At 51.9% G+C, this 70,792-nt stretch overlaps 2 protein-coding genes and 3 pseudogenes across 3 annotated transcripts; all 5 read left to right on the top strand.

The window, feature by feature from the left end:
- The first annotated feature begins 7,129 nt into the window (after positions 1-7,129).
- On the top strand, positions 7,130-21,591 carry LOC136539293 (probable NADH dehydrogenase [ubiquinone] 1 alpha subcomplex subunit 12). The gene is made up of 5 exons (XM_066531242.1): positions 7,130-7,330; positions 20,228-20,254; positions 20,346-20,437; positions 20,731-20,840; positions 21,202-21,591. Exons 1-5 carry the CDS (start codon positions 7,242-7,244, stop codon positions 21,361-21,363), a joined length of 480 nt encoding a protein of 159 aa, XP_066387339.1. The 5' UTR covers positions 7,130-7,241; the 3' UTR covers positions 21,364-21,591.
- Positions 21,592-23,729: 2,138 nt separating this feature from the next.
- LOC136491696 (D-xylose-proton symporter-like 2) lies at positions 23,730-29,947 on the top strand. 2 transcript variants are annotated; one of them, XM_066487959.1, is made up of 14 exons: positions 23,730-23,952; positions 24,106-24,254; positions 24,651-24,729; positions 27,041-27,100; positions 27,202-27,268; positions 27,369-27,493; positions 27,634-27,735; positions 27,816-28,184; positions 28,306-28,353; positions 28,614-28,676; positions 28,920-29,000; positions 29,100-29,198; positions 29,412-29,549; positions 29,674-29,947. In XM_066487959.1, exons 1-14 carry the CDS (start codon positions 23,905-23,907, stop codon positions 29,800-29,802), a joined length of 1,557 nt encoding a protein of 518 aa, XP_066344056.1. In that variant the 5' UTR covers positions 23,730-23,904; the 3' UTR covers positions 29,803-29,947. The 2 variants fall into 2 exon arrangements, with proteins under 2 accessions (XP_066344056.1, XP_066344060.1); XM_066487963.1 differs by having other exon boundaries at positions 23,731-23,952; positions 24,109-24,254.
- A 2,943-nt stretch (positions 29,948-32,890) lies between these two features.
- Positions 32,891-53,149, top strand: LOC136491711 (F-box protein PP2-B11-like; annotated as a pseudogene).
- LOC136510524 (E3 ubiquitin-protein ligase AIP2-like) lies at positions 33,836-51,520 on the top strand (annotated as a pseudogene).
- A 5,645-nt stretch (positions 53,150-58,794) lies between the features above and the next one.
- Positions 58,795-60,723, top strand: LOC136461968 (uncharacterized; annotated as a pseudogene).
- Positions 60,724-70,792: the final 10,069 nt, after the last annotated feature.

Consider the following 70,792-nt stretch of genomic DNA (forward strand, 5'->3'; position numbering starts at 1 on the left):
GTCGGTCCGAGCACACACATACACAAATACAATCTACAAATAAAATCTATCTATGTGCACACACTGTTGCTGACGACGACGACGAGGGTGGAGGACAACGAGGATGGCTTGAGGTGATCTCTCGACAACGAGGATGCGACGGGGACGACGACGAGCGCTCTGACAAAGGGGACAACGATGAGCGCTCTGGTGAAGGGGACGACGAGCGCATGGCGATGGCAAGCGCTCCGGTGAAGGGGACGATGAGTGCACGATGACGGCGAGCGCTCCGATGAAGGGGACGACGAGCGCTCTGGTGAAGGGGACGACGAGCGCATGGCGTGGATCTGGGCCGCTGACGGAGATGGCGAGAGACTGGAGAGGCGCGTGGAGGCGGCGCGGTGGCTCTTGGGCGAAGAATGAAGACAATGGATGGGAGAAGAAGACGAGGCGATATATATTAGGGATCTTTAGTCCCGGGTGAAGCCACGGACTGGAACTAAAGGCCTTTAGTCCCGGGTGATGGTAAGAACCGGGACTAAAGGTCTAACCTTTAGTCCGGGGTGCATCCATTTAGTCCCGGGTGATGGTAAGAACCGGGACTAAAGGTCTGACCTTTAGTCCCGGGTGCATCCATGACCCGAGACTAAAGGTATTTTTTTGGTGGGCCGCGAAAACGTAGCCCACCTTTAGTCCCGGGTCGTTGATCGACCTGAGAGTAAAGGTGGGCTGCAGTTGGCTTCCTACCGGATCCAGAAGTTTTTCCTTTTTTTATATATTTCTTTTATATAAATATGCAGACAGTTATTAATCGCCTAATAAATAAAATATCATCCAAAAAATTATAATACAAATTCTTGGCATTCGTTTTGCATTATTATACACAACAAAAATTTGTAACCTATACTCTTTTGTTTTACTGTATAAATATTTAACATTGTGTAAATAATAATTACAATTTGCACCATGCAAAAATATACTACTTGATTAAAATCATTAAAACTATTACTTTTCGATAGGAAATAAGTTTTCACATCTTATTAACGTTGATCATTTGGTTTTTTATTACACATTCTCCACGGGAAATCCACCGTCAAGCAGAAAATTCATTTAAATCGTAGAAAATACGAAAACACGACAAAAAAATCTGAAGTCACAATTATTACATAATAGGTCTAATACATCACTATATATATCAAGCAGGCACAGCAGTGAACTTCTTCTTAATGTATATCCCTTGGTTATGATCGTGCCGTAACCATGGAGTATCCTCATTATTTAGCTGGATGCTTGGGTCTTTGTTCACTGTGAAGGATGGAATTCGGTCATCCTTTTCATAATCTTCTGATATGTCTGACTTGTCTTCAATTCCGACGATGTTTCTTTTCCCTGAAAGAACTATGTGGCGCTTTGGCTCAATGATTGGGTCGTTGTTGTTTTTCCCTCTTCGGTTTTGTAGACATGTCCTTGACATAGAACACCTGATTCACATCCTTAGCAAGGACGAACGGTTCGTCTTTGTACCCAATATTGTTGAGGTCCACGGTTGTCATTCCGTACTAGTTGTCGACTACTACCCCGCCTCCAGTCGCCTTTACCTATTAGCACTTGAACAAAGGTACCTTAAAAGTAGGTGCATAGTTTAGTTCCCATATCTCCTTTATGCGGCCATAATATGTTTGCTTATTTTTATTAGGGTCGGTGGCATCTATGCGGACACCACTGTTTTGGTTGGTGCTCATTTTATCTTGGGCTACTGTGTATAATGTATTCTCATTTATCTCGTACCCTTTGTATGTGAGGATATGCCATGATGGCTGTCTAGCCAACAAATACAGCTGGTCATCAACACTCTCATCACCCTGACATTCTTTTTGCAACCAGTCGCTGAAAGTTTCCATGTACTAACGCGTAATCCAAGCTTCAGACTTCCTTGAAAACTCAGATCAGAGCAACTCTTTATGTGTCTCGATATACGGTGTCACCAAGGAGGAGTTTTGCAGAACTATGTAGTGTGCTTTATTAAAATAATTGTCCTATGTACCAATATATATTTTCTTCCCTAGTGTCCTTTTTCCACTTAGTCTCCCCTCATGTCGTGATTCAGAAACACCAATCGGGTCAAGGTCAGGAATAAAGTCAACACAAAACTCAATGACCTCCTCTATTGCATAGCCCTTGGCGATGCTTCCTTCTGGACGAGCACGGTTGTAAACATATTTCTTTAGGACTCCCATGAACCTCTCAAAAGGGAACATGTTGTGTAGGAACACATGACCGAGAATGCTAATCTCCTTGACTAGGTGAACTAGAAGGTGTGTCATGATATTAAAGAAGGAAGGAGGGAACACCAACTCAAAGCTGACAAGACATTGAACCACATCATTCTATAGTTTAGCTAGATCCATTGGATCGATTGCATTCTGAGAAATTGCATTGAGGAATGCACATAGCTTCACAGTGGCTAGACGTACATTTGGAGGTAGAATTCCTCTTAATGCAACTAGAAGCAATTGTGTCATTAGCACATGGCAGTCATGAGACTTTAAGTTTAGGAATTTCTTCTCTAGCACATTTATTATACCCTTTATATTTGAGGAGAACCCAGATGGTACCTTGATGCTTGCTAGGCATTCAAACATGCTTTCTTTCTCTTCTTTGCTAAGAGTGTAGCTGGCAGGACTTAAGTAATGGCATCCATAATCTGTCTTCTCTGGATGTAGGTTGTCTCGTTCTTTTAAACACCACAGGTCCTATCGTGCTTCAAGTGTGTCCTTAGGCTTCCCATACACACCCATGAAGCCTAGCAGGTTCACATAAAAGATTCTTCGTCAGGTGCATCACGTTGATCGCGCTACGGACCTCTAGAACTTGCCAATAGGGTAGCTCCCAAAATATAGACTTCTTCTTCCACATGGGTGCATGACCGTCGGCGTTGTTCGGAACAGGTTCGCTGCCATATGCCTTTCCAAATACTATTTTCACATCCTTGACCATATTGAGTACATCCTCACCAATTCGGTTGCCTAGCTTGGTCTGGTGGTCTGCCTTACCTTTAAAATGCTTGTCTTTCTTTCTTAGGAGGTGATTCGTAGGAAGAAATCAACGATGACCAAGGTACACGACCTTTCAACATTTTTCAAGAATATACCTTTAATGTCATCGAAACAGTGCGTGCATATATTATATCCCTTGTTTAATTGTCCTGAAAGATTACTTAGAGTAGGCCAATCATTGATTGTTACGAACAACAATGCTCGTAGGTCAAAGTGCTCCTGTTTGTGCTCATCCCACACACGTACACCTGGTCTGTTCTATAAAATTAGAAGTTCTTCAACTAGTGGCCTCAGGTACACATCGATGTCGTTGCTAGGTCACCTTAGGCCTTGGATAAGCACTGACATCATAATAAACTTACGCTTCATGCATAACCGGGGAGGAAGGTTGTAGATACATAGAGTAACAGGCCAAGTGCTATGACTACTGCTTTGCTACTCGAAAGGATTCATACCATCCGTACTTAAAGCAAACCTTAAGTTTCTTGCGTCATTTACAAACTTCGAAAATTCTCTATCGATTGCTCTCCACTGGGACCCATTAGCAGGGTGTCTCAACATATTGTCTACCTTACGGTCTTCTTTATGCCATCGCAACAACTTTGCATAGTCTTTGTTTCTGAACAGACGTTTCAAGCGTGGTATTATAGGAGCATACCACATAATCTTGACAGGGATTTTCTTCGTGGGACGTTCGCCCTCAACATCACCAGGGTCGTCTCGCCTGATCTTATACCGCGATGCATGACATATCGGGCATGCATCTAACTTCTCGTACTCCTCACCACGGTAGAGGATGCAGTCATTAGGATATGCATGTATCTTTTGGATTTCTAATCCCAAAGGGCAGACTATCTGTTTTGCTTCGTATGTAGTGACGGGCAATTCGTTATCCTTCGGAAGCATCTTCTTTTGGATTTTCAGTAACTTCCCAAATCCCTTGTCAGATATACCATTCTTTGTCTTCCATTGCAGCAATTCTAGTGTGGTATCCAACTTTTTCTGTCCCGCATCACAAGTTGGGTATAGTAATTTCTTGTGATCCTCTAGCATGCGCTCGAACTTGATCTTCTCATTTTCACTTTTACATTCTCTTTGTGCGCCACGAATGGCCTGACCAAGATCATCAGCAGGCTCATCTTTTGCCACTACCTCTTCTTTAGCTTTCCCCATTGCAGTATCATTGAAGGCACCATATTCAGCAATAATGTCATCATTGTCCCATTATTCTTCATCACCTTCTTCTATTACAACCCCGATTTCTCTATGTTTCGTCCAACAAATATAGTTTGGCATGAAACCCGACTTAAATAAGTGTGAATGAAGACTCCTTGTGATAAGTACAGGCCCGATCTTCCGAGAGGTAGCCGGTAAGTTCGATTTGTGGAGATCTCGACGTTGGCGATTCGGCTTCAAATCAGACACGATTCGAACCCTGCAACCGTTATACCACTACTCCGTTGGTTATCAACCAAGCACAACTTGATTGACCTCGCCAAGAAGGCTTTTTCTGCAAGCGAATCGAAGAGCACAAGCAAGAAGGTAAAACACGCAATCTGAAATTACAAATATGAATGACGCGAATTTCAATAGAGGATTCAAGAACTCGGTTCTAAAGGACTAATCGACACAGTGGAGAAGATCAAGAACGGGGGCCCTAGATCACTGTAAAAGGATTTGTCACCACAGTTACAATGAACGATTTAGTTTCTCGATGGAAAACTAAACTCTAAACAAAACTCAATTGTGTAGCAGCGGCAGCGGCTGTGTTTATAGTCTAAGACTCGACCTAGGGTTGGGGACGGCCAGGGGTTGGGCGCCCACAACTTAGGCTTAAGGCCCGACACGATACATGGCCAAGTTGGCCCAAATAGGTGACGCAGCACCTTACCGTGGTCACACAGAATGATCCACGGACCTTCTGGAGCTGGGACCAGATCCAAAATAACGGCGTCGTCGTCCCCTTTCCAACGCATCTAAGAACGGCCCGTTTCGATGTCGTATGAGAAAGTTATGACCGAAACAGTGACGACGTGTCTGCTGAATCCGAGGGTGACGTGGCAGCTGAGTTGGGAACGAATTGCAACTTAGGGAAGACCATGGCGTCGGTGTGTCCAGCGTGGCGATGTCCTCATCATCCTCCCCTTCTCGAATTAGAGTCGTCCTCGACTCCATCTTGGCGATGTCCTCATCACCTTGAGCTAGCATATTCCTTCACATTCTTATATATGGCACATGTGCAGCACATGAAATCATCGCGTTTGTTTGCCTCGGCCACACGTAAGAAAGAATGCACGCCCTCAATGAACTCTTGGGAGCGGCGATCAGCATTGTACATTCAATGCCGGCTCATCTGCATTACATGACATACATAGCATATTAAAACATAGAACATAATTAGTTAATTATAAGGCATGTATGCCACCACACAAGATATTAATTTATGAAAGTCTCGCTACAATGTAGATAATCCCAACTAATAGTAAAAAAACTAAAGCTAAAATGCACTTCAGCATCCTAAGGATTTCACGACCAATCCTAACTAAAACAGACAGATCATGTGTTTGTTCAACATCTATGAGCTTCTTCCGCAGGATCACTGCCTCATCAGCCGCCATAGCCGCCTGTGCAAGAGAGTTTTGCACATGTTCAACATACTCTTCCTCCCAGTACCAGCTTGAACATCCAGTGCCATTCCACTGAAATTAAAACAAAAAATTAGAACTTTAATTATAATCATCATGAAAATAAGTATAAATTAACCATAATCATCAAATTCGATAAAATAACTTACATTGTGATTTGGACACTTGTAGAAGATACGGCCTTTGTTGGGACACTCCTTTCTCACCCGGTACTTCATCACAATCTTCTCCTCACACTTGCCGCATGCAATGAGAGGGAGGTCCGGCCTCAGTCGCTTTGGAACCCGATGAGAGGCCGAGGACCCAGAAGCAGTTGTCATCTACTCTCTATACTCATTTTTAATATAATATAAATTTCTCATTTTATAAACAAATAAAATTAAAAAAACTCTAAAATTCTCTATATCTCTAAACCATGAAGTTTGCTATGCATGCTAGAAATGAAACTGAATACTAGTTTTGAATAACTACTTTAACCTTTCTTCATCCAAAGATGCAAACTTTAAAGTGATTTTGAGCTTAAATGACTTACAAATAAAAAAAATTCCACCATAAAAAACCACATATATCTATTCTACAAAATGAGATATGCTACTGATGAAATATGAGAGTATAAATGAGCTTAAATGACGAATCGAAGAAAATCTTGTGATTATCGGCGATGAGGAAGAAGAGAGATCGGCGATGAAGCAAGAAAACACTAAGCTCAAAGTGGCTCGGGCTTGGGTAGGAAAAAATGCTATATAGGAGGGGACTTTTAGTCCCGGTTGGAGCTACCAACCGGGACTAAAGGTCCCTTTCTAGTTCTGGACGGAGCCTCCAGCCAGGAGTAGACTTTTACTCCCGGTGGGAGATACCAACCAGGAGTAAAAATTAACATTTAGTCCCGGTTGATAGCTTCAACCGGGACTAAAGGTCCCCTGCAGCAAAAGCCTGCCGCAGTAGCCATTGGACAGGGACCTTTAGTCCCGATTGGAGCTACAAACCAGAACTAAAGATCTCTTTAGTCCCGAACGCGAAAAATACCGGAACTAAAATCAAATTTCGAGGCGGTATCCAATGTCGTTTTCTACCGGTGTGAGTAGCATCGTCGTCTCGTTTTCTTTCCGCATCGATGGGATGGTGGACACGACCAAAGAGATCCAGTTCAGAACGAGTGGGCTCATCGCACCATTAGCTGGTTAAACTTTCTGCTTTCGCTGCTGGCGGGCTGCGGTTGCACCGACAGATGATGAGCTGCTGAGCTGAAACTTTTTTTTTTGAGGAGTTGCTTTTTTTGAGCAGGCGGTCCGCGTCGACTGATTCATGCGCCCAGCCCATCTTTCGTCCAGCAGGCTCGATGAGCCGGCCCACATGAAGAAGACAAGTGAAGGACGTCAGAGCCCAGACTTCTTCGGAGCCTAGCCCATGTATCTCTACGATAGGTACGGAGCCCGCGACGAGACGAGACGAGCCGGACGGACCGAATAGCGAACGCAAGCAGGAGCCACCAGTTTCCACCGCACGTCCGCACCCCTCTTCGCTCCGGTCCGGCGAGTGAGTCGTCCTGCCGCCGGTATCCATGGCGGCGGTGGTGCGCGGCGTCTTGAGGGGCATCAAGGAGAAGGGACTCACCAACTTCATCCGCGACGTCCGCGACGAAGGATACTTGTAACCCCTCAACTCCCGTCAATATCTTCTCCCCTGCACAGATCAGATGGGCCCCATTTCGATTACGATCTCGATCCAGATCACTCCTCTCTTCCCTTGCTTTATATTATAGATAGATTCCTCACCGCTAGTATTTTTTGTTTGTTGCGGATCTGACGGACTAGTTTCCAACTTTTAATTTGTTTCGATTCTGCTATTCCTGCGGTGTGCGCTCTAGCCTCTGGGACGGGGAAAATTACAAGTAGGGTTCCTCTCCAGATACCTTTGAATCGCTATTTGGTCCACCATAGTGTCTAGGATAATTCTTAGCTCACACAACACCACAATGGCAAAATCACTCATGCCGCATAACACCACAATCACTTATGCTGCATATGCATGTGTGGATTCATTTCAGGTATAAATCAACTAAAATGTCAGTTTACTCGTGTGCAACATATAGCATACATTGCTTGCTTGCCACTGCTTGTTAGATTGATCCATTCCACAGCCACCTGTATATATCTTTCCTGCATGTCTCGAATTTTTATATGATGAAGTAAGTCCAAGACTATATGAACTAGGCATGTAGCCTTGTATATTGTAGAGCAACTTTTTTAGACTGTTGGCAAACCTAGTGTCATGGTTCATACCAATTCTGTCGGTGCAGAAAGTGATCAACACGTAAATGCTTTTAGTTTTGCCATACGTTGTGATCGGAGGTGGCCTAGTACTCAATGATACAGGGTTTATACTGGTTCAGGCAATGTGTCCTACGTCCAGTTTGAGTCGGTCGGTGACTTTATTCCTGAACTCAGGTGCTCGAAGTTTGCAGTGGGGTTACAAACGAGAAAGAGAAAGATGGAGGCTACAAGAGATCCGGTCGGACTCTGGTCAGAGGGACTGAGAGTGATGAGAACTCCGCTATGCGCTATTTGTTCGAGCGTGTGCTCGAGGTTTAGAACCTGGTGGTTCTGTTGCTGAGTACTAGTGAACTTGATCGACCTGAATCCACTTATATGTTGGAAGAGAGGGCATCCCTTTTTATAGATGAAGAGGATGGCCTTACAAGTGAGAGGCAGGGAGTACGTTCGCTGCTAAGTCTTGCTGCCCACGCCGGCGGGTACAAGATGATGGTAGGCGCCCACAATACTGTTGAATGTCAGATGCACGTGGGAGGTTGCGTCTTCTTCAGGTATGACAGATGTCGGTACCTACCATATTGTTGATGCCGAGAGGCATGCAGGGGGTTTTATCATGTTCGCTTGGCATGGTAAATGCCAGCGTCCACAACATTGTTGATGCCTCAGAGGCACGTGGGGGGAGCTTTACTGTGTTTGTCTGGTATGGGAGTTGATGGCGCCCGCAACACTGTAGGAAAAAAATTTCGGCGCCTACAACACTGCTTGGGCTTTGTCATGTTAGGGAGGTTGCAGAGTACTGTCCTGCAGGTGTACAGGACACGTTCCTCGGTATTGCGGTTGACTTGAGTGCCCTGCCTTACTTTCTCCGTCCGTTCCCTGGTCCTTACCAAGCGGGAGTCCCCGATCGGTTGGTCCCAGTCGGCTCTGATTGCGCCAGTCGAAGAGGAGCCGTAGGTAGGGGTCCGTTGTATTCCCGGTCGGAGGAGCGGCCCGGAGTCGGAAGTGGCGTTTTGGCCAGGCCTTCCGGTCGGAGAGACCGTTCGGAGGCGGGCTAGAGACCGAAGAGAGTGCTCCGGTTGGAGAGGTGGGCCGGAGTCGGAAGTGGGCGCCGTTCCTCCTCGGTCAGGCCTTCCGGTCGGAGATTGGATCGTCTTTTTGGCCTGTCGTCTAGGTTTTTGGGCCGGCCCATGAGTTGCGCATTGCTTGCAACGTTGTCTGTTGGGCCGAGCTTTTGTTGGGAAGCCGGTCCATGAGGGACCCCGGGTTTATGAACCCGACAGGAGCCCCCGAGCCCCCGGGCAATTTAGGTAGAATCGTCTAGGGGATTTTTGTCTCGATGGCGGGTGTGCGCGAGTGCACCAGCGGGTGTACCCCCGAGCCCCCGGGCGATTCGGGCAGAATCGTCTGGGGGGTTTTTCGTGTTGCCAGCGGGGGAAGTTTTCGTTTCGTCAATGAGCGCACCCGCGGGTGTAGCCCTTGAGACCCCGGGTGATTCGGGCAGGATCGCCTAGGGGGTTTTGTCAGCGGGCGTGTGTGCGTGTATTTTAGTCGAGTCAGTTATTTTTAGTTTTAGGGATCGGACAAGACGGAGCTCGCGGATCCTGGCGTCGGTGCGCACCGTGGGATCGGGCGAGTCGAAGTCGTGGATCCTGGCGTCGGTGCAGCCCGTGCGGCAGAGGCAGTTAGTTTTAGGGATTGGACGAGACAGAGCTCGCGGATCCTGGCGTCGGTGCGCGCCATGGGATCGGGCGAGTCAGAGTCGTGGATCCTGACGTCGGTGCAGCCCGTGCAGCCGAGGCAGTTAGTTTTAGGGATCGGACGAGACGGAGCTCGCGGATCCTGGCGTCGGTGCGCGCCGTGGGATCGGGCGAGTCGGAGTCGTGGATCTTGGCGTCGGTGTAGCCTGCGCAGCCGAGGCAATTAGTTTTAGGGATCGGACGAGACAGAGCTCGCGGATCCTAGCGTCGGTGCGCGCCGTGGGATCCGGCGAGTCGGAGTCATAGATCCTGGCGTCGGTGCAGCCCGCGCAGTCGAGGCAGTTAGTATTAGGGATCGGACGAGACGGAGCTCGCGGATCCTGGCGTCGCTACGCGCCGTGGGATCGTGCGAGTCGGAGTCGTGGATTCTGACGTCGGTGCAGCCCGCGCAGCTGAGGCAGTTAGTCAGTTAGTTTAGTTTTTGGGATCTTGAGCCCCCGAGCCCCGTTGGGCTTTGGTAGTGGTCGGTTTGAGTTTTGTGCGTTACCCCGTCCACGGTTTCTCACAACCGCAGGGGCTGAGCTTTGTCGTTTGCCTCGATCGCTCGGGCTCGAGTGACGCGCTCGGTGAGTTCGCTAATGGGTATGATCGAGTGGAATCTGGGTCCGTCGTTCGTGACGGGATCGACATAGCCCTCTTGTGACATTTCACTGCTCCTTTACCTGCAACCCGACAGATGTCTGGGTCGTTCAGGAGACCGACCTGGGTGGTCTGCCGGCCTCCCCTCGATGGAGATTCTGTGGGCTTAGCGAGAGGTTTAGGATCGAACGAGAAGGTTGAGATGACCCTATCTGCATTGGGGCAGACTGGGCGAGGGCCGCACGAGGTTCATCTGTGTTTTCTCCCCTGGCTCTGTTTGACGTGGGGCGGCCTCGAGCTCTTCGTGGGCCGACCTTCGAACCCCGATCGGTCGTTGCTCATGTTGAATGAGGCAACTGCCGCTTCGTGACGCAACACGGAGCGTTGTGATGCATTTCACCGCACGTGGGATGGCTTAGTTCCCAAGCCCCCGGGCGATTCAGGGCCCGAATTGTCCGGGGGGTACGGGCGGATGGAATAAATGCGTGTACGAATGTATGAATGATTATATAAAGAAATAGCGGGGGTCGGTAGTGTTACCTTGATGACTCGAGTGACGGGGTTTGAAGAGGTCCAATCGAAAATGTCCGACCGGGACCCGTGCTCGTCGTTCGTGACGGAGTCGGCATGGCCTACATGGGGCGTCCCTTTGCTCCTTACATGTCTCGGTATTTTCCTGAGCTGTTCGATCGACTTTAGGAAGCTCGATGGTCTCTCCTGGCAGATATCTCGTTGTTTGGATTTTTTTCAAGTCCCGTCTGGGGAGGCGGAGAGCCGCCTGCGCGTGGTGACGCTTTGGTTTTTGCGCCCGGCGTGCGGTAGTGGTGGGTCATACCCAGGCCACGTCCCGTCTGACTAGGCGTCGTTCCGTCTGACCAGGCGTCGTTCCGTCGGTCAGTGTGCGTCCCATCGGTCAGGGTGCGTCCTATCGTTTTCCATCCGCATTGAATGGGGGAAGGGAGAGAGTTTTTCGCTCTGATCTTTTGCCCTTCTTCAGCTGTCGCGTTTTCTCCTTAAATAGGGGGAGGGAGAGGGCTTCTCGTCGCAGTCCTTTACCTGTTCTCCAACTATTGCCTCTCCTCCTTCCACCTCACCGAGAGTGCCTGTATGCCGCGGTGGTTCCTAAGTGAGAGAGAGGGTAAGCGAGGGGGAGGACTTATAGATTCTTTCGTGAATCCGGAGCGCGATGTCGAGCTGGAGGCTGCCCGAGGCGGCGCTGGCCGTCTTTGCCTGAGAAGGGGTGGCTTCCGCCGAAGGAGGTGGCGTGCTGGATTCATCTGCGAGGCCTTTTTCGGGATGGAGCCGTGTGTGGATTTTTTCCGGTGGATCTTCACCGGGCGAGCCTTGTCGGAGGGGAAGTTGCCCAGGATCGTGCTGGTGGAGGGTTCCGTGCCTGCAGCTGCTCAGGTTGGCCAGTTCATAATGTTTTATGAGATCTCTTCTAGCCATGGTGGCCATACCTCGGTGGCAGCGTCCCTGCCCAGGAGCTGTCTCGACTGCATGAGAAGGTCAGGAGCTCCATGCTCTTCTACTGAGCATCTATGGGTGCGACGCCCTTGAGGTACCCGTTGCGCTCGCCGAAGTTGAGGGAGCGGAACCGGGCGGGGCCCCTGTGGCGGTGGTTATGTCCGGCGGCGTGTGTCGTGGCCTCTCCTTTGGCGTCAGGCGATGTCGTCGAGCGGCCGCAGTAGTATTTGGAGTAGTAGTTAGAAAATGTAATAATTGAGTTCGTGGGTGAGTCCCCGTGTGAGCAGTTTTTGTATTAATGAATACATCAGTTCTGTTTTTGTGATATCCGTTTCTTGTTTTTATCTTAGCATAGCTTTTGTTTTTGTCCTTTCTTTTTCGCACCTGCTCGTTAGTTCCGTAGGCTGCAGCTTTTAAGAACCTGGGCATGGCCCACGGGGCTCGGCTGCTCGTAACCGTAGGTCGTGGCGGGGTGCGTTCGGTTAGGAGTAAGAACAAAGTCACGTACGGCAATCAAAGGAATGGAATGCGCTTCCGTTCGGGGACAAGGTTGTTACCATGTGATAGTAAAAAAGAGTGGTAGTATTTAGTATTGTACCCTCATGGAGCCCCCGAGCGACCCGGGCTGAAAGTGTTCGGGCTGGGGTGCTTTACAGGAGCAAGTGTTTTGACTAAAAAGCGGTTTGACCAAATTTAGGGAAAAAACGACGTAGCTGTTCAATGTTCCAAGTGTTGGCAAGAACGTTGCCGTTGTCGTCCTCCAGTCGATAGGCGTCCGGTCGAATTACTTTGGTTACCGTATAGGGTCCTTCCCTTGGTGGAGAGAGTTTGTGTTTTTTCTTCGTTGATTGGGTCCTCCAGAGCACGAGATCACCGACTTCGAGGATTGTCCCCGTGATTTTCCTTTCGTGGTACCTGCGGAGAGTTTGTTGGTAGCGAGCGGAGCGGATGACGGTCGTCTTGCGGGCCTCCTCGAGTAGGTCGACTGCATCTTGCTGAGCCTCCGTGGCTCGAGGTCACAGGGCAGCACTGCTTCAGCTCCGTAGGCCAGGAAGAAAGGTGTGAAACCTGTGGATCTGTTTGGGGTCGTTTTCAGGCTCTAGAGGATCGCTGGGACCTCTGCAACCCATCGCCCAACGTACTTGTTGAGTCGGTCGAAGATGCGTGGCTTAAGTCCTTGGAGGACCATGCTATTGGCACACTCGACCTGACTGTGACCGTTAGTACGTGGGTGTCCGACCAAGGCCAGTCGATCCTGATGCCGTATCCATCACTGAAGTTTAGGAACTTCTTTCCGGTGAAGTTAGTCCCGTGGTCAGCGATAATATAGTTAGGAACGCCTAACCGGTAGATGATGTTGAGGAAGAATTTGACCGTTTTTTCCGAGTGGATGTTGGTGATGGGTTTGGTCTCTATCCACTTAGTGAACTTGTCGACTGCTACGAGTAGGTGAGTGAAGCCGCTCGGGCCCTTTTTGAGGGATCCTACCATGTCGAGGCCCCAGACCGCGAATGGCTTGGTGATGGGGATGGTTTAAAATTCCTGTACCCGCAAATGAGTTTGCCGAGCATAGAATTGACGTCCCTCACACCTGCAGACGACCTCCTCTGCATCTCGTAGTGCGGTGGGCCAGTAAAAACCTTGGCGAAAGACATTTCCGACCAGCGACCTCGGGGCCGCGTGATGTCCGTAGATCCCGGCATGGACCTCGAGGAGAAGCTGCTTCCTCTTGTTGGTGGGGATGCAGTTCATGAGCACCCCCGATGGATTCCGTTTGTAGAGTTCGTCACCAAGCGCGACGAAGGTCTTGGCGCGTCGAGCGATCTGTCGAGCGTCAGTCCTTTCGGGTGGGAGAACCTCCTCGAGGAGGTAGGCGAGTAGCGGCGCTCGCTAGTCGGTTTGATCGAGTGCCAATACGGCGACGTTAGCGGGCGACATCGTCATAGAGGCACTGGGGTCGGAGCCCCTGGGCGCCGGCTTGGCGTCGGGGTGTGTCTGGATCGGACCTTCCAGGACGCGGGCGGACGGCTCGTGGAGATCGTTGATGAAGACCCCGCTCGGTGATGGATCCCGTCTGGCGGCCAATTTTGCGAGAAAATCGGCGGCATCATTGTCCTTTCAGGGGACGTGATGCAGCTCGATTCCTTGGAATTTGTCCTCGAGCTTGCGCACCTCTTGGCAATATGCTGCCATGAGGGGGCTTTTGCAGGAGGACTCCTTCATGACCTGATCGACGACCAGCTCTGAGTCGCCATGAACGTAGAGTCGTGTAGCACCAAGTTCGATGGCGATGCGTAGTCCGTTGATGAGGGCCTCGTACTCCGCGGCATTGTTTGAGGCTGAAAAGTGGAGGCGGCTGGCATAGCGGAGCCTACTCCTGTCTGGGGAGATCAGAACCACTCCAGCTCCCGATTCGGGCGCCATGACAGACCCGTCGAAGTACATTGTCCAATACTTGTGGGTGACGTCTGGGGTCGGTAGCTGGACCTCCGTCCATTCGGCAACAAAATCCGCGAGAGCTTGAGACTTAATGGCGATACGGGGGATATACCTGATGTCGTGGCCCATGAGTTCGAGTGCCCATTTGGAGATCCGTCTCGCGGCGTCGTGGTTGCGGACGATGTCTCCGAGCGGGTATGAAGTGACGACCGCGACTTCCTGGTCGTGAAGTAGCGCAGGAGCTTCCGGGTCGCCATCAGCACGGCGTATATGAGTTTCTGCACCTGGGGGTACCGGACCTTGGGGTCGGTGGGTATCTCCCCGATGAAGTATACGGCCCGCTGGACATTAAGGTGGTGTCCCGGTTCCTCCCTCGATGACCAGGGCGGCGCTTACCACATGGTTGCTGGACGCGACGTAGAGGAGGAGGGGTTCTCCCCGTTCGGGAGCGACGAGGATTGAGCCGACGTCAGGAACGCTTTGAGGCTCTCCAGAGCCTGCTGAGCTTCCTCAGTCCAGACGAAGACGTCCGTCTTTTTGAGGAGCTTGTAGAGTGCCATCCCTCCTTCGCCGAGCCGAGAGATGAACCGGCTCAGAGCGGCCAGACAGCCGGTAAGCCTTTGCACGCTCTTGACATTGCGTATGGGGCCCATGTTGGAGATGGCCGTGATTTTTTCGGGGTTGGCCTCGATGCCGCGCTCAGACACAATGTATCCTAGCAGCTTCCCTTTGGAACCCCGAAAACACATTTCTCGGGATTCAATTTGATATTGAACCTTCGGAGGTTCGTGAACGTTGCGGCCAAGTTTGCGATCAGGTCGCAGCTTGAGCCGTTTTGACCACTATGCCATCAATATAGACGACGATCGTTGGTCTTGGCCGCTCGGCTTGATCAGGCTGATCGAGCGGGTCGATTTGGTCGGCGAAGCATTGCTGCATGCATCTTTGGTAGGTGGCGCCAGCGTTCTTCAGGCCGAAAGGCATGGTTACGTAGCAGTACGAACCATATGGGGTGATGAACGAGGTTGCGAGCTGATCGGACTCTTTCATCGCGATCTGGTGATAGCACGAGTATGCATCCAGAAAGGAGAGGATCTCGCAACCCGAGGTGGAGTCGACTATCCTATTTGGCAGGAAGCTGGGTCCCGATCCGCACCGTCTTGGTTGGGTCGGTGGGGTCGATTCCCACCGTCTTGGTTTCCTCGAGTGGGCGGATGGTCGTCGAGGAGTTTGGTTTGTTGCAGTCTGGGACTGCTGGGGTCGATGACTCCCTGAGCCGCGGAGGCTCGGACGAGTTGATGACCGCGGTGGCGAGCTCGAAATGCTCGCGGTCGCACGTGAAGGCGTGCGAGAAGGCGCTGCTCACGGTGATGACGTCGTTCGGTCCCGGCATCTTCAGCTTGAGGTAGGTGTAGTTGGGGATTATCATGAATTCGGCGTAGCATGGCCGCCCCAAGACGGCGTGGTAGAACCCTGGAAAGTCCACCACTTCGAAGGTGAGGACCTCCGAGTGGAAGTTGGCTTGGTTGCCAAACGTGACGGGCATGTCGATCTGCCCGAGCGGGTATGCCTGCGCTTTCGAGATCACCCCGTGGAAGGGAGAGCCCGCTAGACGGAGTTCCGACCGGGGGATGCGCATGGCGTCGATGGTGTCGACGTAGAGGATGTTGAGGCCACTGCCTCCGTCCATCAGCACCTTGGTGAGGCGCTTCTTGCGGACGATGGGGTCGACGACGAGCGGGTAACGTCCTGGTCTCACGACGTGGGAGGGATGGTCCCTCTGATCGAAGGTGATCGGAGATTCCGACCAGCTGAGGAGGAGGGGACGGCCGTCTCGGCGGCGCATGCCTCCCTATAGCGCACCTTGTGCTGGCGCTTGGACCAGATGGCGTCGGATCCGCCGAAGATCATGATGCATTCCTCAGGATCGGGGAAGCCGTCTCCGTCCTTACCCGCCGTGCCTCCTTTCTTGGCTGTCGGCTCTTTGCCGTCTCCTTCTTTCGGCCCGCCGGCCTATCGTATGAAACGTTTGAGGAGCTCGCAGTTCTTGTAGAGGTGTTTGATGGGGTAACGTGGTTGGTGCACGGGCTGTCCATGAGCTTGTTGAAGTGGTCAGGCAGTCCCTGTTAGGGCTGCTTGCCCGTGCGATCAGCCGCGGCGACCAACGCGGTGTTGTCCGATCGGCGCCGATCCTTTTTGTTCTTCTTGCCCCTCTGTGTGGAGGGGCCCTTGTCTTGGTCCGTGCGCTTGGCCTTGTCTTTGTCCCGGCCTTCGTTGAAGACCGCTCCGACCGTCTTCTCGCCGGAGGCGTGGTTAGTGGCGACGTCGAGTAGGTCGTGGGTGGTACGGGGCTTCAGGCAGCCAAGCTTGTGGATCAGGACTCGCAGGTCGTTCCAGAGAGGAATGCGCGGATGACGTCCACGTCGACGACATCAGGGAGGGAGTTGCATCGTTGGGAGAACCTTTGGATGTAATCCCGCAGGGACTCGCTGGACTCCTGCTGGCAGCTCTTGAGGTCCCAGGAGTTACCAGGGCGGACATACGTTCCCTAGAAATTTCTAACGAAGACCCTCTCGAGGTCCGCCCAGTCGCGGATGCTGTCGTTCGCGAGAAATTCAAGCCATGCCTGAATATATTCCCTCACGCAGATGGGGAGATACTGAATGATGAAATAGTCATCACCCACTCCTCCGGCTCGGCAGGCGAGCCGGAAATCCTTGAGCCAATATCGGGGTTTGTCTCCCCGGTGTACTTGGTGATGATGGTTGGCGGTCGGAAGCACTGTGGGAACGGCGCTCTTCGGATACGTCGGTCAAAGGCCTGTCGTCCCGGGCCCTCAAGGCTGGGACTCTGGTCATCTGGCCGACGACCATGCCTGGGGAGCGTTTCACCGCTCCCCTCGATGGTTCGGCCGGGATCCGTGTCGCCTGCCCTCACACCGCCCGGTGGACGTCATCATCATGCCGGGCCTGATGCCGGTTGCTGATGACGCTGTGAGCGTCTCGGTGCGGACCGGGCCTGATGTCGGTGCGGACCGGACCGGGCCTGATGTCGGTGCGGAGCAGGCGCTAGGTCGGACCGCGGCGCAGCTGCTGCCTCCCGAGTCGCGTTCGGCAGCTGTAGCGGTGAGCGGATGGAGCGATCCGTCTGGCGCGTTTCCGCTCCCTCAGTGGGGAGAGAGGGCGCATGTCGGAGTCGCGATGCGGAGCTTTCCGCCTGTTGAACGGCGGCGGCTTCTACCAGCGCCCGGAGGTTGCGGTAGACCGCCCGCTCCTGGGGTTCGACGGGCTCGGGAACGCCGCGCAGAAGCATTGCCGCAGCGGCGATGTTTTGTCTATCCCGAGTGAACTGTGGGGGGTCGTTCCCCTCATTCATGATGTCGCGTTGGACCTGGCGGGCGCGACCCCGGGCGCCGTCCGTCGGGTCATGCGCATGGGGCGCAACGTGCTGCACCGAGCGCGCCAGCGCAGGCGGCGGCTGGTTCTGCCACTGTTGTCGTAGCTCCTCGGCGTGCCCTTGTGCGAGCGCGAGGGCCCCCGCACGTGGGTCCGGAGGGGTGTGAGTCTGCACAGACTCCGCAACCACCAGTGGCTGTTCCGGAACGTCCGCCATAGCGTACTCCCGGGACGGACAGTGGCTAGGTGCCACATCGCCAATGCTGGAGCTGTCGCTCTCACCCTCGTCATCCGGGAGTTCGTGGAAAGTGCTAGCATAGCTCGCTATTCCTACGAATTCGGATGTGAGAGGGGTTGGTGCCAGCGTCCTTCGGAGCCCTCGAGCGCACACGTCCGCGGGGGACGCGAGGTCGTAGGGGAACCGATCGTACGGTGTTCGTGGTGCGGACAATATGGTCCCTCCGGATAATCGGCGGGAGATAGTAAATAGAGAGTAAATAACAGTATGCACATTACTCACAGCGGGGTTTGAGCAGAGAGTTTGTTCGGAATGAAGCGTAGATGCCTCGTCGTTGAAGTCGTCGTGCGTCCCGGAGCCGATGGAGGGCGCCCCTCCGACGGGCGCCGGAATGAGTGCCTCCTCGCGAAGGTGTAGTACACCGAGCCAGTCGGCGAGGAAGTCTAGACTTCCAAAGAGGAAGGCCTGGGATGGCTCGAAGACGTATAGAACCCACATCCCAACAGGTGGTAGTGTGGGAAACTCCAGTGAGCCGAAGCGAGTTGTATCGCTTGAGCCCGCCATGGCGAAGGTGGCGGAAAAGTGAGCCTTCCGATGACCAAAAAGTGTTAGCGTCTTCCCCACGGACGACGCCAACTGTCGGTGCAGAAAGTGACCAACACGTAAATATTTATAGTTTTGCCGTACGTTGTGATCGGAGGTGGCCTAGGACTCAATGATATAGGGTTTATACTGGTTCAGGCAACGTGCCCTACGTCCAGTTTGAGTCGGTCGGTGACTTTATTTCTGAACCCAAGTGCTCGAAGTTTGCAGTGGGGTTACAAACGAGAAGGAGAAAGATGGGGGCTACAAGAGGTCCGGTCGGGCTCTGGTCAGAGGGACCGAGAGCGACGAGAACTCCGCTATGCACTATGTGTTCAAGCGTGTGCCCGAGGTTTGAACCTGGTGGTTCTGTTGCTGAGTATTAGTGAACTTGATCGACCTGAATCCACTTATCTGTTGGAAGAGAGCGCATCCCCTTTTATAGATGAAGGGATGGCCTTACAAGTGAGAGAGGGGGGGTACGTTCGTTGGTAAGTCTTGCTGCCCACGCCGGAGGGTACAAGATGATGGTTGGCGTCCATAATACTGTTGAATGTCAGATATACATGAGGGGTTGCGTCGTCTTCGTCAGGTATGGCAGATGTCGGTACCTGCCATATTGTTGATGCCGAGAGGCATGTGGGGGGTTTTACCATGTTCGCCTGGTACGGTAAATGCCGGCGCCCACAACACTGTTGATGCCTCAGAGGCACGTGGGAGGAGCCTTACCGTGTTTGTCTGGTATGGGAGTTGATGGCGTCCACAACACTGTAGGGGAAAATATCGGCGCCTACAACATTACTTGGGCTCTGTCATGTTAGGGAGGTTGTAGAGTACTATCCTGCAGGTGTACAGGGCACGTTCCTCGGTATTGCGGTTGACTTGAGTGCCCTGTCTTACTTTCTGTGTCCGTTCCTTGGTTCTTACCGAGCGGGCGTCCCCGGTCGGTTGGTCCCAGTTGGCTCTGATTGCGCCAGTCGGAGAGGAGCCGTAGGTAGGGGTCCGGCGTATTCCCGGTCGGAGGAGTTGCCCGGAGTCGGAAGTGGCGTTTTGGCCAGGCCTTTCGGTCGGAGAGACCGTCCGGAGGCGGGCTGGAGACCGAAGAGAGTGCTCCGGTCGGAGTGGTGGGCCGGAGTCGGAAGCGGGCGCCGTTCCTCCTCGGCCAGGCCTTCCGGTCAGAGATTGGATCGTCCTTCTGGCCTGTCGTCTAGGTTTTTGGGCCGGCTCATGAGTTGCGCATTGCTCGCCACGTTGTCTGTTGGGCCGAGCTTTTGTTGGGAAGCCGGTCCATAAGGGACCTCGGGTTTATGAACCCGACAAATTCCTTCCTGGTGTTCATGCATTCTTCTTTCTTGTCTTCTGTTGTATACCTTAGTACCACGTACATGTTCAGTCAGATCAAACTGCTTGACCAGACATTGCAAATTATGGTAATTAGTAGTGATAGCAACAGAATCTGCTACTCCATGTGCCAACAATTAGTGTAATCAATCTTGATGGGCTATACTTGGTTCAAAACAATGATTACTTACAGATTTCCACTTTCACCTGGAGTCCTTCAAAACGACACAGTATACCACCAATTTCAATTTTAACTGTTTACAGTAGCCATGAAAGTTTGGCTGTCTTGTTTTATAATCCTTTACTTTTCTGCAATGGTGTGTCACCATATAAATTGTGTGTCACATGTTTCTATGTCGAGGAATTGTTTTTGTGTCATGCCTGATATGAGTTCTCCAGTTTTGGAGACATAGCTAAACTCTACAGTGCAGATGTAAATGCGTTGTTGCCATATTCTAACATCTTGTTATTTACAGCAAATGCCTTCTGGATGGGAACCTTTTGTAAGTGGCCACCTACCTGTCCTCCATTTTCAAGGAATGGGTGTGGTTATGTGTCTCAGCTGTCAGCACAGCTAATCTCTTTTTTTTTCAGGCAAACGAAAATTCACAATATTGGCGCAACACTTGTAGGAGTTGACAAGTTTGGAAACAAATACTATGAGAAACTACATGACACTCAATATGGTGAGTAAACTCTGTTCTGCTAGTTGATGTGCCATGGTTGTTTTTATTGTGAAATTATTATGTGATTCGAATTTAGATCATGAAAGCAGTAGACTGTCATTGGCAGCAATTGTATTTCACCTCTTTTTTTTTCTTCTCGATTCTCAAACCTATTAGATAAATACCTTAGCTGTTATTCCTTTGGGCTTCACTTCACTGATGTGCATGTATTTGTAGGAGCAAAATATCTCTTGCATTGCTGGTCATTCCCCCTTGATAGTACACTAGAACACTAAGCATGGTAAATTTTGCAGGGAGGCATAGGTGGGTAGAATATGCAGAGAAAGGTCGTTACAATGCATCCCAAGTGCCTCCTGAATGGCATGGATGGCTGCACCACATCACAGATAGCACTGGGGATAAGGCAAGCTTCCCTCCATGTTATTTGCTTTAATTCCTGAATAGTGTTCATGCTTCAGTCTTCTGACGTGCTTTCAACGGTGCTTGATGCCTTGTTTCTTTGCCTTGATTATGTGAAGTGACTTTACAATTGAGCACCAGTATTGATGATTTGGGATTTTGTTTAATATAGATGAATAAAATTAGGTTTCTCGGAAACACTTCATGTTTTTTTGTCACCCGCATTTTTGGGCTATTTGCCTGAGGGAATGTGGGTGTCTATTTCATTTGCTGCAAGGAGCTTCAAGGCGATATCTTAATTAGTATCTGAAAATCAAAATTGGTTAAGCTGATTTGGTGTCTTTTTTATTTTTCCTGTGTTGCAGCTCCTGAACCAGAAGACTGCTAGGTACCTTGTAGAGCACAAGCAGAACTACTCCGGTGAGGGTGAAGAGCTGATCTACCACTCCAAGGGGCATGCTTTGAATCCGGGGCAAAGGGACTGGACGAGGTATCAGCCCTGGGAGCCAAAGAAAGAGCAAGCCTAGCTCCTGAGTATGTGGGGAAGCTGCTGAAATGTTTGCGTTTTCTTGCATTGGGCCAGGTATCACCGAGCTGAATAGCCTCTGGGTTGTTGCTTGGACTGGGCCCAAATAATGTTGTTCTGAATCCCAATACTGTATAATTCGATCATCTTTTGACATTGAAATGTTGTTGTTACTGCTGTAAAAGCAGCTTTGGGGAATATCTCATGCAGTTGTTACTGCCTTCGGTTATCTCTGAAATTGTACGAGAGAATAACAGGTCTGGTTGAGGGAGCTGTCTACCCAGCTGTTGGGTGGTGTTTGGACACCTCACACTTGAATTTCATGACCATGGATGAAGATCCAACGCTCTACGGCTTTCTTGTCCATCTCTTTACTTATTCGTACCATGAACCATTTCTCCGGTTTCTACCTCCGACAACCATCTTCAAAGTTTTTTGGGCCGAACTGCATGTCAATCAACTTCTATCTATATGATTTGGGAGGTATTTGGGTTGATATTAGTTAATTTTTCATACAAGCATCTCACAACTCATGGATTGATGTGCTGCTAAACAAACTATCACTGCCTCTACCCACGTCATCGCACCAACATGATTTTGCGGCGGCATCACCTTGATGCTTCTGTCCCGTTCTTAGCAGCCGGAGGCCAATGTTTCTGATTCAGAAACATTTATGTTATCATACTGGTAGAATTTTGGCTAAAATTGGCTGAAAAATATTGTTCTAGCTGAATTGTTATGAGAGAAAAACACTGTTGCAGTTGAAAAAAGAAGCCGGACAAGCCAAATATAGGGTAAGCCGAACGGGGCCATTATAAATTATTACCTAAAGTTCTTGTTTCTGTTCCCATTCCATGTTTATATTAACCTGACTACTAAGGCCCCACCCGCCTACCTCATCTTTGTCAAGGCATCACCGAGACACTAAAACCCTTACCCATCCAACCATCGCTGCGATGCTCTCACCCCTGCCCACCCAACCATCTTTCTCCTCTTTCCAATGTCATTGCCACTCTCATCACCGCCGCCGTCGGTCTAGCCTTTTGTCCTACATTTATCTCTTTTTTTTACGTCCATCAGAATCCTGGCCCAAGACCCAAAACCTCGAACCTTAGCCTTGTCATAGGTGTTGTCAAGGTTGGAAGAGACAGCCTTGCTGCTCAAACCGGACAGATCAAAGATTGATTTGGGCATAAATCAGGCAGAAGAGGAATTGAGTATTGAATGTCACCAAAACACTTGAATTATCTTGTGGATTCCTGTTTCCAATGATCGGAGTGAGATACTTGTTGGACTGCTATGTGAAGAGAGCTGGAGATGAGAAGCCGAGTCAACTAACTTTTGGGTCATCAATCCACCCCACACTAACAACTCAACTTCTCCGGGTCATCTCCACACTAACCCAACTTTTGAGTCATCGATCCACCCCATACTAACAGTCCAACTTCTCCGGGTCATAATTCCACATCCACGGTAACCTAGCTTTGTCCGTCACCAAGTCAAAACCAACTTGTTCGGGTCATCAATCCAACCTACATTGACCTAGCTTTTGCCCATCCTAACAATCCAACTTTTTTGGGTCATCAATCCACCTCCACAATGACCTAGCTTTGCTTGTCACCAAGTCAAACCCAATTTCTCTGGGTCATCAATCCACCCCACACTAATCTATTTTTGCTCACCCTAACTTCTTCAAATCACCAACCCACCCCCACGCTAACCTAGCTTTGACAGGGCATCAATCGATCTCCCACCCCCATAGTAACCTAGCTTTGTTGAAGTATCACTATGACGTCCTCGCCCTTGCTCTGTCCAACCGTCTTCCTCTATTTCCTGATTCACAGTCTTGTCTCATCGCTCCTTTCACTTGCTATTACTGTCAGTTTAGTATTTTGTCCTATATTTTACCATATTTTGCCCTATATTTTACCATACTTTTCTAAGCCTATCTGAATCATCGCTAGAGAGTAGAGACCTCAAGCCTCTAACACTAACCTTCTCAGAGCCGTCGCCGGGTTGAAGGAGATAACCTTGTTACATGAATAGGACGGATAAAGAGGTTGATTTGGACATGAACCGTCGGATAGAGATGTTGAGTTTTTGATGTCCCAAAAAAATGCTCGAATTCTCGTTAGAATTGCCGTTTTCTTATGATCGGAGTGAAATAGTTGCCAGGCCGTAGAAGAGTTCAGACGCAGAATCAATCAATCTGCTGTTCTCCATTTGACTGACGGATTTGCTCGCCCAGCTGCAGACCGGCCGGGAGGGCAACACCGACGGCAAAATCCACTGAACACGTACTCCTACGTAGCCTAACAGCAGGCAGACGTGCCCGGCTCTCCCTCGCTGGTCCCTTCCGCAGGGGCGGGCAGCCGCAGCCCGCAACTACCTACCTACCCACACACGCGACTCACGCACTCACACGCAGCCGCTCCTCAAATCGCAGGCGGACCCAGACGAGACGTGCCAAGAACCTCGAGCAGGCCTTGACCGTGTACGCTCGAGTGCTCAACGCAAACGAACACGAAGCCCTCCTGCTCGAATGGCTTCCCATCCTCCTCCAGCGGAGCCGTCTTCTGACTCCAACAAGGTATGGATGGACGGGCACGCCCTCCTCGCCTTTGGGCTCCAGCAATTAACTACTTCGATTATCGCTTTCGTTCTGTTTTAGCATCTTCAGCTTTCCATCTTCTTTCTACTGATTGATTCATGCCCCCGTCGTCCTCGATTGTGCTTGCGCCAGCAGGGGCAGAGCGAGCAGGAGGAGATCCACGTCTCATCCGGCGGCGTTCAGGCTTACACCGACGACGACGACTGCGAGAGCAGGCGCCCCTTGCTGCTCAGGGCTCCCGCCTCCGTCGAGTGCTACTCCGTCTCCGCCGCCGTCTTCCCGTGAGTCTAATAAGCACCCCTCTCCACTTCCATTCTTCTCTTGTACTCTACCTGCTACAGTACCTTTCACGATTCCTATCCTGCGCTCACCAACATTCAGGCCGTGCCCCAAATCTTGCTCTCGAAATTGTGCTTCGTCTCTCCATGGAATGGATTACAGCTTCCTCTCGAGCCTCTCGCCCAAAAGTCTCTGCTCTGCCTTTTACTGCACAAATTTCGTACAGTTTCAGCTCCTTCTTGGCATTTCACCTAACAGATTCAATGCCTGACAACCAACTTTCAGGCAACCGGAATGGTTGCCACAGTTTTCATTAAAAAAAAGAATAACTTTGTGCACTGCACACATGTACAGTTTACCTTACCAAAGTCTTCCCCTGTCTGTTGAATTTGTTGCAGGTTTTTCTTTCCAGCTTTGGGAGGCCTTCTCTATGGCTATGACATTGGGGCAACATCCGGTGCAACCATATCACTCAAGGTATCTGTTAGAGTACGTCATGAGCCTATTGGGCCTGGGCTGGCGGTATAGCCCGCTAGTGTTAGGGTTAATTAGAGATAAGGGTCGCTTGCTTAAGGGTCAAGTAAGTCTTGCTTGGGAGTCAAGTAAACCTCTCTATATAAGGAGAGGAGATGTATTCATTTAATCAAGTAAGAATTAAGAAGGAAATCTCTTCCCTCTTGCTTGGCCGTGGGCAAGGCCCCCGGTCGGCCTCCCGCCTCCCTCGCAGCCCCAACCGCCACAATTATGGTTGCGAATAGTACCCGCTTTACTGTAGCCCCGCCGGTACTGTAGCCCCGCCAGACGCTGCCTCTCCCTCAGCTCTCTCCCTCTCAATCCTAGCAGCCACATAACAATCTGGTATCAGAGATCTCTGGTTCGATCATGTTCAGCCCTTTACCAAGTTCTTCCCACCTACCGCCGCCGCACACCCACCCGCCGCCACCAGCGTCTTCGTCGGCGCTGCTGCCCCACACAGTGGGCGCGCCGGCATTGGGCGCGCTGGCGTCCTCAGGGGCGCTTGCGCCCTCTACCCCGGCGCCGTCCGCCCTCGTCCTCACCCCAGAGCAGATGACGGCCGCAATCCTAGAATTAGGGCAGGTCGTGGCGGGCATCAGGGCCTTCCTCGTCGGGCCCTATGCGCCGCCGCCACAATCGGCTGCGACCACCCTGCCAGCGGTGCTGCCGTATGGGATGCCCTACTCCAGCACGACGGACGTTCCCATCCATCTCCTCCGGATGCCGCCTTCCCCATCGCCGATCCCATCTTATGCCCTGGCCCCGACGGTAGGGCCGGTGTATACGATGGCAACGTTTTCGACGACCACGACGTTGGCTGCCCCAGCCCCTACCACAGGCGCCATGATCCACTACGGTGGGGCGGTACAACAACCCTCCTACACCGAGGGGTTTTTCTATGGAGGCGTTGATGGCCCTCTACTCTACGGCGGCAACATGCAGCCCCACCACGACGCCTCGTCATCCGCAGCCTTTGCTCCAGAACCAGCCGCTCCGGGTGTTAGCTACGGCGCTCACCCTCCGCGCTTCTACAAGTTGGAGTTCCCGATGCCAGGTTCCGATGAGCCACTGCCGGATCCCTTCACGGGGAAGATGCTTACCTGCCAGGTGTCGGCTGCGGTGCGGGTGCAGGCTGCTACGCGCGGCCTCCTAGCACGTCGGCGGGTGCGGGAGATGCGCGATCTGTAGCTGATTCAGCCCTGCACCCCTTCGCAACTCCTCCACGTTGCGCTTCGCTGCGCGGAGGACCTCGATCTCGTCCGTTGCGTCGGGGATCTCGGGCATGTGGTTTCCCCCACGGGCGGTGGAGATGCTATTTTCCCTACGGGCGGCGGTTGGGGAGGCGCATCCCTCTACCTCGTTCTCCATCGAAAGCCCTCCGCTCTTCTCTGTGCGGTGCAGACCAGCAGTTGTCTGGCGGGGAGAAGGCGTGGGGTCACCAGCGAGAGCGCACCGCGTAGCGCTGTCGCATTCTGCCACTGGCCGCCGCGAGGGTGCCTCCGCTGGTCGCTGTTGCGACCACTTACAGGTGGCCATACACATGCACCTTCGTCTAGATGGTGTCCATGGGATCCAGGAGGCTGTACACATGCAGGTTTGGCGTGCGGATGGTGTCCACCTTATGTTCAGGAGTAAAAAATAAAGAGTCCCAGTCCATTTCAGGTTGAGAATAATAAAATAAGTCAAGATGTAAAAGGCTTGTTTTTAGGTGTTAGGAGTCGAGTCAGCGTTATAAGTTCGTTAGGTTGCAGCTCGAGGACGAGCTACATGTCCAGGTGGGGTGTAATGTTAGAGTACGTCATGAGCCTATTGGGCCTGGGCTGGCGGTATAGCCCGCTAGTGTTAGGGTTAATTAGAGATAAGGGTCGCTTGCTTAAGGGTCAAGTAAGTCTTGCTTAGGAGTCAAGTAAACCTCTCTATATAAGGAGAGGAGATGTATTAATTTAATCAAACAAGAATTAAGAAGGAAATCCCTTCCCTTTTGCTTGGCCGTGGGCAAGGCCCCCGGCCGGCCTCCCGCCTCCCTCACATCCCCAGCCACCACAATTATGGTCGCGAACAGTAGCCGCTTTATTGTAGCACCGCCGGTACTGTAGCCCCGCCAGACGCTGCCTCTCCCTCAGCTCTCTCCCTCTCAATCCTAGCAGCCACATAACAGTATCACACTAGTGCTAATCTTGTTATTTCTTGCTTCTAAAAAATGCCGCATTAGGACTTGCACGTCAGTTCGGTCAATATTACTAATTTGACTGTCGTCAAATCTATTTTGCAGTCATCGACATTCAGTGGTACTACTTGGTACAATTTGTCATCTGTGCAAACTGGCCTTGTGGTAATGCTTTACTCTGCGTCAAAAACTATTTCAGCAAGGTTGGGTTCACTAACTGGTGTCCTGTTGCTGAATGATGTAATCACCCAATATGCCTGATGCAGGTCAGTGGCTCACTGTATGGTGCTTTGATCGGCTCTGTCTTGGCATATACAATTGCAGACTTTTTAGGTATCACTATCACCCCTCTTCTTTTTCCATGCTACTGATGATCTACGGCGCAATTTAGTCTGGCCGTCTCATTATTATTTATCCCAACTACCTTGCACAGGACGACGCAAAGAGCTTATCCTCGCTTCTATCTCATATTTGATTGGAGTCCTGACGACAGCAGTAGCACCCAACTTCGCTATCATGGTGGTTGGCCGCTTTTTATATGGCATAGGAATTGGATTGGTAATGGAATCTCTTGTCATAGTTGACACTGCACATTGCCTAGCATATGACCACACACATTTCTTTATGAGGCCTTATGCTTATGTTTTGTTTTGGGGGAAAAACAAAGATATGATGCTTATGTAAGCTGCTTTCATCAGGCTATGCATGCTGCTCCAATGTATATTGCAGAGACAGCACCGAGTCAAATAAGAGGCATGCTCATTTCTCTAAAGGAGTTCTTTATTGTTCTTGGGATGCTTGTAAGTGTATACTATTTTTTCTTTTCTTTATCACCCCTTCAGCAATCTTTCGGTCTTCTTATTTACTTGTATTTTTGCAGCTTGGTTATATAGCAGGAAATCTCTATGTTGAAGTGGTTTGTGGTTGGCGTTACATGTATGCCTCCAGCACACCATTATGTCTCATAATGGGAGCTGGAATGTGCTGGTTACCCTCATCACCTAGGTGGCTCTTGTTATGTGCCATACAAGGGAAGGGAAATCTGCCAGAGACAAAAGAAAATGCAACCTGGTGCTTATGTCGATTGAGGGGTCAAGCTTCACCTGATTTGGTCTCAGAGCAGATTGACTTGATTCTGGAGGAACTTTCGTATGTTGATCAAGAGAAGCAAGCTAGCTTTGGTGAGATCTTTCAAGGAAAATGTCTTAAAGCAATGATAATTGGATGTGGTTTGGTGTTCTTTCAGCAGGTGATCTCTTATATCTTTAATTTGGAATATATTCCTGTGCTTTTACTAACACAGGGCGTTCTTTTCTGAAAAATAAATGTTATGGTCTTTCATCTGATCCCTGGCTTATGTGTATATGTAGGTCACTGGTCAACCTAGCGTGCTATACTATGCTGCTACGATCTTTCAGGTACTGACATACTGTTGATTTCCTATATGGAGTTATCCAGTTCAAGCATGTTTGGGTATTATAGAAACCCACTTGTGTTAGGACTTACTGTGATGAATTCCAGTGTAGGGGTTCAGGGCTTCAAAACACTATCAATCTAACTTTCAGGGTGGAAATAATTGTCAAACTTGTCTGGGCAACTTGCGATTAGTACTTTTTAGACCCCACATTATTCTCTTGAGTTCCTGTATCACTCATATCTATCATTTGTTTGCAAGCAGAGTGCTGGATTTTCTGGGGCATCTGATGCCACTCGTGTGTCAATTCTTCTTGGCTTACTGAAGGTACATGTGAATACTTTTGCATATGCTTTATTGAAATTTAACCTGAGTATTTTACTATTTTAATATGATTTTTTTATGCCCCTGAAAAGGCCTTTTGCAATGCAATCTATAATTACATTACAGAATTACATTTGAGAGGAAGCATATATTGTTTTTAATCTCGGTCCAAACTGTCTTCCTTTGCAAGGTTCCATGCATCCTTACTCAATACTCAGTAATGACGTTATAGTTTCCATACTGCAGCTAATCATGACCGGAGTAGCAGTCCTTGTGGTTGACAGACTTGGCAGAAGACCATTACTTATTGGAGGTGTCAGTGGAATCGTAAGTCTGCCTCAAGTTGTTTAGCCTTTTAGCGGAAGACAAATGTCTTGATGGGTTTTCCTATGGTTACTGATTACCTGTTGATTCTACAATCTGCAGACTGTTGCCTTATTTTTGCTGTCCTCCTACTACACTTTACTGAAAGATGCCTCCTATGTGGCTGTAATAGCACTTCTACTATATGTTGGTTGTTATCAGGTACTTTCCCCCCTTGTACAATAGCCATCTTACCTTGTTTGAGAACTCCAACGAGGATTATTGTGACTTCTATCAGCTGGAGCATTATTATTTCTGAAATAGGAGTAGAATGGATTGCCTTGCACCAAAGTTTCAGTAGTTGGCTTCTGCTTCAAATCTGTGAGTTCATATGTGACAACCTAACCTATCTGACAAAGAGAACTTTCTCTGCAGCTCTCATTTGGTCCTATTGGCTGGCTTATGATCTCAGAGGTTTTCCCGCTGAGGCTGCGAGGGCGTGGACTGGGTGTTGCTGTTCTTGTGAATTTTGCGTCTAACGCTCTGGTCACCTTTGCTTTCTCTCCACTGGAGGTACGAGCCTACCCTGTCCTTCTGTTTTTGTCGCCAAGAGTGTTGCTATGAATTCATGTCATGTACAATATATGTGCAATCTGATGCCTGTTGATGATAACTGTGTGTATGCATGGTGTCGTAGGATTTGATTGGAACGGGGGTGCTCTTCTCTGGATTCGGGGTGATTGCTGTGGCATCTCTTGTATTCGTATTCTGGATCGTCCCTGAGACAAAAGGACTCACCCTGGAAGAGATTGAAGCGAGTCTGTAGTTGTAGTCTGCTGCCGTAGTTAGCTTATTCCTATAAATGTTCTACAAGCTGTTGTAGCAATAATACTTCTTTCTTTCCCGGTATAAACCGAGACGGTAGGTTGCTGCAAGCCTGCAATATTAATCGATGGGGCAATGCATTGGTACTGTAGACTGTAGAGCCAGCGCATTCAGCATTCAGCCATCTTGACAGTTGGTTGTAGAATGGGTTTACGACCTGTTTGTTTAGGCCTTTGCTTTTCAAAAGCTGGGCTTCCGTGGGCTGCTTGTAAAAGCCAGCTTTTGAAAGTTTTCAGAAGTTGGCTTTTGAACAAATGAAATGCACAGACGACATCCCACAGAATCCAGAAAATAATGGCTGGCTGCGTGCAAAATTTTTGCAGAGGCTGAAATAAAATTTCCTTTTTTCTAAAAAATTGAGGTATTATTATGATTTTGCCAAAATGACTGCCATTCAATCAATATGTCAAGCTTAGTACTGATAAAAAAAACAAAATTGAGTCTTTGAAACATCTATACTCTTCTAATTTATTGACATATTTTGATGATTTTTCACAATATCATCGTCAAATATCAATTTGGTAATAACATGCTTAACATAATGACATACTCCATCTAGCATCATAAGATGTGCACGTGTTTCAAAATTCAAGTTTTTATTATCTTTGACCAAAGTGGCCAGGCGGGTGCGAGCAAAAAGCCACCGCGGGCCGGGCAACCAAACACATCCATACTACTAGAAAAGGCCGTCCAGACCTGTTCGTTTAGTTGAAATTTGGCTTATATTAATATTTATACTGATTTATTATAAGAGAAAAATATTGTTCGTTCGCTGAAAAGTACTGCTGAAGTAGTACAGCAGAATAGAGCCTATATACTACAACAGTTGGTCTTGTTTAGATGCATTTGTCATGGCAAAACAATAGCCGTAACTTTTGGCTGCTGAACTTTAGCCTCCATGGTTCTGTGGTTGTGTATTGCCTCGGCGCTCGTGATTTGTTGCTTTTGCACGCTGAAACATGCGAGCGAAACATGGTGCTAACCAGCTGCCCTCTCATCGGTTGGTCAGCATTCATTACACTGAAACTGGATGGCCGGCCCCTACTCTTTTCCCACTTCATTCCTGTCCATTATCATCAGGTTTGTCTTCCAGGAGTCTTCCATCATTGTGCATCTTCTTACCTAGCAGCTGGCCGGCAATCTGAGGCACCGACAATTTTACATATTTATCATTATAATGATCTTCTCATCCTTAAAATGAAAATTACAAATTTACCGGATACCATAAGAGAAGTTTTAACATCCGTTTTATCACTTTTACGCATGACACGTTGGTGCTCAGTCAGATTGGGCATATAAAATGTCGATGCTGCCCTGATGACTGACGTGCTCCTCTCTCTTCCTCTCTAAGAGCCGGGTCCTGCAGCTCCCTCTCACTGCTTAGATGGGCCTCTCTCGTCAACTTCGTCTAACACCTCCAGCACACGAAGAAACTTCTCGCAGGGTGCGGAGTTGGACGAGCTCGCCCGCGGCCACGCTCGCGCCGCTATCGAACATGTATTTGTTGCCGCAGATGGCCTCCTGGGAGCTGGAGTTGACGGAGAGCGCGGCCGCATGGTCCATAGGCTTACTGACAGCGGTGGCGCGGCGGCCGGCCCGGCGTTTGAACCGGCGGGGCGGGCGTCGGCCGGGTTTCGGATGGGGGTGGGGCTTCTCGGCGAGCTGGTCCAGGAGCGTCTTGAGCGCCCCGGCACTGCGGCGGGACTTGGTGGCGGCGGGGAGATCAACGTCGTCCTCGGTGTCGGCGTCGGCGTCGGCCGCCACCCTGGACGACTCGACGACGCGGCGTGCGGAGGGGTCCCGGAGCGAGCGCGAGCGCTGCAGCGCGAGAAGGTCGCGCATCAGCGACGCGGACGCCACGGATGCGGGGCTCCGCCTCCGGCCCGACGACGACGCGCCTCCCGCTCCCGCTCCCCCGTGCGCGTGACCATGGTGGTGGCGCAGGTGGATGCAGTTGGTGAGGTGCGCGTGGCGCGGAGGTGGCCCCCGGCACCGCCCGCCGCCGGGGCCGAGCTCGCCCGTGGCCATGGCCAGCCGCGCTGCCGGGGACGAGCTCCCCACGGCCAAGGCCAGCTGCGCCACCGGGGCCAATCTCACTCTCCGGACGGGGACGGGACCCTCACGGCGCACCTCGAGGCCCAGGTGCGCGAGAACCAGGCACTGCTGCGGTCGTTTGACGCCGTGGTGAACCGCCTACAAGCGGCCCTCGACGCCAAGGACGTCGTGACTGGACCTCGAGGCGCTCGACAACGCCAACGCGTGGCTCGCGGCCCGCCTCGACCGCGCGCTCGCGCCTCCGCCGGGTGGTGACACCGTTGGCTCGATGCTATCCGCGGGCGTCTTCGACTCTGTCCTCCACGACCAACGTGAGCAGATCACGGAGATGCGTGCGTATATTGGAGGTGGAAGACGGAGCTAACGAGTGGGGCCCACGTGTTAGTGAGAGGGAGCTACAGGATGTCAGAGACGGAGAGAGAGGAGCAGGTTAGACTGTCTCCAGTAAGGAGACTCAAACCCAAAATGGGTAGTGAAAGATCTAAAATTAGCTTTCAACAGAGTATCTATACGGGAGACCTATTTTGGGTTGCCTGAGAGACACAACTCAAATATGGGTATCCTCTCTCCTGGAAACCCATTTACAGAAAGAATTTTCTTTTAGGTCTTATTGTTGGAGAAGATGACGAATAGATATGGAACCTTTTGCCTGTAGCGCTACCCAAAGTATGAATGTGTCTTGTATTTTAGGTGGTATTGTTGGAGATAGCCTTAGAGGCAGCATCCACATTTCGGGTGCCCATGCTGACTGGGCGGCATGGCCACATGCGTAAAAGTGATAAAATGGATGCTCGTAGCTGGTAAATTTATAAACAGACCCGTTATAATTGTAAATACTTAAGTTCATGTTCGACTGATTAGTTCTCTTCTTGATTCATCTTATTCTCTCACAGAATACTATTGAATGATCCGAAATCAGCAAAAACCTGATCAGCTGAACGGCCCCTTAGGGGAACAGGCGCGGGGGACCGACGATGGAGTCGATGGCGACGGCGCCCGCCACCTGCGAGATCGTGTGCCTGTCGGACGACCTCCTGTCGGTGTCGCTGGCCTGGACGGGGCCACTGGACGCCTGTCGCGCAGCCACGGTCTCGCCGGCCTTCCGCGCCGTGGCTGACGCCGACGCCGTCTGGTCCCGCCTCCTGCCACGCGACCTGCCCCCGCTCGTCGACGGGGAGCTCCCCGCTGACCCGTAGCCCACCAAGAAGTAGCTCTTCATGCAACTCTCCGACTCGCCAGACCCGTCCTCCTCGCCGACGGCCTCACAGTATGGGATCTCGACCCGTCCCCCGCTTCTGCCATTTCGATCCATCAACTCAACTGATCACTCACCCGGTTCCGGTTGTGTTGTGTTGTGTTGTGACGTGCCCCGAATTTTTTACATTTTAGCCATTTTTTTGAAAGTTTCTCACAAATAGACCCCTGGCGGAAAGAATCCAGAAAATGGACCCTTAGCTCGGCGCCATTGGTGCTGGCGCCGAGCTAACACGTCTCGACGCCAGCGTCTCTGGTGCCGAGCTCCTGGGCACAGTAGATGACATGACAGTGAGCTCGGCACTAGTCACTCTGGCGCCGAGCTCGGTGCCGTAGATCTTGGCGCTGAGCTCGGCGCTAGAGTGACTGGCGTCGAGTTCACTGCCATTTATGCAGCCTAGAAACCACGACTAGGATTCCAGCTATGCAGCCTAGAAACTAGATGATAAGATAATACATGTGGAACCCTATATGAAATGAGTGATCTCGTGGTAATGTTGTAAGAACTACATCAAATGCCGACCATTTAATTAGATGACATATGTTGGGTTTATCAAGTTGAGCATATGTAAAAACAAAACAAATGTGAGTCTATTTTTGTTATGCACTTAACATAGCTATATCTCCTCAAAAGAATTACCTATCAATATCTATTTGTTAATAAGATGTTGCTTTTCGTAGACACCGGATTTCTTTTTGAAGGGCACCTTACTGTGGGACAGGAACCTCCACCTCCAGCATGGCTTGTTGCCCAGAATTTAACGCGGGAATTGAGCATACTAACTGAATCCTCTGGAGATCAAGATGGGAACAACAATGTAACAGTGCCTAGAGCCGAGGAGATTACACCTGCTATAATGAACCTCCTAGAAACCATATCAGGCGACAGGGATCTAGAAACTGCTTTGGAAGAATCACTGCAGGTGTGCATGAATACTTAATAATCATTTCATGAGAATCCACTTCTTTAGTACATTGCTAGGTCTCTTGTCAGTGCACACTGCTAGGTCTTTTAACCAACTAAAGAAGGGTGCACAATTATATGCTTCTGATCTTTAGTTTGTCCAATCTCATGACAAACTACCCTTGTACACCAAATTTGCATTGCACTCAAGTGATAGTACTAATTTGCTCAAAGGCAGAGGTAATCTCATCATGTTATGATGGATGGGGAAATAATTCTCTTTAAATTTATTATTATCATTGTTATTGAGACCTTGCATGTAGTGGGAAGGATCTAGCTATACAATTTGTAGTCAAGTACAACTTTCTAACTCTACCATGTAAGTCTGCTTCAGGTAGCTGAAACTGTAATAGGATGTGAAAATACTAATCTCGAGTTACATTTTGATGCCAGGGAATCATTGAGCATCCACCAAGAGCATCCCCGGCTTCAAAGGAAGTTGTTGCCAATCTATCTGTCATTACTGTTACCAAGGAAGTCATCGCTAGATTGGGTAGTTTGACGGAGTGTGCTGTCTGCCGTGAAAACTTGGTTGTGGATGACAAGATGCAGGAGCTTCCTTGCAAGCATCTCTTCCATCCTCCTTGTCTGAAGCCATGGCTGGTAAACTTCTTGTGAACCCTTCAAATAAGTAGGTAGATTTGGAGTGGAGGAGCATCATTGTTGCAATCAGTGTATCTAACTGTCGGTGTTTCGAACAAACACCGGCTAGTAAATTTATGATTATTGCGCGTTAGGCCTAGATGGTGCACTAAAGGACATGAGGTTTATACTAGTTCGGGCTGAACGTTCCTACGTCCAGTTTGCTGCTGCTGCTCATGTTATTAATACCAAAAATGGTTCGTAGTAGGGGGTACAAAACAGTCGAGAGAGGGATGAGTCCCAAGTCTCTGATGGAATGATCGAAAAGGTCACCGAGAGCTTGGTCGCTGCTTAGCTGTGTATGAAATGTCATGTGTGTTCAACTTATCTGTCAAGAGTCATTCCCTTAGTAAGGGGCCCTGCCCTCCCTTTTATAGACCAAGGGGGGAGCAGGGGTTACAGATGGGAGAAAACTCAGAAGCCAAGAAGCCCCTTCGAAGGTGTTGGGCCCTCTTTTTCCGCTGAGCTAGCTTTGCTGACATGGCCAAACGGTGTTAGGGATTGGCACGTTCATCGGGTGCCCGTGTCCTGGCGACGCCATGCCCTTACCGGATCAGCAAGTGTCCCGTCCCGCCCCTTTGAGCGGCGTGCCGGACAAGGGTGTTGACCTGTGGCCCTGTGGGGAGCGGGCGGCACGGTGACAGCATGTTCGTCACTGTAGAAGGCGCAAGTCTCTTTCTAGACCGTAGTGGGTGTCGTATGCCTGTGTCAAGTTCCGTGTCTGAGGGTTGAAGGCGGTGCCTACAACACTATTTGGACTCTACAATGCCAAAATGGTCTAAAGTGCCCATCCCGTCATGCCCTGGCGGTACTTTTCCTGTTGCGGCGCAGGGCATGGTCCATGGTGCTGCGTTTGACTTGAATATCATGTCGTACCCTGTGCTCATCCTTATGAAGGCGTAGGGTGTACTTGTTGGGCGAGGCAGAGTCTGCCCTTGGCCGTCGGGCGAGGTAGAGCCCACCCTCGAACGTTGAGCGAGGCGTAGCCGGCCCTCAGCTATTGGGCGAGGTGGAGCCTGTCCTCAGGCGTCGGGCGAGGCGGAGCCCGTCCCCGATCGCCGGGCGAGGCGGAGCTAGCCCTTGGGGGTCGTACGAGGCGGAGCCAACCCTCGGGGGTCGGATGAGGCGGAGCCAACCCTCGGGGGTCGGGCGAGGTGGAGCCAGCCCTTGGGGGTCAGGCGAGGCGGAACCAATCTTGCATCGTTCGGGCAAGAAGCGTAGTAGCATTCTTGTCTAACCGGAAGCGTCAATGTTCGATGGTTATTAGTCCCACCTCATTGGGTACCCTGGTGTTAGGTCCCCGACAGTAGCCCCTGAGCCCTCGGGTGATTCAGATAGAATCGCCCAGAGGGTATTTCGATTCGCCAGAGGGTGCGCACGAGCGCACCCGTTGAGTGTAGCCCCTGAGGCCCCGGGTGATTCGGATAGAACCGCCCGGGGGGTAATTTCGTATCCTTCATGGGTAAGGTTGTGGGATTTGGTTTTTGTCAGCTGGATAGTTTTTAAGGGGACCCTGGTATCCTGTTCGCGGGGATTTCATCCAGGGTCAACCTGGCTAGGACTCAATTGTGGATCGAGACCCCCCTGCTGATGTTCGCATACCTAGGTCTTAGTCGCCTGTGGCCCCGTCCCTCATTGGGATGGCCATTGAGACTGTCGGGCCGACCCTTGGGCTTTCTGGGCCCTCCTAGGCCGGCAAAGAGATTTTCTGGCCCGTATCCCCTCCGTAGGGGGAGAGTCCGATTCATTCGGGAAGGCGAAGCGTCCGGAGCGATTTTTGTGGGAAAGGATAGGGATCGTGGGCGCGTATCCCACGATGTGACATGGCGGCATGTCATGGCGGGCTCGGAGATCGAGGCGGACGATTGCGCTTCTCGCATCCGTCGCCCCTATAAAACCACGGGGTTCACCCCCAGGGTTCCGTACTCTATCTTTTTGCCTTCGCATTGCCAACCTCCACCGCTAATCACCAGAGCTTCCCGCACCAGTACTGTCACCGCCATCGAGCTTGCATCCGCATCGTAGCTACCGTCGGGCTCGCATCCGCATCGTAGCCGCCGTCGAGCTCGCATCCGCATCGCAGCCGCCGTTTCAATGGAGCCGTGGTGTAGATCCAACATTACCTCTCAGCGCCTAGAGGGCCTCATCCGCTATGGCCTCCTTTGCCCGTTGTCCACCTTCGTGGAGTGGCTGCTTCCCGGTGATGAGGATGAGCCATCGCCGCCCAAGGGGTATGTTGTGTCCTTCGCTCTCTTCCATGAGCGGGGATTCACCGTCCCTGCCCATATGTTTTTTCGGGGACTGTTGGATTACTACCAGGTGGAGTTGCAGCATCTTAATCCTAATGGGATCCAGCATGTCGTGGCATTCGTCGCCCTATGCAAGGGGTTCTTGGGGATTAGTCCCCACTTCGATCTGTGGCGGCACTTCTTCACCGTTAGTCTGTCGAAGAAGCAGGTTGGGAAGCAGGAGCTGAGAATGCCGATAGGTTGTGCCAGCATTCATCTGCACAACCGGGCGTCCGACTACCCATTGATGCGCTTGTCGAGCTCCAACAAGGGGTGGTACTCGTAGTCGTTCTACATCAAGAACGATGTGATCGCCCCTTTGCCGGTGTACATCGGGTGCATCCTCGAACAGGCTCTAGGGTCATGGAGGTGGGGTGTCCCGGACAAAGATAAGAAGAGGATCAAGGGCCACCTCGCCTCCAAATTCTAAAGGATAGGGGCGTGAAGGGGTCGGGGATCATCGGCGCCTACCACACGCGGAGGGTAGCGCCGTTGATGAGCCGCGTGCTCTCCCTATACCTGATGGCTCCCGGGGCGTCACTTGAAGGGATGACGTTCGCCGATGGAGCGCTCCCTCCCACCGAAGTGGCGTAGCAGATCAAGGAGGCGATGGAGCTTTCGAAGGACACCGATGGCGTTGTCCTTGACTTTGTGTATCCGGTGCCGGGACATCCTCCGATGCGGCCGGAACCAGGGTTCATCGATTTCGTAAGTTCTCCTTTCCCGTGTCTTTTACTTAAACTTTCGACCCTTTGACGCTGACCTTGGGATTGCGGGACTAGTCAAGGAGTCTTGTCCTTATGGATAGCCTGGCTCCACTGCCGAAGGACCAGATCCTGGCGGCCACAAATCGTATCATAGCCGCCTAGGACAAAAGGACGAGGGAGCTCCAGAAGGAGCAGCTATGGAAGCAGCAAGCGCGTGATCGAGGACAGGAGATAGAGAGTGATGATGACGATGATGAGGTAGCCGTTGGCATGGATTGGGACGTCCTGGAGGACGAAGGTATGCTGACAGTCGCCCACCTACCCATGCAGGGACCCTTCCCCTTCCATGCGGAGGGAAGCGAGTCCTCGGGGCCGGTGGGAGCTGGAGAGTCTGCTGCCCCATCCGGGGTGCCGCTGGAGGATCAGTGGATGGGAGGAGACGTGTCGCCCGCCGCCCCCTGGTGCTGATGGAGGGGGGCGGCTCTGCTACCGTGCCCCACGAGCTGACGGGGGCAAGCGGGTCCGCCGCCACGTCTGAGGCATCGACGGAGAGTGGCGGCTCCGTTGCCATGCCCTCAGAGATGAGGGAGACAAGCCCCCTTGCCCAGGAGCAGGGGGCAGGCTCGAAGCGGTCCCGCCCAGATGGCTCGTGATGGGGGTCTAGGGGTTCATCCCCAAAACGTTCCCACCACCCAAAGGCGTCAGAGTAGGCCACTGACTCTCCCATTTTTCCCCTTTTCTATTCTTTTGTTTCGACCTTATGCCTTTTTCCTCTTGCAGATTCTTGCAATGGGGCCACTCTCTAGGGCTGGTGCCCAAGAAATCCCTTGCCCTTCAGATGAGATGGACAGCGCTGCTCGATGTCACCCCTGTTTCGAGCAGGAGCGGCACTGATGCTGCGGCCCCGTTGGCCGATTTGATGGCGCCCATGGTGGCACCTGTGCCCTCGGTGGTTGCCGAGTGGGCGGCGTCTTCCGTGGTAGGTGTAGCACCGCCAGTCGGGGGTCTGGTGTCACCGGTGGGGGTGGCCATGACCGCGCCAAGCCAGGAGAAGCCGAACGTGGCCATGGTGGTGTCCGAGGGGGCGGCGCAATCCGTGCCTCCGGCGGCCCAAGCGACGGTGCCCGACGTGGGCCGAGTGGAGGAGGACATGGCCGGAGGGTCCCCAACCCTGACGAGCTAGGCACAGTCGGACGTAGCCGTGGTGGCGTCCGAGGGGGCAGCGCAATCCGTGCCACCGGCGGCCCAGGCTACGGTGCCTAAGGCGATCCAGATGGAGGAGGACACGGCCGGAGGGTCTCCAGGTGTCGTGGCGGTGGTGGAGAGGACCCGTAGGCGGTCGCCCATGGCCTTGTTGTCGAGGGGTAGCCACTCCCCCGCGTAGGGGGAGCCACCGCTCCAGTGGATGGCCGCCGAGGACCCAACATCGACTCTTTTCTCGCTTGACGACGCTGCCGAGAGCTTAGAGCGGGAAAATCTTGACATCGGGTTCTCGGCTATGATGAATGCCTTGAACCAGGCCAGTGGTGCCTTGCGCGAAATCCTCGTTCCTACTAGCCAGGTATTCGCTTGATCTTCTCCCTTGTTTTCTTCTTTCTTCACACATTTTTGTGTTTTCGTATTTTTGATACCGGTCTTCTTTTCAGTGTATCGCTGCTCACAGCTGAAACAAGTCCCGGTTCCTCCATGAGCAAAAGGCGGAATGGGACCGCCTTACCGAGGAGGCCCGACTGCGAGGAGATGTGGGCGCGTAGCTTGCTATCGCCCAGCAGCGGGAGGCCGAGGCGCGTCGGGACGCGGAGGAGGTCCATGGGATGTTCGAGGACTTGTCGGCGAGGGTGAAGCTAGATGAGGAGGATGCCGCTAGGATCCGAAAGGAGCGGGACCAGCTGCCCTAGAAGGATGCCATGGCCAATGAGCGGGCCATTGAGGTCTTGGCTGAGCTGGAGACGAAGCGGGATCTTAGGCGGAAGGCCGAGGATAGGTCCACAGCCTTGCAGCAGAGGGCGGACCAGGACATCGAGGTGATCGCTCGGTTGTGCGGGGAGCGGGACGAGCTGCGCTAAACCGAAGAAAGACTTCGATCGGAGAGTGGCATGACCCATGAGGAGCGCGACGAGGCACGTCAGGTGGTCAAATCCCTCCAGGTGGATCTTGGAGCTACGGTGAGCCAAAGGTTGGGCACCAAGAGCATCTCGGCCGGGCTGGTCGAGGAGCTCACCAAAGTGCGAGGGATCCTTCAGACCAAGAGTGACAAGCACGACCTTCTGCAAGCCGCTGTCAGGGTGGTCATCGACACCCTGAGGGTGGCGCAGCCAGAGGGAACCAGCTCGCTCGCGGCTCATGTCGTGGGTATCACGGCGTGGGTCGGCCAACTTGAGGAGGACGCCTTTCATGCTGGGATCACCCAGGCCTTTGCCGTTGCCCGTTCGCATTATGACCGGGAGATCAACTTGGAGGTAATGAGCCAAGGCTTTGCGCCTGTCTATGAAGATGCTGAGCTAGACGAGATGGAGAGGGTAGTGACTCCCCTTGCGCAGAACCTAGCGAACAGGCTGAAAGAAACGGTTCTCCCTCCGCGGAAGTAGTTAGTTGAATCAGTTCGATAATCATTTATCCGTAATATGTGAACAAGTGTCAGTTCTTTTTGTGTCTAAAAATAGATTCTGGCTTTGTTTCGTAATTTCATTTCGTTTGTTTGACCTTACCTTCTTCCCTTTTTGCGATGAAAAAAGATTTACACGATCGACCCTTCCGTTTGTTAAGACCGTAGGGCTCGAGGTGCTCAGGGAAATTTTGATTGTGCTGGTGAGCAAAATTACTGTAGCCATCTGGGCGTGGACCTTTTGTGGTCTTACCAATCTGTTCCCCCGAACTTTGCCACCCGTCTTGGTGCGAGGAAGAGGTATGCTGTAATGACTTTTTCAAAAAAAGAAAGGAGATACCCATACCTTTATTAGCCCCCGAGTAAGATCCGACCCCTTGCGGTTGCTGGGGTCAGATGTTACTGGAGACTGGAGCGAGGGAAGCGAACTTACATTTGTATTCGCATGTACCCCTTACTTGGGATTTTGGTGATCGCTGTGTGACCGTACGTTCGGTCTCATTGCTGGTCCGGCCTTCCCCAAGCCCCCGCGCATGGTGGGGATTCGGTCAAGGGCCGGCTCATTTTGTGACTGTTGCCCCATCAGTGGTTTTTCGCAACTGGAGGGGTTAAGGTGACATCACCTGCCTCGATGGCTCGAGTGACGTGCTTCATGAGCTTGCTAACGAGGATGTTCGGGCGGAATCCGATCCTGTGGCTTTGCGACAGAGTCGACAAAGCCCTTGGGTGGCATTCTATTGCTCCTTGCCCCGCCTTCCAACAGATTCCCCCTTAATGGGGTTTCTATGGGCTCAGCTAGGGGCTAGATTGAACTAAAAGGTTGAGATGACCCTATCCGCCTCAATGCGGGTTGGGCAAAGGCCACTGAGGCTCATCTGTGTTTTCTCCCCTGGCTCTTGTTCGACGCGGGGTGGCCCCGGACCCTTCATGGGTCAGCCTTTGAACCTTGGTCTCTCGATCTGGCTCAAGCCCCTAAGCCCTTTAGGGTCTGATAGGGGTTGGCCATGTTTTCGCGTGTTACCCCATCCTCGGTTTCCACAATCGGAGGGGCTGAGTTGACGACACTTGCCTCGATGGCTCGAGTGTCGTGCTCAATGAGCTCACTAATGGGTATGTTCGTGTGAAATCCGGGTCCATCATTCGCTGATAGGGTCGGTAGAGCCCTCATGTGGCATTTCACTTCTTCTTAACCCGCCTCCTGGTAGAGACCCGAGCCATTCGATAGGCTCAGGTGGCCCATTGGCCTTTCCTCGATAGAGATTCTATGGGTTTAGCTTGGGGTTAGAATCAAACAAGAAAGGTCGAGACATCCCGGTCCGCTTCTGAGCGGGGTCGGGCAAGGCCGCTGGGGCTCGTTTCTGTTTTTCTCCCCTGGCTCTGTTTGACGCAAGGCGGCCTCGAGCCCTTCGCGGGCTGGCCTTTGAGCCTCGGTCGGTCACCGCTCATATTGAATGAGGCGGCTGCCGCTTCGTGACGTGGCACGAAGCGTTGAGATGCAGAGATTTGTATATGCAATGTTTGGACGTATGGAATTAGTGTATCACTTAATTGAAACGAAAGTGGGGTTTGGCAACGTTACCTTGGTGATATGAGCGATGGGAAGCTCCTACCAGACATGTCCGTGTGGGGTTCGGGCCCGATGTTTGCGATAAGGTCGGCGTAACCTGCATAAGCATCGCTATTTTTTGTTTCCTATCTCTCGGCGGTGATCCGAGCCGCTTGATTGATTTAGTTGACCTGACAGCTTCTCCTTAAAGGAGGTTCTACAGGGAGACCCCTCCAAACCCTTTTCAGGAAGGCGGGAGCCGAGGCTTGCGGTGCAGGGAACTGTGAGTTCGATTTATGCTGGTGAACAAAAAACACCATAGCCACCGAGACGTAGGGTCTGGCGGTTCGTCCAGTTGTTTTTAAAGTTTTATACCCACACACCGCGCTTCTGGTTTTAAACATAAGGGGGGGTCGGGCGAAGAGGGTGTCTAAATAAATAGACACCCTTGGCAGCCCCCAAGCAATGTCCGTGCCTTTGCTGTTGCTTGGGTCGGAGGCTCGGTAAAGAAATTAACACTCAAAGTAAGTAAACAGGGGTGCTTATCTTTTAGAGGTCGTTCATTCATTGTTTTGCCTAGGCCGCCCGATCGACCTAGGAGGCCCGTTGGCCTCGCCCCTGGATGGGGGTTCCGTCGTTGGGTCGTTCCACGGTCCTGCCTAGGGAAGCGGAGAGTGGCCTGCATGCGAGTGTGCCCCGGTCCTTGCGCCCAGGGCGCATTAGTGGTAGGCCATACCTAGGCGACGTTCTATCTGACCAAGTGACATCTTGTCAACCAGAGCACGTCCCGCTAGCTCCGGAGCGTCCCCTCAGATTTCTGTCAGCATTGACTTTGCATTTGCATTGAATAGGGGAAGGTAGAGAGTTTTTCGTCCCAACCTTTTTCCTTTCCTTAGCTACTGAGCCCCTTCTTTAAATAGGGGGTAGGGGGGGGGGGAAGAGGAGTTCTTGTCCCACCTCCTCACCAGCCTCTGAGCCGCCACCTCTTCTCCTTCCTTTCCACCGAATGTAGCAATTCCTAAGTAAGAGAGGGTAATGCTAGGGAGAGAAGAACTCACAGATCCACTTGTGAATCTAGAGCGTGATGTCGAGCTAGGGGTCATCCAACGTAGATGAGATGGTGTGGGTCGCCTTTGCTGAGGAGGGGTCGCTGCTGCCGAAGTAGGAGGAGCGCTAGAGGGTGCCGAACGTCGTTGATTTTGCCGTCGTGTGTTGCGGCCTTCCTTCGGCGGGAGGCGCCCCAGCCTAGACACCGTTGTTGGGGCTGTGGCTGATGACAATGGCGTAGTCCCTGGACGCCCCGGCGGAGGGGCACCGCAGTCACCGGCGTGGTGCTCGACGTTGTAGATGACGGCGCCTTTGAGGATCCCGTGGAGCGGTAGGACGTCGCCGATGGAGAGCGTGGCGCGGCGGCGACAATAGACGAATTGGCCCGTGTACATGCCCGGACGTTGCCGATGGAGAGCATGGCGCAGCGACCGCAGTAGTACTCGTAGTAAAGCTAGGCAGAGACTGTAATTAAATAAGTTTGTGTGGGAGCCCCCGAGTGAACAGTCCTTTGATTTTAAGAGTACATTAGTCCTTTTTGTGATGAAATCACTTTGTAAGTGGCGAATTTGTGCAAAGAATGAACAATGAACAAATTTTCATCTTTTGTTATGGCAAACAGTCTTTTCAGCTTCCTCTCTTTGTAGAAGAGGTTTCGGTGCCCTTCGACCCTTCCCATGGCTCAGGTTGTAAAGGCTAGGAGTGCGGGTGAAAAAGTTCTGATCACGCTGGTGAGCAAGGAGGTTGTAGCCACTGGGGCGTAGGTTTCCCGTAGTCCTACCAGTTGTACTCAGAAATTGTTTCTGAAATCCTAGCCCTTAGGACTTGTTACGGGGAGAGTGGAAAACTTAGAGAATGTTTGCAAAGGTAACACAGGAAGTGCTTGCAAGATAAACGTACTTGTATCATTTGTATTAGCCCCCCAAGTGAGGTACGACCTCTCGCAATTTGCAGGGGTCGGATGTCACTAAAGATCGGGGATTTGTAAAGACAAGAACTGATAAGAAGTATGTATTTATTTAAGGGTAAAAATGATGTAGCTGCTCGATGTTCTAGGCGTTGGTGAAGACCTCGCCGTTGATGGTTTTCAACTTGTAGGTGCCTAGGTGGAGTACTTCTGTGATGATGTACGGCCCCTCCCAGGGTGGGAAGAGCTTATGGCGGTCCTTGTTGCTCTGCACGAGGCGGAGGACAAGGTCCCCAATGTTGAAGGGTCAGTACTACACCCGTCGGCTGTGGTACCATCGCAACGCCTGCTGGTACTTGGTCGAATGAAGGAGGACGATGTCGCGGGCTTCGTCTAGTTGATCCATGGCGTCTTGGTGGGATGCCTCGGCTCCCTACTCATCGTATGCTCTGATTCTTGGCGCTCCATAGTCAAGGTCCGTTGGGAGAATGGCCTCGGAACCATAGACCATGAAGAAAGGTGTGTAGCCAGTGGCCCGGCTAGGGGTTGTCCTTAGGCTCCAGAGCACCGCCGGGAGATCGGCGACCTAGCACACGTCGAACTTGTTCAACCGGTTGAAGATCTTGGGCTTGAGGCCCTGAAGGAGCATGTTGTTTGCACGCTCGACCTACCCATTTCTCCGAGGGTGCGCGACGGCCGCCCAATCGATCTAGATGTGTTGTTCATCGCATAATCAAATGATTTTCTTGCTGGTGAACTATGTGCCGTTGTCTATGATGATGGAGTTTGGTACTCCAAAGCGATGGATGATGTCGAGGAAGAACAGCACAGCTTGCTCGGATTTGATCGTGGAGATCGGTCGAGCTTCAATCCATTTCGTAAACTTGTCTATGGTGACAAGTAGGTGGGTGAAGCCCCCGGGTGCCTTTTTGAGTGGCCCAACCAGGTCGAGCCCCCAGACCGTGAAGCGCCACATGATGGGGATCATCTGGAGTGCCTAGGCCAGGAGGTGAGTCTGCCGAGCGTAGTACTGACACCCTTTGCAGGTGCGTACGATTTGCTTGGCGTCGGCTACTACAGTGGGATAGTAGAAGCCCTGTCGGAATGCATTTCCAACCAAGGTCCTCGGCGCGGCATGGTGACCGCAGACCCCACCGTGGATGTCGTTCAGCAAAAGTCTTCCCTGTTCGCTAGGGATGCAGAGCTGTAGGATCCCGGTGTGGCTCCGTCTATAGAGTTCGCCCTCTATAAGAACGAAAGACTTGGCGTGACGTGCGAGCCATCGAGCTTCCATCTTGTCTGTTGGCAGTGTGTCATGGAGGAGGTAGTCGAGGTAGGGCGTTCTCCAGTCGTCCGGAGGGCCAGGCTCTGCAGCCAGATCCTCTTCAAGCTCCATGACCTCGGGGTCAGACGGAGCAGTCGGTAGGTCAGCCCTCGGGGCTAGATTAGACGGGCCATCCTCGGCCCATTCTGACCCTTCATAGAGCACCGAGGGTTTGTGTTGGTCACTGGCGAAGACGCCCGTTGGCACCGGCTCTCGACCGGACGTCGCCTTCGTGAGTGCGTCGGCCGCCTCGTTGAGGTGCCTCGGGACGTGATTAAGTTCAAGGCCGTCGAACTTGTCCTCCAGCCATTAGACTTCTTAGCAGTATGTAGCCATCTTGGCGTCGTGGTAGCTGGACTCCTTCATGACTTGGTTAACGACCAGCTGAGAGTCACCCTGAATGTCGAGGCATCGGATGCCCAGCTCGATGGTGATGCGTAGGCTGTTGATGAGTGCCTCGTATTCGGCCACATTATTTGATGAGGGAAAATGGTGCCGAACCATGTACCTCATGCGGACCCCGAGGGGTGATACAAAGACCAGCACCGCGCCGGTGCCCTTCTTCATCAGCGACCCATCAAAGTACATCATCCAGCACTCTTGATCGATGACCGCCGGTGGCATCTAGACCTCGGTCCACTCCGCGATGAAGTCAGCCAGCACCTAGGACTTGATCGCCGTTCGGGGGGCATACGCGATGCCTTGATCCATCAGCTCGAGTGCCCACTTTGTGGTTCTTCCTGTGGCATCTTAGCTATGGATGACCTCGTCGAGGGGGAATGATGTTACGACAGTCATAGGGTGTGACTCGAAGTAATGTCATAGTTTCCTCTTGGTGACGAGGACGGCGTATAGGAGTTTCTGGATTTGGGAGTAGCGGGTTTTGGAGTCGGATAGTACCTCGCTGATGAAGTACACAGGGCGCTGCACCTTGAGGGCATGTCCCTCTTCTTCCCGCTCTACCACCTAGGTGGCGCTGACCACTTGCGTGGTGGCCGCTATGTACAACAGGAGGGATTCTCCATCGCTCGGAGGAACTAGGACCGGGGGTTTTGTTAGAAGTAGCTTGACCATGTCAAGCGCCTCCTAGGCCTTGGCTATTCACTCGAAGCGGTCGGCTTTCTTCAGGAGTCGATAAAGGGGGAGTCCTCATTCGTCGAGGCATGAGATGAAGCGGCTGAGGGCGGCGAGGCACCCTATGACCCGTTGAACCCCCTTTATGTTCTGGATCGGACCCATCCTTGTGATGGCTGAGATTTTCTCCGGGTTGGCTTCGATGCCACGCTCAGAGATGATAAAGCCGAGCAGCATACCCCTCGGGACCCTGAAAACATATTTCTCGGGATTGAGTTTGATGCAATTTGCCCAGAGTTTCGCAAAGGTTTGCTCAAGATCGACGACTAGGTGGTCAGCCCGTTTGGACTTAACTCCGATGTCGTCGACATAGGCCTCAACGGTCCGCCCGATGAGGTCCCCGAAGCAATTGAGCATATAGCGCTGGTAAGTGGCCCTAGCATTTTTCAGACCGAACGACATTGAGATATAGCAGAATGATCCGAAGGGGTGATTAAAGACGTCACGAGTTGGTTGGACTCTTTCATCGCAATTTGGTGGTAGCCGGAGTACGCGTCGAGGAAGCTGAGGGTTTCGCACCCTGAGGTAGAGTCGACTATTTGGTCTATGCGTTGTAAAGGAAATGGGTCCTTTGGGCACGCCTTGTTGAGACCCGTGTAGTCGACACACATCCTCCATTTCCCGCTCTTCTTTCGTACAAGAACGGGATTTGCTAACCACTCTGGGTGGTGTACTTCCCTGATGAATCCGATGGCCAACAGTTTTGCTATCTCTTCACCGATGGCCCTACGCTTTTCCTCATCGAAGCGGCGTAGGCGTTGCTTCACCGGCTTGGAGCATGGGTGGATTTTCAAGGTATGCTCGGTGACCTCCCTCAGGATGCCTGGCATATTCGAGGGTTTCCACGTAAAGATGTCTTTGTTGTCGCGGAGGAAGTCGATGAGCGTGCTTTCCTATTTAGAGGAGAGCGCGGTACCAATGCGTACCATTTTACCCTCAGAGCTGCTGGGGTCTATGAGGACCTCCTTGGAGCCCTCTGCCGATTCGAACGACCCGGTTGATTTCTTTGCGTCGGGTGCTTCTTTGACGACCTCCTTCTTGAGGGTGGCGAGTTCCCCGGAGGCGACGATTGCTGTGGCGTGGCCGCAACACTCGACTTCGCACTCGTAGGCCTGTTGGAAGGAGCTACTGATGGTGATGACCCCATGTGGGCCCAACATCTTTAGCTTGAGGTATGTGTAGTTGGGGACGGCCATGAACTTCGCGTAGCATGGTCATCCCAAGATGGCGTGGAAGGTTCCGGGGAATCCTACTACCTCGAAGGTGAGGGTCTCAGTCCTGTAATTAGACTGATCCCCAAAGGTAATGGGCAGATCGATCTGTCCGAGTGGCATGGCCTGTTTTCTAGGGATGACGTCGTGGAAAGGCGCTCGGATTGGGCGGAGGTGCGTTTGGTCGATGCCCATTACGTCGAGCGTCTTTGCGTACATGATGTTGAGGCTGCTGCCTCCGTCCATCAAAACTTTGGTGAGACGCTTTGGGCCGACTATCGAGTCAACGATAAGCGGATACCTTCCCAGATTTGGGATGGCGTCCGGATGGTCGGTCCGATCGAAGGTTATGGCGGACTCCGACCACCGGAGAAAGAAAGGTGTGGCCGGTTGGGCCGTGTAGACTTGGCGGCGTGCGACCTTCTGGCGACGTTTGGGGTTGTAGGCTGTTGATCCTCCGACGATCATGTGGCAGCCGTCTGGCGTTGGAAAGCCATCGTCCTTCTCCTCAGCGTCGTCGACAGTGGGGGCGGGTTCCTTCCCCTGCTCCCCCTTGTTGGCGCTTCCGGCCAAGAACTTTCGCATGAGGCCACAGTCCTTGAGCAGATGCTTTACGGGGAAGGCATGGTTCGGGCATGGCCCCTCAAGCATTTTCTCGAAGTGGATCGAAGCGCCCTCCACGGGCTTCCAACCACCCTTACGGTCAGCAGCAGCCACGAGTGGGTCCTCGTGTCGTTGCTTCTTGTTTTTCCTTTTGGCAGAACGATTGGAGGTGCCTTCGCCGACACCCTCGTCCTGCCTTGCCTTGCCCTCGAGGCGATCGAAGATCGCTCTGACCGCCTCTTCTCCTGAGGCGTGGCTGGTGGCGATGTCCAGGAGCTCCTTGGTGGTCCACGGGCCCTTGCGTCCTAGCTTGTGAACCAAAGACTCACAGGTTGTCCCGGACAGGAAGGCTTTTATCACGTCGGTGTCGGCGACGTTAGGGAGCTCATTGCACTATCGGGAGAAGCACCGGATGTACCCATGGAGGGTTTTGCTGGCCTTTTGGCGATAGTTCTTGAGGTCCCAGGGGTTCCTAGGATGTTTGTACATGCCCTGGAAGTTCCCCACAAAGATCTCCCTTAGGTCCGCCCAACCCTGGATGGCGTCGGACAGAAAGTGCTCCAACCATGCTTGTGCCGAATCGGCGAGGAACAGTGGAAGGTTGCGGATAATGAAGTCGTCATTATCTGCACCACCGGCTTAATAGGCAAGTCGATTGTCTTCAAGCCAAAGTCTAGGGTTTGTCTCCCCGGAGTACTTAGAGATGTTGGTAGGTGGTCGATTCCTTGGTGGGAACGCACCATTGAGGATGTGACGGCCGAAGGCCTGAGGGCCTAGCAGGCCAGGGCTTGGGCTCTAGTCCTCATCGTTGTCGTAGCGTCCGTCATGTCGAGGATGATAGCCATGGCGGGTTCCTTCCCTTGGGTCGCTGTAGGCGCGTCTGAGGGCGTCGAGGGTGCTGCGTGCGTCACGGTTGTGGCCGAGACGTTGATGCACTAGGATTGCAGTGCGCTGCCCATTGCCTTGTGGCGCCTGGTGGACCAACGCATCCCTGGCGGGGCGCATTGAGGGGGTACGCTGGCTAGCGTCGGGCTCATGTCGCCGAGACATCGAGCTCTCTGCCTGCTGTGCTGCCGCACACTTAAGTAGCGTGCAAATCTCACAGTGGACCCGGCGATCCTCGGGCGTCACGGCCTCTGGAAGGCCATGAAGCAGGGCCGTCGCAACGGCGATGTTCTGGCTCACACGAGCAAAGCGGGGAAGGGTTTCATCGTCGGCGATGATCCTTCGGTTCACGTCGCGGGCCATGGCGCGTGCGTGGCCTCCATCTCCGTGGTGCCTGATCTCCTCGTCGATCTTCTTGTACTCCCGAACAAGCTGCTATCTGGCTTCGTCTATTTCCCGCTTTTGGGCTTTTAGCTGCTCCACCCCTACGTGAGGTGGAGCCGCTGCTCCCCCTTTGGCTCCGTCGCCGAGGTTGCCTGCCAGGGTGACCTCCTCCTTGGAGGCGCTTTCGACGTGTCCCTCGGAGGTTTCCGCCATGAAGCATTCCCGAGAGGGATGATGGCTCCCCCTACCGGAGTCAGAACCAGAGTCCGACCCTGGGTCTTCCGCGAGGAGGCCGTGGAGGGATTCTGTGACGCTTTCAATCATCCCCACGAACTCATTGTTCGCGGGAAACGGGATCGCGCGCTGGGCCACAAGGTGGCTTATGGTCGCCACGGCGTTGCGGAGACCGAACGGAAACGCCATCGAGGCGCACCGAGTGGAGCATTTCGGAGAGAGGTTGATGCGGCGCGGGGCCTCCCTAGACGGCTAGGGTCCAAGGGAGATGCCGGGCTGGCCCTCAAGCCTCCGGTAGCTGAAGTTGGCGGAGGGGAGAGACTAGACGGCCGCGTGGGCCAGCGCCAACTCTCCTCCTAGTGTGACAATGAAGTCTAGGTCACCGAAATGCACGTGTGCGCCCGGGACCCAGCTAATTGCGTGGTTAGCTATCCGAGGCTTGATTTGGAACGCACAAAGGCCTCTACCTGGCACCCCCACTATCGGTGTTTCGAACAAACACCGGCTAGTAAATTTATGATTATTGCGCGTTAGGCCCGGATAGTGCACTAAAGGACACGGAGTTTATACTGGTTCGGGCTGAACGTCCCTATGTCCAGTTTGCTACTGCTGCTCATGTTATTAATATAAAAAATGGTTCGTAGTAGGGGGTACAAAATAGTCGAGAGAGGGACGAGTCCCAAGTCTCTGATGAAATGATTGAAAAGGTCGTCGAGAGCTTGGTCGCTGCTCAGCTATGTATGAAGTGTCGTGTGTGTTCAACTTATCCGTCAAGAGTCGGTCCCCTTAGTGAGGGGCCCTACCCTCCCTTTTATAGACCAAGGGGGGAGTAGGGGTTACAGATGGGAGAAAAACCGAAAGCCAAGAAGCCCGTTCGAAGGTGTTGGGCCCTCCTTTTCCGCTGAGCCAGCCTTGCTGACACAGCGAGACAGTGTCAGGGATTGGCACGTTCGTCGGGTGCCCGTGTCCTGGCGACGCCATGCCCTTACCAGATCAGCAAGTGTCCTGTCCCGCCCCTCCGGGAGGCATGCTAGACAAGGGTGTTGACCTGTGGCCCTGTGGAGAGTGGGCGGCACGGTGACAACACGTCCGTCACTGTAGAGGGCACAAGTCTCTTTCTGGACCGTAGTGGTTGTCGTATGCCTGTGTCAGGTTCCGTGTCTGAGGGGCTGAAGGCGGCGCCTACAACACTATTCGGACTCTGCAATGCCGGAATGGTCTAAAGCGCCCATCCCGTCATGCCCTGGTGGTACTTTTCCTGGCGCGGCGCAGGGCATGGTCCATGGTGCTGCGTTTGACTTGAATGTCATGTCGTACCCTGTGCTCATCCTTATGAAGGCGCAGGGTGTACTTGTTGGGCGAGGCGGAGTCTGCCCTCGGCCGTCGGGCGAGGCGGAGCCCACCCTTGGACGTCGGGTGAGGCAGAGCCGGCCCTCAGCCATCAGGCGAGGCGGAGCCTGTCCTTAGACGTCGGGCGAGGCGGAGCCAGCCCTCGGGGGTCGGACGAGACGGAGCCAGCCCTCAGGGGTCGGGCGAGGCGGAACCAGCCCTTGGAGGTCGGGCGAGGCGGAACCAATCTTTCGTCGTTCGGACAAGAAGCGTAGTAGCATTCTTGCCTGACCGGAAGCGTCAACGTTCGATGGTTATTAGTCCCACCTCATTGGGTACCCCGGTGTTAGGTCCCCGATACTAACCAGCCGTGATTTTTTGTTTCATTTAGGACGAGAACAACTCCTGCCCTATATGCCGGCATGAGCTGAGGATGGATGACCATGCGTATGAGAGCAGGAAGGAGCGTGAAAGGGAGGAGGAAGAAGATAGAAGGGGTGCCACAAATGCTGTCAGGGTGGGGAATTCATGTATATCTGAACTCAACAGTACCAGAATGTAATCACTTTGATGAACTTCGTGATTATCTGATGCATTAGTACCGTACACCTCTTGTTCTCCGCAAATACTAGGTATAACCATGTGCTACATGTACCTAGTTACATATCTTGTGATCAACCTCTGATCTGTGCTATGTGCTGTCTGTGTTCGTTTATCTTATCATCTAGTTTTTAGGCTACATAGCTGGAATCCTAGTCGTGGTTGGCCGGGGTTAAATGGCACTCTGGCGCCGAGCTCGACGTCAAGATGTACGGCGCCGAGCTCAGCGCCAGAGTGACTGACGCCGAGCTTACTGCCATGTCATCTATCGTGCCCAGGAGCTCGGTGCCAGAGACGCTGGTGTCGAGACGTGTTATCTCGGCGCCAGCATCAATGACGCCAAGTTAAAGGTTTATTTTCTGAATTCTTTTCGTCAGAGATTTATTTATGAGAAACTAAAAAAAAAAGACTAAAATGTAAAAAATTAGGTGCCGTGCCGTGCCGTGCCCCGCACCCGCAGAGCATGTGGCTGGACAGGGACACCGCCGCCAAGTGCTACATGCTGTCCGCCAGGAAGCTCTGCATCTTTTCGGCCGATACGCCACGGTACTGGCGCTGGATCCCTCTCACCGACTCCAGGTCTGTTTGTGAAATCAAAACCTCTATTTATCCGCAATCCATTTATCGGCTCGTCAGCGGCTCTGATGCGAATGTGAACTACTAGTAAGCATACTAGTTTTGTTGCTGGGGTGGGTGCTACATCCATCCCATTGCAGCACCGTGTACCTCTGCTCTAGTCTGATACAAGTCAATAGTTGCGCGTTCGTGGCGTGGGTTGCTAACCGTAAGTCTAATGGTGACATTGTTTTGAGAGCAATCACAGCAGGTTGATGGTGTTAAAGACTCCTAGGTTCGCTATTAATTTGTAGTACTAAAGCATAATCGTACCCCCTGTCCATACTGCTTTCCATATGCACTAACATGACCAAATGTTGTTTTTTCCTAGCTTTCAAGAGCAAAGATTCATGGCTTTTTTTTTACTTTGATTCTCTAACCTGAATGAATACAGCACAATTCGCTCAAGGTCAAGGAAATTAATGCTGAATGAATGGCATTTTACCTAAACCAATGCACTCTTTCATGTACCTTGCCATTTGAATGAATTTTATAGGCTCATATATATTCCAAATTCTAATGCCGTGTGTGTTACAGGTTCTCAGAAGGCGCAGAACTCCTGAAAATTTCCTGGTTGGAAATCGGTGGCAAGATACATTGCAACATGCTCTCCCAGAACACCACTTACGCTGCCTACATGGTGTTCAAGATGTCCGACAAATCCTATGGGCTGGACTATCCACTCCAGGTGGCTGAAGTTAGCATTGGGGCAACCGAGTCCACTCGTCAGGTTTGCCTAGGATATGTGGGGTACGAAAATTCATGCCAGTTGGATTAGTTCACGTACAGCACCCTCAGACAAGGGCTGATGGCTGGATGGAGATGGAAATGGGTGAGTTCAAGAATGAAGAAGGTGAAGATGGCGAGGTGTCCATCAGTCTCAAGGACTCCTGTTTCGGCTACTGGAAGAAGGGTCTTATTGTGCAGGGCATTGAGATCAGGGTGAAGAAATAAGGCTGGGAAGGTTGTGGGAATCGGGCTTTGCGCATCCAAGTAAGAATCTTAGATTTGTAGTGCTTGCTTTGCAGCACTTGCGTTGTCACGCAATGTATGTGTGTGTTTTGCCAATGCCCAGCAAAAACTAATTATGAACGTTGAACTTAAGAAAGCTTGACCAGCAGTCGCGAGTGCGCAGAGACCCTTCTCGTAAGAAAAAAGAGCGCGCAGAGATCGATTGACCGTTGCAACTTGCAAGTATAGTGAGAGTGAGAATACTTCAAAAATACATGTGCTAACCGTTTCAACCTTTTGATTTCTAAAAATACTACTATTTCACACAAGGCTTTGAAAATGAAGCATGGATCATAAAAGTTTAATTCTCTAAATAAGGCCGTGTTGGGATGCATGTATATCCACTTTAATCCACGTGTGTCGGAGTGGAATGGAATAAAATTTACTTTAATTTACGTCAATACATATGGATTGAGATGAATATATACGTATTTAAACCAGGCCTAAAAGAACTTTTAGCTGTTTCCGTCGTTCCAAATTAAAAGATGCGTAGCCCATCCAAGCCGATCAACTCAGAAAAAGTTGCCATTATGATATTTTTTTTGACAGTCAACGGGGGGAGGCGTTCCCCACCTGATTTATTTGATTGGAAAGGCTCTGAACGTCCTCATAATTTACAGATATATTTTTTTAAGGAGTCAAAACAACATCGAAGGATTGCCCCAGCATTAGGGCGAGAAGTGGCAGAACCACATACAACAACACAGCACTACCACCACCGATTCACATGAACTCTACGACGATGCCTCCAAGGAGGTGAACAACGCCGCAACGTAGTCATCGTCAGCCAAGAAGCTTGGCAGGGCTTTCGCCCGAGTCATGTGCCAGTGCTGAGCGGGTCGAACCAGGAGACTGCAGCAAGAGTTGAGTTTCTTCAATGACGCCTTCAGGAAGGAGATCTCGTCACTGGCTCCGATCCATCTGAGCTAGGCTTTCGCCCAGAGCCTTTCAAGTAATCCCGTTGACTCGCCCAAAAGGCGGTGAGACGCACGCCGGCATGGACGCGGAGGGAGGGGTGAGGCCGGTTGCCTCCACACCTTACGGAGCCAAAGCCGGACTCGCCCGCGACAATGGGAGGCACGCACCGGCTGCGTCCACACCTGGACGGAGGAGGGGGCCGGGGTGCTTGCCAGCCGCCACCACACCTCGCAGAGCCGTTATCGGACTCGCCCGCGAAAGTGGGAGGGGCGCACTGGCAAGCGATCACGCCAAGACAGAGGGGGTTGCCGGTCACCGCCACACCATGCGGAGCCGTTCCCGGACTCGCCCGCGACAGTGGGAGGCACGCACCGGCCAGCCTTTGCCGGCCGCCGACACACCGTGTGGAGCCTTTCTCGGACTCGCCCGCAACGGTGGTAGGCGCGCACCGGCAAGACAGCCACGGGCACGCAGCCCCGCCGCCGGCAAGCCCGCGGCCAAACTAAGCGCACCGCGCCGCTGTTGTCCCTGCAAAAGAGAGCGAAGGACGCGTTGCCTCACCGCCGGCAAGCCCGCGGCCAAACTGCGCGCCTCGCTCCACTGCATGACCATCCCAAAAAACTGACCGTCGCGTAGACGCCATGACCGTCACGGCTGCAGGTCAGGACCGCGCGACGGACAGCCACGGTCCCCGGCCCCCAGTCGAGGTGCGGGGTCGGAGAGGGGCGGATCCAGTGGAAGGCGCAGCGGATCCGAGCCGGGACGGCCAGATCCGGCCGCCGACCGCCGGATACGAAGGGGAGAGGAAGGGCGTCGCCATCGGTGTCGTCGTCGTCATGCTGATGTTAGGGACGCAGGGTCCACACTGCCGCCCAGGCAGAGGCTCGGCAGCCTCCACCTGAACGCAGGCGAACGCGAGCCCGGCCGCCGCTGACACGGCGAAGCATGCACGCGAGCATGGTTATTACTGCTACTTGGCTGATTGAACCTAATTAAGTCGCTTGTTTATGCGGTCCTCTTTTTCTTTGTTGTTTGTTACTGCTCATCAATACCCGTGATTTCACTTCAAGTTCAGTATCTGTTGTTCGAAAGCTTGATTTTTTTTAAAAAAAAAGTGTCCGCCTGTGCTCGACTCCGGTGCGGGGCACCGTGGTGCCAGGAGGCGAGGCGACCTTGCTCGGCCACGCTCGGCTATGTCACGGGGAGCTCCGGGTCTCGGGTGTGTCGGCGGCGTGGACGGGGGTGCTCCTACATGGCGTCCTTGCGGCCCGAGCTCAACGGCGACGGCAGCGACGGAGCAAGGTGGTCATGGCCGGCTATTTAGACTGGCCAACGTATGTTTTCTGCGGTACCAAAAGAGGAGAGAGAGTGTTGGAGCATCGGTGCCAACCATGATGTCTATTGATGCCAAGTTTAAATTTTGTTGAGTCCAGGCATGTTCCTTCCTCGTGTCTAGAAGAGTAAAAAATGATTTTCCAATTGACCGTTGACCCTGAATGATTATCTCTATCGCCATCTATATAACTAAAAAGAACCAAATGTTATCGTCCGTGCAAAACTAATCGCCCTGCCTCCCTATTCGGGACGCTCGGTAAAAAAAACATCAACTTTCGTGGGAGAGCGCTCCCTCGGCAAGCGCTGTTCCATCGAATGACACCCTGGGCGCCATCATGTACAGCGGGAGCGTGCGCATCTTCAACGGCGCCACCCTCCTTGCGTGGTAGGCCCCGATGACGCCCGACCCCTTCAGGCTGCTCTCACTTCCTCCACGACTCCGGGGCCTCTTCTATCAGGCGTCCGGTGAACTCCGGCAGAGGGGCGGCGGTGTCGTTCTTGAGGTAGAACCACTGTGAATGCCACCCCTTGTTGGACGTCAACAGCCGCATCGGCGGGTACTTGTCGACCCGGTTGTTCCGGAGTTGGATGTCGGCGCATCCCATCGGCATGTGTAGCTCCTGCCTGCCGCTCTTCTCCCTCTTCTTCTGGAGGGTGATGGCGAAGAAGTACCTCCACAGATTGAAGTGGGGGCTGATCCCCAGGAATCCCTCGCACAGGGCAACGAATGCCGCCATGTGCTAGATCCCGTTGGGGTTGAGATGCTGCAGCTCGATCTTGTAGTAGTGCAGCAGCCCCCGGAGAAATATGTGGGCAGGGGTCGTGAACCCACGCTCATAGAAGTGGGCGAACGACACTATGTAGCCATCAGGCGGCGATGGCAGATCCTCCTCGCCGGGCAGTAGCCACTCCTCGGCTGAGGTCCACGTGCGGAGAAGACTGCGACGGATGAGGCCCTCCATACGCTGAAAGGTGATATCAGAACGGATCCATTGGAGGTGGGGACGGTTGGATGCGGGCTCGACAGCGACGGGGATGCGGAGACGGGGAACCCTAGGCGACTGGTGGTGGCGGTCGTGGCTGCGGAGGTAAGGATGCAAGGTATGAAACCCTGGGGGCGAATCCTTTGGTTTTATAGGGGCGACGGATGCGAGGAAATCAACCGTCCGCCTAGATCTCCGCGCCTACCACGATCTGCAACAATGTCCCACCGTGGGACGTGCGCATGCAATCTCTATCCATTCCCTCGAAAAACTCACCGGACATTTCGCCTCTCCGGACGGGTCACGACTCATCACGAGTAAAAGGAATATGGATCTAAAAGCATCTCTACGGCCCGACTAGGCCTAGGAGTTCGTAGGTCGGCCCATCAACGGGTTCGACAAACCACTCCAGGCACCTTTAGGGTGAGAGGTGGAAAGGGATAGGCCCGCTAACGGCCGGTACCTAGGCGCACGAGCGCCGCAGGCATCCTGGACCATGTTCCCTCGAAAAGAAAGGCAGAAGGCCCTCAGGACTGGTCGAACGGACCCGAGAACTATATGGATTGACCGCCAAGGGTCTGGTGTCGGTCACCAGTTGACCCAAGCCGGATCCCCGTGAATGGGATGTCGGGGCCCTACTTGGACTAGCCAGCTAACAACTCACTGAGTGCCGTGGCTCATCCATAGAGGAAAATCATGACACAGCTCAGCTCCACCGGTTGCGGAAACCGTAGATGGGGTGACGGTCATAAAGACGAGCCAGCCCTCGACTGGACCCCGGCTATGCGTGGGGGCTCAAGGAAAGTAGGCTCGCAAGGAGACCGAACACACGGTCGCAGAACGATAGACCCCCGAAGGGGTCAAAATCAGGGAAGGGCCTTTTCTGACCCACCAAACCTCACGGCTATACCCCCGAGAGGTCTGATCTCAACAAAAGGGAATCACCATCCCCAGATCACGCTGTGGGCGACAAAAAAAGGCCAAGGCCTTCAGAGTTCTCCCGTTCCGAAAAGCATCCGAAGGAGTATTCTACTCCTTCGTAGGCTCAGGGGCTACTGTTGGGGACCAATACTTGGGTACCCAAAGAGGAGGAGCTAATAACCATCAACTTTGATTCGTCCGAGCAGTCAAGAGCGCGACTACAGCTCCAACCAACCCCCAAATGTGCAAACTCCGCCTCGCCCGACCCCTGAGGGTGGCTCCGCCTCGCCCGACACCAAGGTCATGGGCTTTGCCTCGCCTGACCCCTAAGGGTTGGCTCTGCCTCGCCCGACTCCTAAGGGGTGGCTTTGCCTCGCTTGACCCCTGAGGGTGGCTCCCCTCGCTCGACACCAAGGCTGCGGGCTCCGCCTCGCCCGATCTCTAAGGGCTGGCTCCGCCTCGCCCAACCCTTGGGTTTGGGCTCCACCTTGCCCGAGCCTTGGGTTTGCGCTCCGCCTCGCCTGGCCTCAGGGGAGGAACTCCACCTCGCCCGACCCCGAGGCCGAGGACTTTGTCTCACCCGACGGAGACCCATACCGCCGCCAAACACTCCAGGTCCAAGCGTATGGGCCTGGGTCAAAGCTCTGATGCCAGGGAAGAGACTGGCATGCCTCAATATAGCCCGCGACCCACGGTGGGTCATACCTAGGGGTTCATATCAGGAACAGTGTTGGACGTACCGATGCTGTTCTGCCTAACCTCCGTACGAACACTTACGGGCGCGTCAGTTCACCACGACGTCTGCTAGGACAGAGTGGAGCGCCATGACCGGCAGACGATGCCTGCACATGGCGCCAGTGATGGACAAGGCCGCGATGAGAAGCTATCCCTATTGACATCTATAGGGTCGGTGGGACCCACATAGAGGAGAAGAAGGACCCAGCGATCCTAAAGGACTTCTTCCTCTCGTTCTCTTTTCTTCCTCCACTATAACCCGTGCTTTCCCTTGGCTTATAAAAGGGAAAGCAGGGCGTCCCATGAAGTGGAGTGGACTCTCGACCAAACTCGACTCAACTCGACTTGACTCAACTGGAACCGATTAGAACACACAAGCACACAGCTGAGATGCGACCAAGCTCTTGGCTCCCATTCATTTCTCTCACCAAATATTTGGGACCTGTCCCTCTCTCGACTATTTGCAACCCCTACTATGAACTTTTAGTGCTAGTAACACGAGCAACAGCAACGAACTAGACATAGACACATTCTGCCCGAACCATTATAAACCTCGTGTCCTCTAAGCACACCATCCGAGCCAGACGCGCAATATTAGAAATTTACTAGTTGGTGACAACTCGAAACACCGACACTATGAGTCCTAGATGATCTCTACTACAAAAGGTACACTATAGGCAATTGTGGGTTAATTCAATGGAAAGTAGTGGATCTCCTGCACCATTGGGTGACAAGACTAACACTACTAATGGAGGTAACCAAAATAAATGGGCAATTACTATATTCAATTCAACATATTATTTATATTATATAAATGATAACCAATAGTATCTGGATGTAACACTGCAGGAAGTGATGCTGGAGAACGCAAGAGAGAAAGAGAAAAGGCTCGATGGCTCACAATGTCTCAAGAGAAAAGGGACAAAAGAAATAAAAAACGTTGAGAAGCATATAAAAGAAAAAAGGGGCAACACCTACATATTGAAACTACCAATGGTAGTATAGTAGAGACGTTGCTGAGTAATAATGTAGATATTACTATACTACTGATGTTACTCATACGTGCTATGTCACAATTGGTAGATGGTCAGGATGCATCAAACAAGGAAAATATGAATCCTAATGAAACAAATGATTGGTTGCATAGGAATGATTCACTCCATGCAATTAATATTGATGACATATCCAATCGGATATCAGGTAATTCAACTTTGTTGATGGATATCTGGTGTGTTCTGGTTGTCTTGCTACTATTTTAACTCAAACACAACTATGTAGGTGATGACGATGAAGTAATTACAGCTCGCAGCATATTTAATCAAGAAATGCAGTCACAACGCAAAGTTGCTTCACGTAAGAGACAGTTAACAAATGAGCAAGTCATGGCTGATCGTGCAAGGAAGAGGATGACATATGCAAACATGACACCTGAGCAATGGGAACAAAGGCGCAGGCGACCAAGGCTTTATAGTAAAACTCCATCTCGTAAAGAGGCAATGCAAGTGACTACAAACCGCTCCAGGGAGGTGAAGAAACACACCTTAAATAGTAAGTCCATCATAATGGAGAATCCACTCTTTAATCCAAAGATGGTGTGGCCCACTGCAAACTCCTCTGGGCCTCATGGACCCACAGTAAGCCCCAGCGACTGTGTTATCCCAGAATCCAGTGCAACACCTGTTTGCTTCCCACAAGCTACTGAGGAGATAAATGATGATGATGGATGCGGTGATATACTGCCTGGTCATATGACACATAGACAAAAGTTCCATCTGGGCAAAGACTTGCATTGTTAGCCCGCCATAACACTGTGTTTGAGTGCCACCTTGATCGAAACATAGGGCTAGCTAACAATGATGATGAATGCATGACTAGAGACCACAAGGATGAAAATATGCCCTTACCTCAATCAGCCATGACCAACAACGGTAAGTAATGAGGTCTCCCTACCCCCGTTCCTTGACATGAAATAACTTTATTTCTATCTCAATCGTGTTCATTATGTGATTGATAGAAAGCGCTAGACCAAGCAATCAAAATGCATCAGCTACACCTGCATAACCATTATTTGATGACACCGGTAATTTGCACTACTTTTAACATTCTTTTACAGTATTTGCTTTCCTTTATTGTTACCCAAGCTATAATATCTCATGGCACTATGCCAATCACAGACGATGATGAAGGCGATATATTCGAAGATGATGAGGAAGAGGACGAGGGATACCTATTTGTTGGGCAAGGTATTTCTACCAAATACCGAATACCTTTCTAAACATGCACTCCCTTATCTAACCTTTATTTTTATGTTTAAATGTTATTTCAATAAAGGAATCAGATGACGATGTCCAAAGTGATACTCCTGAGGAAGACACGGCTTCTAACCCTAAAGTACCTGACCCATATGAAAAGGTGTATAGTAACATTCCTAGGGAGACACACATGCTAAAACCTGTCCAAGATTGCCACCACTGCGGTGCGAAGAGGTTTCCAAAAGAACCTCCTAGGTTCTATTGCCGCAACGGAAAGGTTGAGCTAAATGCACCAGTCATACCTAACCAGCTCATGAGGCTTTGGACGAGCTCTGACGTAGATGCTAGGCACTTTCGTAACAATATCAGTTGAATGGCCACTTCTATTTCACTTCCCTCTACTGTCGCATTGACAGTGCTACTGCTAACATCAGAAACAGCGGCATATATATCTTCCATGCACATGGCATGATCTATCACAACATAAGGTCATTTGGGAGAGCAGATGGTAAGGAACCCAGACATCTTGAGCTTTACTTCTATGATGACGATCCGAGCCTTGAGCACCGGTACCAAATGTGTCATGAAGAACAGTACCAAAAAGATAAAGAAGTTATAGAGAGATTGGTGGCCATCCTTTGTGACAACCTGTACTCACAACATTTGAGGAGTATGGGGCAGGCTGAACAACTCGAGGACTATCATCTCACACTTAACCTTGATCAGTGATTGGACCAAAGGACATACAACGTGTTGATGGCTTCAGAGGTGACTGCTGTTTGGATCGAGGGTAGTGAACTCCTTGGTCAGTTTTAGAATAGTGTTGTCTTGCATGGGAAAGATAGGAGCAGGCATGGCATCTGATCATACCATGGATGCTGTGATGCTCTCTCATACCCACTCTTCTTCCCTAGCGGTGAGCTTGGATGGCATATGGATATCCCAAAGAAAGGTGTTACTATGGAGGATGTCAACATGGCTCGTGCCCTGCATAAGGCTCGTAGTGGTACAGAAGAAGAAACATGTTTGTTTATCTTCTTATACTTTTCATGTGTATCAAATCGTTATCCTAGAAACACCTCTAATACCATAGTTTTTTTGTAGACCCTCTGGGAAATTTATGTGTTTCTATGTGTGACTACTACTGCTACAAGTTCCAGATATGGCCAGGAATCTTTAATCCCATACTTTATGGCAAGCGTCTTTTCCAACAGTTTGCGGTGGACACGTACATCAAAATTGAGAGTTCTTGATTGGATTACATACGCAATCATCAAACAGAGATTATGGCTGACCTCTACCTAGGATTGGTTGATAGCTTGCATGCTGGTGAGGGAAGATCAAAAGCTGTTGGAAAGCAGACGGTGATGCCTTCCTCGTTTATTAGAGGCCTAAGGGACATGAGGCGTAGGTACTTGGATGCCATGGCATGGTGCAGAGGTTTGGAAAACCAGACATCTTCTTGACTACAACATGTAATCCAAAGTGGGATGAGATCTCGCGTGAGTTGCACCCTGGACAAACACCATAGGATCGTCCAAATTTTATTGATAAGGTCTTTAGGGCAAAACTAGAAGAGCTTAAGCACATGTTGATAAAAAAGGATATCCTCAGAAAGGTTCATGCACACGTGTATGTTGTGGAGTTCCAAAAGAGGGGTCTACCGCATGCACATTTTTTGCTAATCATGGAGGGACCCTACAAAATCACATGCCCAGAGTAGTATGACCTTCTCATTGCAGCTGAACTCCCAAACAAGAAGTATCTAGACTTGTATAAAATGGTTAAAAAGCATATGATGCATGGCCCTAGTGGAGCACTTAATCACAATTGCCCATGCACAAAGGGCCATGAATCATGCAAGAACCATTACCCGCGACCATCCTGTGATGCCACATTACAGGGCAAGGATTCATACCTAGTTTACAGATGGCGTGATGATGGTAGAAAAGAAAAAGTTCACATGCATGACCTTGACAACAGATGGGTCGTGCCTTACAACCCATACTTCCTACGTCTGTTCTATTGCCACATCAATGTTGAAGCGTGTGGAGGTCGTTAAGTATTTGTTTAAGTACATTTACAAGGGTCATGACCATGCGTCTGTGGCTGTGAGAGAGACTAACAAGGAGGACAATGAAGGAAACATCGATGAGATCAAACAATACATGGATGCTAGATGGGTAACTCCACCAGAAGCCTTGTGGAGGATATATGGTTTTGATATAAGTGATAGGTCCCCTTCGGTGTTGTCCTTGCAGCTCCATCTTCTTGACATGCACATGGTGTCATTTCACCAGCGTGAGGGTGTTCGACGAGTGCTTAATCATCCAGGTGTTGAAAGGTCGATGCTTGCAGCCTACATTGAGAAGAACAACACATTGTATCGGGACTTTCCTGAGTACTATAAGTGGGACTCATAGGGAAAATCATGGATTAGGAGGGTGCAAAAGAATAATTTAAGATAGATCGAAAGAGTTGTATGTGCCAATCTGGTCAAAGGGGAGCGTTACTATCTTAGGGTTCTTCTAAATCACGTGCCTGGTGCAACCTCATTCGCTGATCTAAAGATGGTTTCTGGCGTACTCCTCAAGGCCTCATTTTTTCATGAAGTTGCAGAAAGAAGGGGCCTCGTTGAAGCGGACAACACACTACATGAGGGCCTTGCTAAAGCTACTCTGTTGATGATGCCATATGCACTACGAAGGCTCTTTGCAACAATCTTGGTATTTTGTGAGCCAAGTGATGTGTTAGAACTATGGAAAAAACACAAGGAGGCAATGTCTGTGGGGGTATTAACCCCTATACCCTTACGACTAAGCTTGGGCTGGCCCGGATCGATGGGTTCGGTCCACCCGAAAGACGACGTGCGGCCCGGTTAACCTGATCGGAGTCCCGCACAAGGAATCAAGACGGATTTGGCGACCAAGCAGGATCCTGGTCGGTTAGAATAGGAATCCTTATCCGGCCGCATATAGCAATTGTAACTGACTAGGATTAGTTTCCAGATCTGTAACCCTACCCCCCGGACTATATAAGGCGGGCAGGGGACCCCTCTAAAAAATATCTCTCATTGACAAACAGCAATACAAATCAGACGCAGGACGTAGGTATTACACCTTCTTGGCGGCCGAACCTGGATAAAACCTCGTGTCTGTCTTGCGTCACTGTCTTGTTTGGGGCTTGCGCATCTGTCTACCGATAATCTACTACCTTGGGCATACCCCTAGGTAGAATGCCGACCATATTTCGTCGACAGTGGCGCGCCAGGTAGGGGGTGTGCGTACTGCTCTCCAAGTAAACAAGATGGTCATCATCTCCGGCTCCATGGCTACGCCCAACGGCCTCATGTTCACCGTCGGCCAGATCACCTAGACCACCGGCTCCGACGACTCCATCGCCATGACCATGGAGGAGGCGTGGATTCAACCTGCGCCGACGACTACTTCACCTGCATTGGCTACGGCTCTGACCACGGTGAACACGGCTCCGACCATGGTGAACACGGCTCCCACCACGGGACATCTGGCTCCGACCACGCCTACAGCCACGCCGACAACCCGTCATCCACTTCCCCGCTACAGAGGAAAGCAGATCGACAACACCGACCTGCTCGACTCCGTTGATCGGGTCGGCATCCAACTCGCTGAAACCCTGGCTCTGGTAAGTACGATTCAAAGCCAACCTAACGAGCAGGTAACAGCTCCCCACAACAGATCTATCCGACCAGCTCGGACCAGTCGTCCTGCGCGACTTAGAACAGATCTTGTGGTCGTATCAACTCCTGAGGGGCGTTTTGCTCGTCGCCAGCCAGCCATCGCGATGAATCTCTGACTCTACGAGTACGAAGTCCCGACGGAGAACCACCAGGTCCAGCCCTACGGCCTACGAAACGCTGCCTCCAGCTACGCGTACAACCTGCGACGCCGCTCGGATCTGTGTCCTATACACCGATCTCGGCCGAAGCCATGCAACATCGTCAACATGGTCCGTATTGAAGATTATCAAGAAGGATCCATCCACACAGTCCGAGAGGGTGACTCCAGCTCCTCATCCGGCATCGCATCCAACGCATTTGTCCACACCGAGGTTCAGCGTCACGAAGATGAAGGCGTCAAATACGATCTGGATCTACCAGACCACGCCCCGGGTTTCCCCCAATTTCCGTCTTTCCCGCCAAGGCGAGGGGATTTGATCCATGTTGTCAGCAACGATGAGCCGCCAGCAGTTGGCGAAACAGAACAAGAAAAGACTGCACGCGAAGCACGCAATATTGACCGGTTTAATCACCGGCAAATCGAAGCTGAAGCAGACCAGGAGGCACGGCGCATAAGGGTCCAACCACGTGACCTCAACAATGCTTTCGACAGGGTGGGGGACAAACAAGTCTTCAAGACCCCAAGCGCCAACGTAGCCGTCGCCATGGCGACAATGCAGCGGCTGCCCAACACTCCCGAGACCCAAGCAATCCGTGATGACATACAAGCTTATCTGACAGCTGCTATGGCTTAGACCGCAGAGATGAATCAAGCCCGGGCTCCATCCGTTTCTGTCGAATCAAGCCACAGCCGCCAATACTCAAGTCGCTCATAGCCACTCAACCAATGTGGCTCACGCAATAACGACCCATCGGACAACCGTCAAGGCAGAAACGGTGGTCATGATGGTGGTCGGGACGACAACCGCCGCCGGGAGGATAACCGCCACGACGTTCGAGGCGACAACCGCCGAGATAACCGCGATAATCGCCGTGATAACCACGATCGCAGGGCTAATCCAGATGGCAATCGAGATCGCCGCGATGGCAATAACGATCTCCGCCATTACCTCGTCGGACGTGATCTGCGCGCTCGCATCAACCAGAGAGCCAACGATCGTGCATCCCATGAAAGCTATCGCCGTATGGAATATGACACTGCCCACGGCCCCTCGGGTTTGAAGCAGTTCACTCCACACCTTCGCCAAGTCATATGGCCCAAGAATTTCAAACTCGAGAAACTTCAGAAGTACGACGGCAAGAAAAACCCCGAATTATGGGTCATGCTCTACGAAACTGCGTGCCGCTCAGCCATGGCTGATGAGCACATCATGTCTAACTACTTCCCAGTCGCTGTTGGTCATGCAGGTCACCAATGGCTGGTTAGCTTGCCAGCGAACTATTTTGACTCTTGGCAGGAGCTCAGGCAGGCCTTCATCGATAATTTCATCGCTACTTATGAACAACCCGGCAACAAGTACGATCTGCAACGGATCCAAGATCGGAAGGATGAACCACTGCGCGAGTATGTTCGGCGTTTCTCGGAGATGCGCATCAAGGTCCCATCAATCTCCGACAACGAAGCAATCAAGGCTTTCGTCACTGGCCTCCGCTTCCACGACGCCCTAAGAGACAAGCTCCTCCGGAAGAAACCCGAATCAGTCACAGCGCTTTTGGCCACCGCTAAGAAATACGCGGACGCTGACGACGCTAAAAAGATAATCGTTGAAGAAGCAGCAAGGGTTCCACGCTCCGACCACCCCCCACACCGCGACGATTACCGCGGCAATCGTGGTCGGAACGACAATTTTGACCGCCGCAACCAGCGCAACGACCCCGCGACCACCGTGATCAACGTAATCAGCGGCGCAACCGCCGTGACGATTATAGGAGCAAGCGCGCTCGGGAAGACGACGGCGAGGTCAATACTGTGAAAAAGGGCGGCGGACGTCATAACTACGAGGACGACTACGCCAAAGCATTGAAGGGGCCCTGCCAGCTCCATCCTAAGTCGAACCACACCATGGAGAATTGCCGCGTCCTCAAGACTATCTACACGCGTCAACAGGCTCCGGATACGTCCGACAAGCCTAACGACGCGGGGGAACAGTGCAACGAGGACAACGACGACGACGATGCAGATCCTCGTCATAAATACGTCAAGCCGACTGATCGCGTGCACACCATCATCGGCGGCAAGGTGTCCATTGAGACCAAACGAGAACGCAAGCTGCTCGCCCGCGCTTGCTTGAACGTGGCAAACACCGACAACCTTCTCACCGATCCACGGCTTCCTCCGTGGTCTCACCGTGAAATCTACTTCAGCAGGAAGGACCAATGGGCCGCCATACCCGAGCCAGGGCGTTTTCCCCTGGTCCTCGATCCTTGTATCAACAAGGTTCAATTCGACAGGGTACTGATCGACGGCGGCAGCTCCATTGATATACTGTTCAAGAACAGCCTGCCCGCTCTGAAAATAGCCCAGGCGGACCTGAAGCCGTACGAGGCATAGTTCTAGGGCGTTCTCCCCGGACAGAGTTCCACACCTCTCGGGCAGATCACGCTACCTGTGCAATTTGGGACTCCGGACCACTTCCGCACCGACTACGTCAACTTCGTGGTCGCTGATTTCGACGGCACCTACCATGCTATTCTTGGTCGACCGTCACTCACCAAGTTCATGGCCATACCTCATTACAGGTATCTGGTGCTCAAGATGCCTACTGAGAAAGGAGTTTTAACCCTCAGGGGCAACGTATACGCAGCTTATACCTACGAGGACGACAGCTTCAAAATAGCAGAGGCCCACGACCTCTCTATTCGCATGGCCGAGACCATGCTCGACGCTAAGAAGACCTCAGCCGACCACCTAGAGATCCTAGAGCTCGAGGCTCCGCGCAAGAACATCAGGTCCAAGGAGCACAAGACGATCCAGCTGGTCGAGGGCGATCCCAGCAAACGGCCCTCATCGGGGCCGACCTGGATCCCAAATAGGAAGACGCGCTCGTCAGGTTCTTGAGGGGCAACGTGGATGTGTTTGCATGGAAACCTTCCGACATGCCCGGTGTACCTCGGAACTTGATTGAGCACTCCTTAAATGTCAATAGCAAGGCCAAACCAATCAAGCAGAAGCTACGACGGTTCGCTCGCGACAAAAAGGAGGCGATTAGGGTAGAAGTTACACGGCTTTTGGCAGCCGGATTTATCAAAGAAGTGTATCATCCGGAATGGTTAGCCAACCCGGTTCTTGTACGCAAAAAGAATAATGAATGGAGAATGTGCGTTGATTACACTGATCTCAACAAACACTGCCCTAAGGACCCCTTCGGCTTACCTCGCATAGACGAGGTCGTAGATTCAACCGCCGGTTGCGAGCTGCTTTCCTTTCTCGATTGCTACTCTGGTTATCACCAGATCGCTCTCAAAAAGGACGACCAGATCAAGACATCTTTCATCACGCCTTTCGGCGCCTACTGCTACACGACTATGTCGTTCGGGCTCAAAAACGCCGGGGCTACCTACCAACGCGCTATACAGGCCTGCCTCAACGACGAGATAAAAGACGGCCTCGTCGAGGCTTATGTCGACGATATAGTTGTCAAAACCAAGGAAGCACATACCCTTGTTGACAATCTGGAATGCACCTTCGCAGCCCTTAATACGTTCCAATGGAAATTAAACCCAAAGAAGTGCATCTTTGGTATCCCTTCTGGCATATTGCTCGGCAACGTCGTCAGTTACGACGGCATACGCCCTAACCCAGAGAAAGTCAAAGCTGTCTTAGACATGAAGCCCCCAAAAAAGGTGAAGGATGTCTAGAAGCTTACCGGCTGCATGGCTGCTCTAAGCCGTTTCATATCAAGATTAGGAGAAAAAGGACTACCGTTCTTCAAACTGCTCAAAGCGTCCAAGAAGTTTGAGTGGTCGGAGGAAGCAGACGCTGCCTTCACGCAGCTAAAACAATACCTCACATCACCTCTGGTACTTACTGCTCCCAGAGAAGACAAAACTCTCCTACTTTACATTGCGGCAACCGATCGGGTGGTTTCCACTACAATGGTGGTCGAGCGCGACGAGCCGGGCCACGCCTACAAGGTACAGCGGCCAATTTATTTCATTAGTGAGGTACTCAATGAATCCAGGACCAGGTACCCACAGATTCAAAAACTGCTCTACGCCATACTGATAACATCCCAAAAGTTGAGACATTACTTCGACGGATATCGTGTGGTGGTCATGACTGAGTATCCTTTGGGGGACATCATTCGCAATAAGGATGCGAACGGGCGCATCGTCAAATGGGCAATGGAGCTATGCCCCCTTTCCTTGGAATTTGCAAGCCGTACTACAATCAAGTCTCAGGCACTCGTCGATTTCATCGTCGAGTGGACAGACTTAAGCACGCCTGCCTCTCCGGGATCCAACGAATATTGGACGATGTACTTCGACGGTTCTCTCAACATTGACGGTGCGGGAGCAGGAGTTCTTTTCGTGTCACCATCCAAGGAGCAGCTCCGGTACGTCCTCAGGATTTATTTCCCTGCATCTAATAATGCCGCCGAGTATGAAGCATGCCTGCATGGTCTACGCATTGCGGTTGAGCTTGGAGTTAAACGTCTCTATGTCTACGGAGATTCGGCTCTGGTCATCAACCAACTCAACAAGGACTGGGACACGACCAGTAAAAAGATGGACGCATATTGCAAATCGATAAGAAAGCTGAAAGGCAGTTTCTATGGCATCGAGTACATACACGTGGTCTGGGACAAGAACCAGGCAACGGATGCGTTGTCAAAGTTAGGATCATCCCGAGCCAAAATCCCACATGGCGTATTCGTCCAAGACCTGCTCACGCCTTCCATTGAAGACGAAGATTCAACGACCAACAAAGTTTCAGACCAGCAATTAGTGGCTACAGTTCCGGTGCCGAGCACAACCGAGCCGCTTCCGACCACTCATGAGCCGGACTGGAGAACACCTTTCATCAAGTACTTAACAGATGGTAGCGGTTACATCGATCGAACAGAAAATGAGCACCTAATGCGTCGTAGTAAGCAGTATCTGCTCGTCGATGGCAAGTTATGGCGCAAAAACGCTAAGGAGGAAATCTTGATGAAGTGTATAACCCAGGAGGAAGGCGAGCATCTCCTAGACCAAATCCACTCTGGCTCCTGCGGCAACCACGCGGCCTCAAGAACACTAGTCGGTAAGGCTTTCCGAGCAGGGTTCTATTGGCCGTCAGCAGTGGCCGACGCAGAGAAGCTAGTCCGCCGCTGTGAGGGTTGTCAGTTCTTCTCCAAGAGAACCCATGTACCAGCACATGAGATCCAGACGATTCCAGCCTCTTGGCCCTTCGCATGCTGGGGACTGGACATGATCGGGCCTTTCAAACCAGCTCCTGGGAAATTTACATGCGTCTTCGTGCTAATTGATAAGTTTTCTAAGTGGATAGAATACATGCCTCTGGTACAGGCATCCTCAGAGAAAGCTGTCACATTCCTCGACCAGGTCATCCACCATTTCGGCGTGCCCAACAACATCATTACTGATCTGGGTACTCAGTTCACCGGGAACGCTTTTTGGGACTTCTACGATGAAAGGAGCATAGTTGTAAAATACGTCTCGGTGGCGCATCCTAGAGCTAATGGACAAGTCGAGCGGGCAAACGGCATGATCTTGGACGCATTGAAGAAGAGGATGTACAGAGAAAACGATAAAGCTCCTGGAAGATGGCTCAAGGAGTTACCAGCCGTGGTCTGGGGCCTCCAAACTCAGCCCAGTTGTAACACCGGCGTCTCACCATACTTTATGGTTTACGGCGCTGAGGCAGTCCTCCCACCAGATATAGCTTTCAGATCAGCATGGGTAGAGAACTTCGATGAAGGCAAGGTCAATGAAGTACGGGAGCTAGAAGTCAACAGCGCAGAGGAGAAAAGGCTTGATTCTTGCGTACGCACGGCCAAATACCTTGCTGTTTTGCGCAGGTACTACAACAAGAACGTTAAAGAGTGTTTCTTCGTGGTCGGGGACTTAGTCCTGAAGTGGAAGACGAACCAGGCTGGTGTCCACAAACTCACAACCCCATGGGAGGGACCCTTCATGATCAAGGAAGTCACACGTCCAACGTCTTACAGGTTGGCTCATCTAGACGGCACGGACGTACCAAACTCATGGCACATCGACAAGCTTAGACGTTTCTATGCTTCACTACTGAGATATGTACTATACTTGTATTTTCGATTTACTTTACTAAAGCAACTATGATTTCTCCGACCACTCTAATGTGTCACTCCGAATTTTATGGTTATTCTAACTTAAGCCAGTACAAGCTGACCACCACTCCTTCTACGGTTTTCGGAGCAGGCCCTGTCCCCGGTTCCTCCCAACACGTGCACGGGATCCGCTCTCTACGTTGCGGGTGATCGGTAGGTCCCCCCTGGTTTGACTTGTCTGCGTCCACGTGTGCACAGGTCATAGTACCTCACACTCCGACCACATGCCAGACTAGGGCCGCACAAACTTTTCAGGATGACGTGTCGAGCAAAACGGTACAACTAAACAGAACGTTAACACGTTCCCACTTAGTTACACCAACAAAAAATTTCAAGCTTAAAGTGCGTTTTGTATAAAACAAACAAGCTTTTAATGATATACAGTTACGTTATTACAAGCTTGCCTGAAGAGG

Source organism: Miscanthus floridulus, chromosome 1 (genome assembly GCF_019320115.1).
Source record: "Miscanthus floridulus cultivar M001 chromosome 1, ASM1932011v1, whole genome shotgun sequence".
NCBI lineage: Eukaryota > Viridiplantae > Streptophyta > Magnoliopsida > Poales > Poaceae > Miscanthus > Miscanthus floridulus.

Coding starts and splice junctions, on each gene's coding strand:
- LOC136491696 (XM_066487959.1), top strand. CDS start 23,905: ATGGCTTCCCATCCTCCTCCAGCGGAGCCGTCTTCTGACTCCAACAAG. Junction 27,736..27,815: donor TTATTGTTCTTGGGATGCTT/GTAAGTGTATAC, acceptor GTATTTTTGCAG/CTTGGTTATATAGCAGGAAA. Junction 28,185..28,305: donor GTTTGGTGTTCTTTCAGCAG/GTGATCTCTTAT, acceptor GTGTATATGTAG/GTCACTGGTCAACCTAGCGT.
- LOC136539293 (XM_066531242.1), top strand. CDS start 7,242: ATGGCGGCGGTGGTGCGCGGCGTCTTGAGGGGCATCAAGGAGAAGGGA. Junction 20,255..20,345: donor CTTCTGGATGGGAACCTTTT/GTAAGTGGCCAC, acceptor TTTTTTTTTCAG/GCAAACGAAAATTCACAATA. Junction 20,438..20,730: donor ACTACATGACACTCAATATG/GTGAGTAAACTC, acceptor TAAATTTTGCAG/GGAGGCATAGGTGGGTAGAA.